Here is a 60,948-nt window from a genome sequence, read left to right as displayed (position 1 = left end):
CTGTTATTGCGCTAACCTGATGCAGCCGCACCAGCAGCTGAGCTATTAGAGCATTATAATCCCACACGTACTACGGCGATGCCACTAGAGCGGCTCATTTGGCAAGATCTGGATCCTAACGACGATTTAGGCTATGACCTTTTGCCACGTCACGCTTGCATGCTACAGAATTAACCATCTTGGAAATAATGGCTACAAACACCAGGAGTTTGCAACCAGCAGCTAAATGGGATCATCCAGTGCCCCTTGCATGTGGGCTTGTTCTTTCTCTCTCTGGCTGCATTCATACAGCTGAATAAAGCCGTTGAGGACCTGCTCCACGGTTTGAAGCCAGGTAGGACAGTAGACCTTGCATTCTCAAGCCTTAATAAGACCACCACAAAGTCAAATTAGTGGAGTTAGGCTGGTCGAGAGCCCCCATGTGCAAAAGCAGAAGACAGACCTGGATTCACACCCACACATCAGACCACGCTGCTGAGACTTTTTTGCAAGCGAAGCTGCGTGCACGGCCAGCTGCCGTGGCTCGGCAGAGGTAGGATCCCTTGTAAAGACGGCGTTAAGTCATGTGTTGAAATGCAGTAAGCAGGTGCTTCGTGTGGGTCTGGGGAAAGATGAACATATAGGCAATAAAAAATTTTCCAAAAGTGTGACCATGAATGTGAAGTCACGTGCTGAGCAGGAGTTACCTTCAGGTTCTCTGAGCACTCATTTTTGTCCTTTTCCGCAAATATTACTGGCGGGAGCTGCTCCTCAGGTCATGTGTAGGAAGTGAGATGTAAACAGATGCATGTGAGTCTTTGGGCATTGCAAACGTCCCACCCTTGAAGGTCGTCTTTTCTTTGCAAGAACAACAACCCTTCTGGTATACCAGCCGAGTGGCCAGGACATACATCCAGGCAACGGGGTCTCGGAGAGGCTGGACCACAGCACAGCCAGAGTCCCGAGGCTGGCTGGACAGTAGGGATGAGGGATGCCATCTCTGCTCCACATGGATATGGTCGTGCTCCCCAAGCCTAGGCATTCAGTTGAGTCAATTCAGTTGAGTTAAACAGAAATAATTCCAAGGGATTTAGATGATGATAAGCAATGTAAATAGTGAGGACCTTTCACTTGTTTAAGGCTTTGATGTCAGAACACTTGCACTGATAACTTGCAGACTGAAATTTGCTGGTATAAAGTGTTTGTGCAGCTAGCAACTACAAATCAGGAAGAAATAAATAACAAATAGCTGGATGCTCACGGTTACTTTGGGAACAGAGAAAAGGATACATTTAAGCAAATCAATTCAGTCACTTGTCCTCAAGTCTGTCTGAAAATATTCTCAAAGTGTCTCTCAGCACTGCAAAAATTATCTCCTCTTCTCATTTACAAGCAAATGTTCAGAACTGAGATACATATTCCTCCCAGTTTTAATGTCTTAGGGGTGGGGTTGTGTCATCAGCTGTTCCAGCATTCACAATTTCCCACTTATTTATCTACTCAGGCGTCCTTTTCTATTTTTTTTTTTTTTTTTTACGCACAGGCTCTCTGCAGTCTGGCAGAGCCAGTATTGCAGTATTGATTTCAGAAGAGGCAGTTGTGCTAATCCAGTCCCATACTGAAAACTGTGCTATACGGGGGCTGCTCTGTCTGGAGCAGCAGCCTCATCCCCTGCACAGGGCTCAAGTTTTAAAAAAAGCAAAAAAGAAAAGAAAGAAAAGCTACTTTTATCTGTTCTGCTTTGAAGGAAAAAAGGATTACCAAGGCTAAATAAGCCATCTGAGTACTCAGCTAGCAAGCCTAAATAGCACCCTGATAGGAAGTTCTGGCAGAGAGCTAATTAAATTAACCCTCTTTGATTTATTAACAAGCAGAGCAACATATCACACAGGATTGTCCCATGAAATGAATGCGCTTTCTGATTCCCTCGGCTGCTTCGGCGCAGTCACCTCCCGGAAAACCCTGTTGTGGGGACTCAAGTTTAACGGGACTCAATGGCTCGAAAAGGATCCCTGCCCACCAACAGAGAGAGACACTGGTAATAGTACACAAAAGCATGTTGTTTTCCTTGCGCTTCCCTAATTCCTTTTTAATGCCTAGGACGATCTAATGGCTAATTAGTAATTTCCTGCCCACCGATATGCAGATGAATGACAAGCAAAAGCCTTCTGCATGTTTAATTATTTTGTTGATTTAGAAGCCACTTTTCCCTCAGTGCAAGTTTCTCTGTGTGTGTGCTCTCATGCATCATGTATTTCATTATTTTCAGAAACATGCTCTGTGCCTTTTTATGCTCTCGTAGTTCCAGCAGCCAGTAATTACTGTGTTTTGTGTCCAATGGACCTGATCCAGCGGCGAGTGTAAATCAGGAAAACATCACTGACTTCAAATGGAGTTATTCCAAGTTACACTAGACCTGAGATCTGACCTCTCCTATTTTTAGTGGTGGGGGGAAATGTTTTTTGTGTGCTGCAACCCTTGTGAAGTAGCGGAATATAAAATTTAGAAAACTTCAGAGCAGTGAAAATCCAAATCAAAGCCCGCAAATGCACAGACGTGAATCTATTTATACAGCGAGCTCTACTTCTGCTTAACCCCTGCGAGGAACTGTAACTCTCTTTGCACATTTGATTTTTTCCCCTCAGTGAAACAGTCATCGTAGCCTATTTTTGCTACTTTCTAACAGTTTCACCGGTGGGCTTCTTCCCTATGCCTTACATTTAGCTTCGGCATCCGAGTGCTCTTTTGTTAAATTAAGGCAATTAATAAATGGAGACGTTAAGCAATCAATTCCGCCTGCACATCTCCACAGCCTCACGTATGACTGGCTGTAATCACAAGATAAATGCAATGTGCTGATGTATGGTAATGCTCAATAATACATTCTCCACCAGGCTCAATTCATCAGGGAGTTTCTGGAGGGGAGGCATTCGTTATTGGCTGTCTCCGGACCTCAAGGATAACATTTCTGTCCTTTCCATTGGCCGCCCCGCTGCTGCAAGCCTCTTCCCGTCTTATTTTGATGATGAATATGAAGGCATGCTAAGCCGTGCCGGAGCGTAGCTCTCGCCGACTGCACTCCCTCCCCGGGCTCAAGGACTCAGGGGCTCCCTGGCTGCTTCCCCTGCCCAGCGCCAGCACCAGCACCACCAGCAGCACCAGCAGCAGCAGCAGCAACGCCAAAAAGTTGTGATGCTTTTCTTCACCCAGTGCTTTGGGGCTGTGTTAGATCTTATTCACCTGCGGTTTCAGCACTACAAGGCAAAGAGGGTTTTCTCAGCTGCCGGGCAACTTGTCTGCGTCGTCAACCCAACGCACAGCCTAAAGGTGAGTTAAAAATATTTTTTTCTTTTCTGACATCTTCTCGTCCTCTCCCCCGCCAGCGTTTCTCCGCAGGGAGTGAAACGATTCTCTGGCAGCAAGGGGAGAGTGCTGTTAACACATTGCAGCCCTGGCAGAGAGGGTGTTTGTATTGTCTGGCTGCGTGATTCCCTTTTGGAGCAAAGGGGAAACAACCCGCTGCTCCAAGCGATCGTGTGAAGTCGCTGCTCCCCCTCCTCAGAGTGTCTGGAAAAAATGATTGGAAAAGTTAGTTGGATGAATTAATGTTCCTTTTTGGAGGGAGGGTGTTGGGCAGTCCCCCAGGCTGACACCCAGGCACAATCGGCTGCTGCCCAGCAGTGGGGAGCGCGGAGAAGGGGGAGCAGCAGCACAGGGGTCTCTGGCTGCTGGTCTTGTTTGCTTTTTTTGGGAAAAAGGTTGTTTCTATCTCCTGAGGGGAGTCTGAAGGCGTTCCTCTGGTGCTGAAAGTGTCCTTAAGCTGTTTGCAAGGTGAATCTATTTTAGGCAGGAGAATACATTTGCCTTAATGCAAAACTATTTATAGTCCCCATAAAACATTTCTCTTACTCACGCAGTTCTGTATTTTCACTGATAAAGTGTCAACAGCCCCGTCTGTGCCAGAGCCCTGATGTTTGTTTGTAGAGAAGGAGCAGCAGGGGGAGAAAGAGACTGGGAGGCTTTAATTAATTTATCACGGTAGTGAATGACCAACTTTAACGAAGTGACTCCTGCTTTGTTGGAAGTCCTTGCAGACCTGGCTTGTGGTGCTGCTCAGGGAGCCCAACACAAGCTTGGAAATGAATTGAGTTCAGGACAACTTATCTTTGGCTCTGCTTGGGTCCCCACGAAGAACTCAGAGGGGTTGCGGGGAAGCATCTTTCCTGAGCTGTGGGTCCCTGGGTAAATTGATGGAGTAAATCCCTCTTCAGAGCAGCATTTCCCCCCAAAAAAACAGGTAGATCTCACACAGTTATATTTCCAGTCTTGGGCTGTACTCAGGCAGGGAGAGGTTGTTCCTAGCAGGGTGCCAGCTCCGGAGGGATTTCCCTGCAAGGCTGTGCTGGCCGGGGCAGACGCTTCCAGGGAAGGGACAGCTCGGGTGGGAGCTCTCCTCTCCCTGCATCCCACTCCTCTGCTGACACAAGCTATTTAAAAAACCTGCAGCCTTCATGTTATCTGAAAGGATCTGGCCATCCAAGTAGATAAAAGAAACAGCCCCCTTCCTAAGTGGTGTGGGGAGATTTTGTAAATGAATGCTTCTGTGCTCGACCCCTTTTATGTGATTGTCTTCTGCTACTTTCATCTATAATTTTAATTATTAAAAACAAATGAGCAGAAAAAAGGTTATTGAAGGTCACGATACAACTTCAGTTCCAATGGCACTGTCTGATGAGGTCCCATAAGCACACAGAGAGGTGTCCACCGACCACTCCACTGGCATCTAGGACTAGACCTGAATTTATCAGTGCAGGTCCTCTCGAGTTGCAGATTTGCTAATTTAGGAGCTGCAGCATTTTACCTTTGAATGTACCAAAAAAAGTTGATGCTTCTGTTCCTTTCTCTTAAACACATAAGGCATTTCCAGGGCCACACTCTTCACTGCTCAGACCCAAAGCCTGGTAGAGAGACGAGTAATCTTAGTACTGTCTTGGTAGCTCTTGAAAGTAGTCATTGGATGCTAAACTCGCTTGGAAACAAATGGGAGCCTTTAGGAAAAGATCTGACATGTCAGTGAAGCCCCAGTGAGAATTGTCTGGACCTGGGTGGGAATTGCTCTGCTGATAGGGTTGTAGTGGGAACCCAATAACACCTGTTTCCCCACGTGGGCCTATTGAGACAGCAGGTAGATGGGACAAGCTGATAACAAACATCTCTGCTCAAAAAAACCCCTCTGACTGTAAAGTGAAATATGCTTTGAAGGGGCTCCTGAATTGCCCAGATCACATTCAGCTGGGTAAATACAGCAGGCTTTAGCACTGACCTGCTCTCAAGGTGTTCAGTTTGGTTTCCCGCCAGCTCTGTAAGGAAGGCACCACCGCTCTGTGCCAGCACCCAGAAGAGGTGGGTGGTCTGGTTGGTGGGCTGGACTCCTTTGTGCCCAGCACGGCACCAATGGCTCCCACCCTCTAGCACCAGTGAATGGTAGGAGCCTGTGGACCAACACTGGCTGTCCCCGAATGAGACACTTTGCCCAGCCTGCTCTTACCTGGTGGTGGAGAGGTGCTCACCTCCCACTGGCAAGGCACACTGTCAAAAAACAGTATCAGAGACAAGCCAGATAAACCTGCTTCTCAGGATGCCCATTTCTCCCCTGGGGATGCACAGGGAGGCTGTTGTTGCTCCCTCCAGCAACCTGGTATAGAGATTTCTGGAGCTGGGACAGGGAATTCCCGCACCCCAAACAACACCTGAGGGACCATTAAAAACGAAAGGGCCGAACATACTCCTCTGGGGTGTTTTATGGTATTATGACTACTTTGATGTTTCATAGTTTACTATTTCTAGCTGGGTCATTTCAACTGCAACATTTTGTTGACAGCCCCCAAACCTATCTTAACAATTGACAAGTGGAGTGAAAACTGTGTTAAGGTTCGTGGTCGATGAATACAAGCCTGCTAGGAAACAAGAGCTAAGAGCAATGCCATTTCCCTCCTTTCTCTTCAAGGCTTAAATGTTTGTGCTTACTCCTAAATTGTAAGCTCTTTGCAAAGGAATTATTTTATTCTATATTTCTACAGCACCTGGGTGAGGGGGGTCCTGGCTGACCAGTGCAAATGATGAACGACAGGCATCGTATTCTGGTGTGATGATGCACGTTGACATCCCTCACATAGGTCAGGTCCTCAATCAGTAGCAATATGCACAACTCCATTAAAGTCAAATTGCAGCAAGACCTCCAGTCTCACTCCTTCCACCCAGGGGAGTACTCAGGGATGGTGGTGGGATCCAGCCTCCTTCGAGAACCCACGACTGGTGATCACACATGTGTGTCAGAGATTTGGCATCACATAAAGCACTCAGTGAGTGGCAGAGGTCAGGGGAGCCCTGGTACCCTCCAAGTTTGCACCAGCTTCTGCTGTCACAGATCCATAGCTAGACCAAGGGGTGCCTCCAGTGAAGTTATATTAGTGCACCATCACCGCAATCACAGGCCAGGCCTCTGATGTGACCAGAGCCCATCACTTACCTCTTCCTTTAGGAGAGGTCTAGAGGTTGGCAGAGAAGCACACACTTAGAAAGAAACCCGTGTCTTTCTTCCCACTGAAAAGCTTGTTAACTGGGAAGGCTGATGAACGATTTGGTGTATCTTAAAGGAGAAGATAGTAAGAGTGTCAGCACAGACACCTCTATTGATCTGCTGCTATTTTCCCTGTGCACGACAGGCTGACACAGGCAGCTCTGAACAAGGAGAGACAATTTTGCAATCGTCACCTTCCGCTTGCCTGTTTGGCACGAGTATGAAGGGAGATGTGGGGGGGTGTTCTGGAGCCTCTTTGTCCTTCTTGCTGCTTTCTGCTCTTTGTCTTCCTTTGAGCTTTCCCAGGCATGACATCTTTCTACGCAGTGCTACACTGGGATAAAAATTCGCTTGCCAAGCAGAGAAAATCACATATTTACAGCACTTCTATAGGTCACCTTCACTCTCGATCATATTATATGCATTACCTTGTAACCTGTCTTCCTTCAAATGTACAGTCACCCTGACATCTCCCCTTGGAGAGGCACGGCCAGGCAACCAAGCTGCCCAGCTAAGTGTCTGCTCCCTCCAAGGACATATTAATTAGAGGATCATCGCTCCTGCTGCTGGCTGCTGGCCCCAGCGTGCAGAGAAAGTTTTAAGGTGCTTCGTGCACGTGGAAGAAATGAGCAGGGTTTGCCCGTCCCTTCGGAGATGAGGCTCAGTGAATTCATCTGCATTTGCCCCCTCCCCCCTTAATAGCCGTTTCCCCTAGCACTGCTAATTGCACCCCGGGGAGAAGGTGAAAGTGGGCGACTGTGTCCTCACTCCTTAGCTGGCATCAGTCCCTGCCTCAAAACCCAGCTGTCCACAGCAAGGGATCGCAGTGCCATCACAGCCCAGCCAGGTCTTTATGCTTTGTGAGAGGCTGTGTAGGGCTGGGTAAAACAGATCCTCTCCGTTCACCAAGTTGCTGGCTTTTTACACACAACTTTAACTCTTTGAAGAGTGTGAAAAGTGTTCTTGTAGAAAATACAAACGTGTATTTACAAAGTTCTTTTAAAAAACACCCTTCCTCATCTCTGTAGGACTTAAAGGGACTCACTGAACTACGAAAAGAAGCGTATTTAAAGGAGGTTGTAAATAGTTCAACCTTATATTCAAAAAGGGTTGTAGCACGCTTTATGGGCCCAAAGTATCTCCCAGCTGTTTTTTAAAGCAACAAGCAAATCTGCTCTGAGTTAGGGAAGGGATTTGAATCCTGTTATAACAGTTTGGCTCTGTGTGCAGTGGCCAGCCAAATAGCATTGTAATCCACTTTGTCCCCAGCAGGATTAAAGTGCTACGGTGCATTATACTCCCATGAGATTTATTTATTTATTTATCTATTTGTTTGGTGCAAAGGAGGAGGAGAGGGACTCCGCAACCTGCTGCTAACAACCCCCAGACATCCTCTGCCAGCCACTCAGCACAGACATCCTTAAATCTCTCACACAGGACTCTGATTCAGGGAGGCCAAGTGGCGTTTGGCCCTAGTGTCCAGCAGGATTGTGACAGCTGTGGCAAAAGGGGCTGCAAAACCCTCTACTGGCTCCAAACCTGGAGCCTGGGTCCCATCCCTGCTCAGGGCCGGGGCTGGGTGGACACTGAGCACCACAGACTTTCAAATCCTTTTGTAGGGGTGTGGACGGTAGCAGTCAGTGCAGCTTTGCTGCCCCTCCTTCAGCCCTGCCTCCATTTGAAGGGATTTCAAAGGGAAAAACTGGAAACCAAGTTGACCATGAACATCCCTCCGTCCACGTGTCCACAGCCACCTGCAGATGTGACCATAATGGTGCTCCACAGATGGGTGGCAGAGCATGCTCCTGCAGCTCCCCTCAGGATTGCTCCATCCACCGCTGTCGCTGCCTGGTCCCAGGAGCTCCCCTCTCTCGTAACCCATTAACCTTGAGCCTACAGACTCAGGCACCTGCACAACCCGTGGGGCCACGGCATGGGGTAGCATGGGCTTTGTTCCAAGCACACTGCAAATCAAGGCTGCTCCAAGCTTCAAAGCCTGGTCTCTCAGAATAACAATTATGGTGTCACCTTGGAGGTGGGAGTGCCGCCACCTCAGAAGTTTTTGTGTTAATATGTTCTGGGTTCCTTCTTGCCCTCTTCCACCCCAAACCAGCTGCAGAAAATTAATTACTCCTGTTAACTGACGCTGTCTGTCATGCTACAGCTCCGGAGATAGGATAGAGTGGGTAATTATCGAGTCTTATCCTACCCATACTTGATTTTGAGGCTGGAAAGACTGGTGTGAATTTCAGTAATAAACGCAAGCCGGTTGCAGGACGTTTCAAGTCAGATGTTATCAATGGGAAAAGGTGTTGTTATTATAATATTAGAGAAATGCCTCTCCCCTCAGCAGGGTGTGTGACAGCAGGGTGAGGAATAGCCATCAGACACCACCACATATCATTGTCTAATCCACCCACTCTGATACGGCTCAGTATGTCAAGAATTTCTCAGTGCAATCCTTTGGGTTAGACACAACAGCACAGATACCTCCCTTGGGAGAAATATTGTCCCAAAGCAATGCTAGCACACAGGGTGCAGAAGAAAGGGAGATGTTTTAATATAAGCCTTGATTACATGAAATGAGTGGTGAGGTCTCTGTCTGTTTCCCAGCAGATGTAAGTCACCCCTGGACATTCCCACAACTGGCATTAACTAGCACATGTTGCTGGTTGCCTCAGTAGAAAAGCCAAGCACTGAGTATGGTCCTACAAGCCCCAGATGTTAAAAAGTCCCAAGCCAGATTCCCAAGCATTGTGAATTTAGCCTCAAAGTCACATTTTACAGATAGTATAAATTCTCATTTAGTCATTAAGAAGCTCTCCCGGTACCAAAGACCTCCCAGCACATTTAGCTGAGGGCCACTTAGAAAATTCCTTTTTCCTCAGAAACAATTTGAGATTCTTAAGTAATCCAAAATATCCAGTTTAAAGAAGCATAGCAGATCCCGAGAGATCTGGTAAAGTGAGGGGAAGGAGCTGCTGTGGCTGTTCCCTGTATCCCCGGGTCTTCAGCTCTTCTTATGCCATAGAAAGCCCTTAATGCTTGTCGTGCCTGACTCAGAGCTGAGATTTTTGGATCCCTTCTGGCACCCCAAAACCTTCCTATCACAATAGACAATCAGCATCTTTTAAGCTTGGTGCAAAAGAGGGAAAATCTGTTAATCCTGCCATAATTTCATGGGGAAGAGTGTGATGGAGTCAGTCTCTACCCAGATTTACCAGGGCCTGAGCGAGACATCAAGAAGCATGGGAGACACAGCCATGCTGTTCTGACTGCAGGAGGTGGTGATGATTGTGACCACAGGCGTGATGATGGTGATGGGCTGCCCTCAGCACCTCTCGGTGGCATCGGCACTGGCACACGTGACACAGCATGGTGTGGCATAGTGCAGTGCAGAGACACTGTCCTCCTTGGAGCTACTGGTGATAGGTGTCAGGATGTGCACACACTGCTGAAATGAAGGCTATTCCTTTGGCTAGCTGAACAAGATTTAAGTGATACATTGGGCCCACTTTCAGTGTGATTTTTGCAGCAGAGGCTGTAAGGCAATCAGAACCGAGCTGCCACGTTCAGCTTTTGATGGAGCCAGGGAGAGCCTGGGCCTGAGCTCTCTACTTGGGTCTGGCTGAACTCAGCAGCCACTTCCCAGCCCACCTCTGTAAACACATGCTCTATCTGGAAATGAAAAACACACGTGTTGAGATGTCAAACACCTTATCAGATTGCATAATTTTTCTTTCTTTCCATAGCTTGTCTCTTTTCATTAGATACCTTTTCTTCTATGCTATCGTTCCTCCTCATCCTGCCCATTCCCTGCTATACTAAAGTCTTAAACCAAAAGATTCTTCTCATCCGTCATTCGGCAACCTAATTTTGGCCTTTTTCTTACTCCTGCTGAAAGGAAAGCATCACTAATTTCACTGCAACTTTGGATGTCTTATTTTCCTCTAAGCTCCTCCAGAAGAAATCACAATTGTTCAATCCTCAGCTTGTTCAGTGCCACCAATTTACCTTTGACAGATGAAGTCCCGCTTTAAAACAACCGCCAGCAAGATGAGGAGAGCTACAAAGGGACATTGCCATCACCACACAGATGCAGCTGCCAAGGAAGCCAAGTGCCTTATGTTCCTGCAAAACATTATTGCCATCATGCACTGGATCAGGGCTCGAGGAGGAAGGTCCAGCTGAAGATGCCACGTCCACCTGTTTTCCACCCAGCACAGTGAGCCACGATCATGATCCATTTACCAATGCTGGCAAAAGAGAGTATCTTCCCTCTGCTTCTGTGTGGTGATGCAAATCCACTTTCAGCAGGGATCTAAGCTGGTGGTCTGATGTGTGCACTGCCGGAATAAGCGCACATGCCTTCTGCTTCCATGCTGCAGCAGCAAGCAGCTGGGCAGGGCAGCAGCCTCAGCTGGTTGTCACAACCTCCCATGAAGTTCTTACCCCTAGGGATTGTTGAGGGCTATGCTGAATGGCTAAATTTCAGCAGTGCATGGAGATCTCCTGAAAATTGCTCTGGGTGACCTGCTGCTAATAGCCACCTGCAATATTCCTGCTCGTCTCTCCCACAGCGTTCTCCTTCGAAGAGGAGAGAGCATCCAATGAATTGCCTGACACATGTGCAGTGTACAATTTGAAGCACTTTTATTTATTTAGAGGCACTTCTGAGCATCTTATATAACATTAATGGATTTATCTTTAGCTTTCCCCTCTAGTCTCAGCAACAACGTGAAAGCATCACTGGGGGAAAACGGCAGAGACCTCCGAGTACTTTGCATGTTTACTTTTTATGTACTTTTTTTTTAAAACATAGAAATGTTTGAAACAACTTTGGAAAGGAATTAACCAGTTCTTTCTGTATCAAATATAGTACTTTCAGTTCTAGTCTCTTCTTCTAGAGCAATTTTATTCTAAGCTGACCCAAACCGAAATCTCTTTTCCTTCCAGATTTGCCTTCTAGTAAAAAAAATACATCATCTGAACAGCTTTAGTGATGTTACTGGTATTTTCCACACAGAAATATTGGCTCCAGAGGGGCTGGCGAATTGCCCATCAACCCCTGGGAAATGTGTGGTGAAGAAGTGCAGGTCCTTGTGAATATCTTAAACACAAGATCACACACTCTCTCACATCAAGTGCCAGCTGAAATGGAAAGAGAAACAGAGAAATGGAGCATAAATGAGATAGAAAAAGATGAAATCAGTAATGTCCCCTTGTGCAGAAAACAAACAGTATAGATGAGCAAGGAGACGGCTGCTACGGAGCAGAAAACCACATCAGCAGAGAATGAAAATGTTCTTCCACTCTTGGGGACTGCCATGCGGAAAATAAGCAAAGTAATAAGTGCGAAAATGGAGTAAATAACCACCACACAAGGATTACGTAGGGCAGCTGGGGTAAGGGGATGGTTAAGGTCACCTTCAGGCTTTAAGGATATGAAAGGCTGGAATGGAAATGGCAGGATAGGGGTGAGTGCGGTGATCACGGCAGAGCCCTGAACTCAGCAAGGCCACTCGGGTTCAGTGTCAAGCACAGATTCAAAAACGTGTGTTTTGCAGGATCAGACCCTTATTCAGATGTATTTATTCTAAAATTATCAAACTTGACCCAGCAAAAGACTAATTGAAAAACCTATTGTGGTCCAGTAAACATCCATCTCGATTGAAGATATCTTCCCCTTTAATAGGGAAGTGAGCCTGGATGTCTCACTGCTACATTGCAACATCTGCTCAGATGAGGATGCTTGGTTTCATGCAGGAATGTGTTGTCTCTGCTGGCTGGACCCCATGGTGAGAAAAGGCACATTACAGATCCGTGGGCCCAGGCTTTGCTTGTGGGGCAGTACTGAACATTCCTGGCTTGTACTACCTGAGAGTTGAGAACACCTCTGAGGTGCAACATCTTTTGGATTCTAGGATGAGTGAGATGAATTGACCTTAAAGGAAGACTGTCTTGCTACTGACAATCCAGGAAGCTGGAAGACTAGCGTGGGATGGATATGCCACTTTTATCTAGCTGAAGTTAGATGAAATGAACCCCACTGATAACTCTACAGTTCCTTTGACTCATTCAAAAGAAAACCCAATCAGGTTAATTGTCTCCTTAAGATAAATCTAGAAAGTTTTGACACAGTAACACCAAGTAGTACCTTCACTACTATTTTACGTAGGTTCAGGTAAGACAATCATCTTTCTGCTCCTCAAAAGCAAGCTTTGAGGGATGAGAGCTTTCAATTCATTTCTACTAGAAGGAACTTCTCATCAAGAAAATGTAGGGAATAACTTTTTTTTGACTAATTGACAACAAAGAAGAAAAGGGAATTGCCATCTACAATTAACTAATGTAATTGTATAAAGAAAACAAAGCCAGACTGTTCCAACAGATACACACTGGAAGGACAACAAGGACTGGATGTAAGCTGAAACAAGGGATATTTTGACTAGATATGAGGCAAAAAGTCCTTCCCATGGGAGTATTGAGGCACTAGCACAGGATTCCCAGAGAGGCTCTCTCATCTGCATCCTCGGACATTTTAAAAACTTGATGGGACCTTGAACAATCTGACCTATCTTTGCAGTTGACTGTCCTTTGAGTAGGGGAAGGACAATGTGACACTCAGAGGTCCTTTCTCACTGGAATTGTTCTGACTCTGCAATCCTACGTAAAACCAGGATTGATGTTTTGGTGTACAAGGAGAGGTGCAGCAGTGTAAGGTCTCATGAGCAATCATCAAGTATTTGCATCAACAACAACCAAGTGAAAGACATACCTGAAAAAAATGAAGATGGCAGACAGACAGACATGTGGGACACACAGGAATCCATGGATCAGCACAGTAGACTGACACTAGTGAAAAAGTATGGAGCTGTACCAGTTACACAAGTATCTGGTAATTTGAACTCATCAGAAACACAAATCCTTATGGTGTTCCAAAGCCCAAGGCTATTACCAGCTAATGAAATCGGTCTGGATTGGAAAGGGGGTCACCATGGCAGATGGGGGATGGCAAAAGAGTGTAAGACATACTTCAAAATGTACTTTGGGATAAGCACCCTTATTGGTAATTGCAGCCAATATGAAATAAACTCTGAAGGGGAGAGGACAGACTGTTCAACACCTATCTGCAGAGACTTTGCAGCTTGGCACAAGGGTAAACACGTTCCTAAAGAGCACAGAGTGGAGCAAATAACGTGGAGCAAGTCACGTGGAGTAAATAATCTGCTTGGACAAATCTGCCTTTCATTCTCCTTATGGGATGGCTGCCGGCAGAACAAACTTTCCCTAGCTTTATTCAATTAACTGCTTCATGATTACTTTCTCCCTACGGCAGGATCCCTAACACTTCAGACCTGCTTTTTGGCATGCAAGCTCTGTTAATTAGCTGTGCAAAGAGGTACAAAGCAGAGAGGCTACTTAGGTAGTGTTGTTTCTATTCCCTGCCTGGATTCTGGGTCTGATCCCAGGCTCTATAGAATTTGTTTTTATTTATCTTTGATCGGTGAAAGCCAGAGGTGCTACACAGATTTTTATGACTTAGAATGAGACAGCATCACTAGAGGTGAGGAAATACTGATTTACCTGGCCTCTTTAGGCCAGCTCACAGTTTGTGGTACGGAAGTCTGCAGGTGATCTGTGTTTTGTTGGGGTGGCTTAAAATATTGCCACCCAACATGACTTTGTTGGTCCCCTAAATGTTGTTGCTTGGGTGCAGGGGAAACAGAGGGGGACATAAGCCTGCTCCTCATGCCACTCCCAATCCATTTCACAGGCCTTGGTGGGTTTATGGAAGGAGTTTGCATCAGTATGTCAGATTGAAGATGCCACAGAAATGCTGGTACATGTTCCCTTTCACCGCCTTGGCTGTGGGAACACAACTCCCAGCAGCGGCCCGGCAGGCATCGGGATCAGGAATGTCCTGTAGCAAGCTTCACCAGAGGGTATCTGACAGCAGCCTGAGGCATCAGCCCTGGAAAAATGTTTTGTTGACATTTAAGGTTTGTTGGCTTGGGGGAGATGTTTGCGTTTCATTTTCTCTCCTTGCATTCCTACAAAATAGCTGTGATGTGGTCAGGGGCTTGTCTGGCTCATTTAGTTTCTTCTCTGCCATCATTCTGGCACATGTTTTTTGGGGACCTCTTTACCTCCGTTGAGTCAAGCAATATCCCATATAAATATTTCCCTCAAGTTATGTACCCAGGTTTAGACCTCTCATTATCTGTGCTTTGGGGAGACATGTTTTGCACAGCCACACGTCAATCAGCAGGATGCAAACTCAAAGGCAGCAATGCAGCAGGAGCGTGTTCCTTATAAATAGGGATGTGTTTACTTGCAGGCAATTAATGGCTGTGCCCAGGTGAAGATACAAAGTGTGGCAGGAAAACAGACACAAATGCTTGCAGTAATTCACCATCGCTTCAGCCGGTTCCCCTCTTACAGCCCAACCTTTAGTCCAATTATAATTCCTGCCTGGAATCTCAAGGGCCTAAATCATATGGGAATTATAACAGCTTTAAAAATAAAACACTGGGTTTCTTCAGCCACAGAAAATATTTCAGAAAAGAGACTCAAAAATGTTAAGGTCACGCAAGGCTGTACAAACATAACCAGTGGTTTGTAAATAACTGATTATAATTTTCTTTCAGGCTGTTGGTAAAAGATGAAGGCATTATCAGAAAACAGATCTGAAGCCAGCTTAATCTCCAGGAGCTTCATAAGGCAACTGGAGATAATTTAGTGTTGCAGCTAAACACGAGTTTACTGGTGAGGTATCTCTTAATAATTTTTAAGCTTTTAATGATTTTTTAATAATAAATGATTAGAAAACAACATCCCATTTCACAGATAAATCCAGGCTGCATCTAGGTATTTTGCCTATTTGCTGCTTTAACTAAAGCAACTTTAATTTGCCAGAGGCCAATCAACAGCGTACAGCAAGAGAATTCAGTCTGATGAAGCAGATGTTGGGGAAGGGAAGACCTTTTCTTTACTCACTCATAGGGAAAATTAATTGATGCTGAAAGCAGCCTTTCAGCATTTTTTGTAATAGTAACTTTCGCTTCTTGGCTTTTACAACATAGAAGAAATTTGCAGATTAAGTAGCTTCTGAGTTGTTTTTCATGGAAAAGGACCTTGATGCTCTCTACAGGCAAGTCACGCAGTGGGTTGCAGCCAGCTCCCGTCCTGCCTGACCCGTAATTACAGCTCAGGCGCTCCGGTAAGACCTGTGCCACCTGGTGTTTGCAAATAGCTGAGTGTTGAAAGACGAGTAAGAAGCTAGTCCAGCACACTGCAGTCAAGAAATCCTACAACCTAAGTCCGGTTTTGTGGATAACTTGTTTCCCTGGTGGGGAATGACCTTACCTCTTGGTGGGTATCACCACACTTCCCCAAGATCCATCCAGTGAACATTCCTGAGTTCACGGGCAAAATCAGGCTGAGGTCCCTGGAGATCATTCAGTGATGACTGACTCAATGCTCTGAGCCCAAGCTACAGCTAATGGTGACAGAGAGTTTGCTGTGCTTACCTCTGTACCCAAAACTGCTTTTCCCCTCTGTGTACAAACACAACCTTTGAGCTCCCCGACGGCACTGGCAGGCTGCCCGTCTCCTGCTCTGCTCGCCCCAGGAGCTGAGGTGCGAGAAAGGCCGGAGCTGAGACGCAGCGGAGGCTGGATACGAGCCAGTCTGAGCCTAGCAGCTAAACAGCTGCATTAGGTGAGTGCTGTGCCTGAACTAATAAACCCTGCAGGAGACAGGATCTCTTCACTGCAGCATCCTGCCGAGGCGATGGGCTTCATCTGCCTCTGAACCCGACAGGCACATCCACGTGCCACAGCAATCCATCGGGCCGCTGGAGCCACGGCAGGGGGATCAGCTAGCTGGGATGCTCTGCAGGTGCCTATGCCTCTGTAAATGACGTGAGGGACGATGTTCTTCGACATCAGTTAGGTATTTTGGGATGGAGGCCAAAACAGTCAAATCTCCTGCTGTAGATTAAGCTGCTGTATATGTGTGAGGGACCCATCTGCAAAACTGGTCCTGTTGCCATGAACACTGTGAAGCCGCTGATCCTTTTGGTGTCAACGAGGCTGGGGGGATATGCTCTTCTGGTCTCATGGTCGGGCTGTAAATATCTAAGATCCAACATAAGGATGCTGAAGCTTAATTGTAACCATCAAAGTTTCTTTTTTTTTTTTTTACCTTAATCCCTTAATGATGATTGTACTGCAAGTAGAAAATATAAAGCATTTCAGAAGCATTAAGTAATACTTAGAGGGCTCATTAATCCAGAGTTAATATGCAGCCACCACTGAGAGGGAATGAAGCAATCATGCCTCCTCAGCATTACGCAGCACGCTGTCCCCACTGCCTTCAGGAGGGAAGCGGAGGATGCCCGCTCCACCTGGGACTGCAGGAGGAGGCGGAGGTGGACGAAAGATGATGGTCTGAGGTAGACACCATGAGGCATGTGTCCTCCTTTGTCATAGTGCATTAGGGTTTTGGGGCAGATCTGTGCCAATGTTTTGACTTTTTCCCTAACAAGTACAGCAAAGTTGGCACTTTTTACTGCCAGCTTCCAACAAGAGTAAAATTCAGCCACTTAGGTCAAGGTTGATGGTACTGTTTTGGAAAAATGGGTGTCATTGCAGCACTCTGTGCTTTTCTTTGGCAAAGGCAAAATCTTTGGGAGGTCAATCATAAATCATTTAGGCTTCACCACACCAATGGCCTGAGAAAAAAAAATGTGTGCGAGAATTCGCCAGCCTTATCTTCACTGATAAACAGTGGTTCTGCATGCACGTCAGCAATTAAACCATACCTCGTTCAGTCCCAAGCACGATGAGTTCCCAGAGCCGAAGCAGAGGCAGAAATCGCAGTGTCTGCAGTACAGCCAGCCAGTCCCGGGAGTTTAATTCCAGGGGGGGTTTACTTCTTGGAGAAAATGTCCTAATGTCATGTTGCAAACAAAAAACACTTGTCAGCTCAATGATCTTCAGGAGGTTCTTAATTGTCAGCAAATTCAAGGGAGTACTGTGCACTGCCTGAGAATAGGGCAAAACAAGAATGGAGGGGCATGTCAGGCAACAGTAGATGTACAGGTACTATGTGGTCAAAGGCAAGGTGTTCATTTATCCTGCCAGGGAACTTAATTTTCCACATACCTGTCACCACAGGAAATGAGTACTGAGGTTGTCACAATCCCAAATGATGTTTTTTGGCATGTATTATCTTCACTTCCACAATGCGAGGTAAGGCTGACACCACTCATGTGTTGGCCAGGCTATGGAACCCACTGAATTGAGTCTTGGACACAGTTCAGTGTCATGGCCAAATCTCTAAAACGGTGCTAATCCCATCGACTCTGGGTAGCTGCTTTTGTTGCAAAGCAGAGAGGAGCAAGAGCAGGAAACCTGCCTTTCTGGTGGGTTTGCCTATCAAACCCAGTCCCAAAGCTGAAGAAGGGAAGAAATGCCTGTGCTCAAGGGGGTTCTTCTCTGGACCAGAGCAGCATGGGTGCAGAGCCCCCTAAGGTCCCCGACCTGGAGCTGTGCCCTGTGGCTCACGCATGGGTGCTACCCTGGTGGGAAGTGACCTATGGCATACACACAGCATTGGCAGCTGCCCCAAACATCGTGGCCAGGAAACAGGGGGTGTGGACAGGTCATCCCCAAAATATGACAGCTTGTCCCCTCCTTCCTGCTCTGTGCTGCCCTCATCGTTAATGTGGATGTATCTTCTGTGCCTCCTCTAATCCAGAAGCTATGCCTGGGGAAGCTATAAATGCCATACCATGATGTGATGCTCCTGATTTTCCAGAATTTTTATCTAAGCATAATCCATTGATGTTATTTAATGATCATAAAGCAGCTGCCTTATAGCATCCAAAATACATCTATTTGCCTAATTTACAGTATGGTGATTAACTATCAACAACTTATTTAAAATGTATTCACAGAGTGAAATGTCAGAGATGCATCACTTCTTCATGCCCAGTAAATGCACACACAATAACCGATTCTGTATATAATTACCTTGAGTATGAGCTCACCTCTGAGAAAAATTATTTCAGAGAATGTGTTAGCTATGATGCTTAAGCAGGTTCACAGAGAGAGGACGCACCTGCTGCAGGTCAGCAACAATTTTTTCCTTTATTATGTCGGGGTGTTTTGCTGCTCATACAGGCTTAACGTAGTAATGGCCTTCACATCATTTTTAAGTTAAACTATTAACCACACAGAAAATCAATATGCAATAGAACAACGTTAATTAAGCGAACCATAAATCAGCCCTTCTGTAGACATAGCAGGTACCAGAGACTCTCATAAAACTTCTGGCCTGTCATGATCAAAGAAAGGAGACTGTTACCACGAACAACACATTTCTGTACATCAGATCTGAGTTAAGAGAAACATACATGCTAAAAAATATTAATTGGGAAGGGAAATTGTGTCTGTCAGGACCTAGTAACTGTGTGATCCTTCAAGGATTCCTTCTGCAGTAGCACCCTGACCAAGATGGGAATCGCACAAGCTAAATGGCTCTGCATCATGCTCAGGGATAGAGTCCTCCTGGGAAGTGCAGTGCTGGTCCCCTCAAATAAGGGTCACACCACCATCCCTTGAGATCGCCGAGTTGCTTCTTAGCCACAGACCCCAGGAACAATAGGGCATCATGTTTGTGTGTTCTTCAACCTAAATGAAGTGTGAGTCACAAGACTGAGGATCTTCTGCTGCTCTTCACTGACTTCGTGCACTCACGGCACATTCATCCATCCTGGAGGACAAGCAGCTGGAGGGAGCCTTCGAAGCTGGAGGCAGGGGCAGACAAAAGGAGGGATTCCATTTCAGAACTTCACTGACATAACACAGGGTGAAGATTTGGTGAGGGTACAGTGATATTTTCTTGCCCCCCAGACATAAATTCACATCCTTTAAAGCTAGAAGAGGTTCTTATGGTAGCCTAACCAGTTCAGCTGCACAAATCTGAAGACAAGATCCTTTCTCAGGAGCTTAAGTCCATAACTTCAGCTCCCTGATGTATTTTAGAAAGATCTTTAGTTTGAACACAATGACTTTCATTGATAGAGATCACATGTCTATGGGCAAAATATGATATTTTTAGAAATGGTACTGTCAGCAGAAAAAATGACTACATTTGATTCTTTCGGAAGGGCTTTGGAGAAGCGGGGAAGGGACTGTTGAGTGTTTTCGTTTTCCTGCATGTAATGAAATAGCAGCAACTTGACATCCCATACAAAAGCCTGGAAATTAAGTATCCCCTTCCTTCTTCTTGGGAGAACTTTGATATTCCCACAGAAACGCTGTGTCTATTGCAAAAAAAAAGCTAAAGTAACTTTGCCAGGGGGCAGGGGGTAAGGCAATGAAATAATGCCAGAAAAATCAATCACAGCTGATTGACAATAGAGGTTTGTATTGATTCGGTGGGACTCCCCTTCCCCAGGATAGTTTTGCAACAGCCTTACATCTCCTCGGCACTCCTCACTTCAGCCCGTTCCCTCCACAGTGCCTTTCCCTGTGCTTCCTCCTCTATCAGCATTTGCAGGTGTGGTTACAGCTCATCTCGACTGCTGGATCAGCACTTGCCCTCTGAGGCTTCATGAAAGTCACCCCAGCTTGCAAAGCTACTGACTGGTGCTTCAGCACTCTGTAAAAGCCAACGATGCCTCCACACACCACTTAGCCCCAGCAGCAGAGCCCCAGCTCTCTACACTGCTTTCCCACTGTCGCTGCAGCATCCTCCCCCTGCCCCATTTTGCCAGATCGCTCCTTCACTTTCCCCATGTCACATCCTGACCCATCCAGCTGGTTTTCCCATCAGAGCATCTGCTCCTGCAGGCTCCTGAAACAGCCCTGGTCATCCCACATCAGGGAGATCAGGCTTTCTGCTCCCTCAGCCTCGGGGGTATCAGCCTGGTAGTGTTACAATGCCTTAATGCCCCATTTTTGTTCTAATTAAATATTGAAACTCTTGTTTTAGGGGACTGGATCTTTTTGTACTTTTTTTCTCCCTTTTTTTTTCCCTTTTTTTTTTTTTTTTTTTCTTTCTTCTGCGGTAGAGAGGCCATGGCTCATTGGTCTGGAAAATATCATGCTTGTCTTTGGCAAATTGCCAGGTTTTCATAAAATGTTCCTCAAGTAGAAACTCCCGGTCTGCTTATAAATTCTGTTACCTGTGTTATAAAGCTGGAAAAACCAAAGCCTTTCTAAGGTTAAAGCAAGGTCTGCGATGCAGAAAGGAGAAAGCCCCGGTCTCCTCTCTTTTTATTAAGGAGGCGTTCATTCTCAGTAATCCTGTGGAACAAGAGATAAAACCTCTTCTGAAGTCAGGGAGAGTCTCAGGGGATCAGCACTTACAGGTTCACACCTCCCGTCAGCAGAAAGAAGGGTTTTTTTTTTTTGAAGTTGATCAAAATACATCTGATTTTGAAGTTACAGAAAGCCATTAATTATGCTGGTTTTGGAGATAATCAGTCCAGGCACCTGTCACATACAACAAATAGAAATACAGTGCTAAAAAAAGAAGAGAAAAGTAAATGTAATTGATAGTATTTATAGTTCAGAAAAGGTGCCCGTTGAAGGACAGACACTATTCCCTATTTCACCTCAAAGTACGTAAACCAGGAGATTTGTGAGGACATTTCAGCTCCTGATAGGGCTGTTGTGCCAGCCCCAATAGACTAGAAAATAAATTAAGAAAGTTACTTTCAAGTCTGTGCTGCATCGTCTCAAGATTACGTTAAACTTGTTACCCAAATCATAGAAAAAAACGAAGACGCTGTTGGGTCTCCAGGGGCAAAAGCGAAGATTTTATGCAAGGTGCCTTCTGTTTGTCCCTGAGGGCAGCACCTGGACATCACCCACAGGATGCTGCCTTCCAGCTATGCCCCTGCCCATGACAGCCACGGAGGGGAAACCTACAGCAAATGCCTTCTGCTGATTATTTAAGGGGAAGAGGGAAGTTTTGATTGAATTACATCTGTGGTAAAATTTACTTAGGACTAAATTGCAGCTAAATTTTATGCCTATTTCACAATGGGGAGTGCATGGTGCTCATTTCCTTGAGATTTTATCCACTTTTGAACCAGAACTGGAGAATAAGGAGTGGAAGTAGGAGGTGGTTTCAGTGCCAAAAAGGGGACTGGGTTTTGGTCTCCTCTCTTTGGACAGGTGTGGTCATCTCCCTGCAGGGAGATGGGGATCCTGCCCCCTGCAGGATCTGGGGCAGGAGAGGTGTACGATGGAGCTCTGGCAGCAGCAGCTCTGAAGCTCAGCCCGGCTCTTCGGCCATTCTGCAAACTGAGCTCCCTGGAGAGCAACGGGGTAATTGTCTCGCGAGTGATCGAATTTGCATTTTTCTGATCACTCAAATTCACTGCAAAACTGATGATAGTGCAGGGCTTAAACTTTTCTCCTGTCTTTTTCTTTCCCTTAATATAGTGAAGTGGTCCGCTATTAATGGACAGGCATTAAACCGCTTGGCACAGCAAGCACAGCACTGAGAGCAGGAAATGATCATTTCGGGGCCACTGCTAAGAAAACTTGTTGAAATGTCTTGGAGCAGAGAGAAAATCTCGTACTTGGGGATTAATTATCTGGAATTTAATGAGGCCAAAAGCCAGGTAGCAATTAAATGTCTGTAGATGGAGAGGGTAGTTTCGTAATAGACCTCAGCAGTGAGGTTGGCTTTAAAAGTTTCAGCTCTCTCATCTCAGTCTCTTACCAGTATTACCATTTTTGGGGCTGTGCTGTGAACCAGATTGCTGAAGTGATCTGCATTGCAAACTCTTTTGAGGGATCGTATTTGAGCTGTGACATTTCAAAATCAGGCTCAGGTTTCTGCCAAATTGGAGCAACGAAAGACGTACATGTGTGTGTGTGTGCAAGTGTGCACGTGTGCATTTACACACATCGATATAACTGCTCTGCAGAAGTGACGCTTGCACAGAGAAAGTAGAGTATCAAAGTCCGAGACTGGCAGGTCATGTCTATACTGCTAAGTGAAAGAGGGAGAGGAAGCAATCTCTTGTCTGAAGCTAAATGCCAATGTCTTCTTCAACTGGTTAGGGTTAGCTCTCGCTGTAGCAATTTCACCTTCGAGAGATGTAGCTGCAGTGGTGCAAACAGAGCCAGGGAGAGAGCTGGTAAATCGAGTATGTGGATGATCAGGAGTTTGGTGCTTGGGTTCACTGCTTGATCTTCTTTTGCTGGACATATCCCTCTACACTGAATATATCCAGCTCCGGATACCAGCTTTGTGTTTTGGGCCCATCTGTCTGGTGTAATCATATTCAGAATATTTTGCTTTGATTTTTGAACTTCTTCTTTTTATTTATAGATGTAAATATATAAATAAAAGTAGGGCTTTTTCATGGTAAATTATACTTTGAATAAGTCAACAGGAAGCCCTGCTTTTCCTGATTTATGTTAAGAAATATGCGAGTAGTTCCTATTTAGCGCTTTTAGGAAAAATATGTCGCACAGTAAAACTCCTGACCACCGTATCATCTGCCATATAGGTGTATACTTTGCATTAGCCAAAATCCAGTCCTATCCCCTATTTCATCCAGTCCAGTTTTTCTGCAGAGTTCATGTTTCTCTCTGAGTACAATAACCATATCACTTCAGTTATTGCTGTCATAGCAAAGAGATCAGACACGCTCCCTGGCTTCTCCACACAATATATCAACTCTGGTTATGTAAAATACTACAATAAATTATTACATCAGACAGGATACAGACAACAGGATTAAAACACTATGGCATGACACATATAATATGAAATTATAGGCACACTATCTGACTAGGTATATGTGTATGTATTAGTTTGCATATGGGGCCTAGGAAAAGATTTGAGGAATTGGAGATCATTCTATTTTTTAAATCAAGAATCAGAATATAACCACTCTGAGCTTGAGCAGAGCCCTTTCTTGCCTCTTACAAAAAGACTGATGGTCTTACAGCCATGGACCAGCTCTCCATCACATATTTTGTTGTTTAATGCTATAATGAGATCAGCCATAGCTCAGCTTTCCTTAATTCTCTGCAGGCTTGTATCAACGCAGATGTTCATGAAGAAGAGATAATGGCTTGAAAGCTCTAATTTTGTTACCCTCTCTGCCATCTAAGCTGATCCTAATGTGATTAGGAAAGTCCTTTCTTACTCAGGCAGGGTCAATTTGCCTCAGAGGAGGTAGGGAAAGGAGACACTGAGGGTGCCAGTGTTGGCTCCATGCTCAGAAATGTTATTGTGGTGGCCCGGAAACTTGTTAGTGCAGTGTCCTTCATCATATCCAAAGGCAAAGGAGAGCAACTCACTTCAGTCATTCCTTCTTTATTTGCATTTATCTGGAAGCAATGGGCTTCCATGTTTCCACAAGTGCGCTTTATATGAAAAAAGGCTCCCAAACCTGGTAGCTGTGGTTGCATCAGATCAGGCTGGGTTCATCACATCTGAGTTATCACACAGCTTCACCTCAGTGCGGTGGAGGACCACGAGAAACCCAGTGCATCAGGCAGCAAGCTGCGAAAGCGTTAACACAACATGTTTGGCTGATGGACCTCCTAAGCATTTCGTATCATACACAACCAGACAAGGAGAAGTTAATGCAGTTACGAGTTTAGCTTCAGATCAGAAAATACCAGGATGTTCTCAAACCATCAGGAGCTGTTGTGAAATAATAATGGTAGCTGAGACAAGGAGGAGGCCCCAAAGATACATTGCTGCAGTGCTGGCCAGTGGGCCAAGTTTCAGATATCCGCACGGGGAACATCATGGGCAGTAAGTTGCAGACTGGAGGGTTGGGGTGGGCTGTGGGGGTCGTGCTAGTTTCAGAGCTATATGCCAGCAGAGCAGGACAGGAGCAGCAGGTAAGGAATGGTAGAGCCGTAGGATGAAGCCCATCAGAGGAGATACACTTGTTCTAAGTGATGCTGAATGTGCCTGTGGTTGGGCCATGTCTTTGCTGTGTTTTAGGATGGCCTCACAAAGAGGTATATGGAAAAGTTAAAGAGAAGATAACTTCCCTCCTTCTGCATTCACCTAGAGCAAGCCTGGATGGAGAGAAACACCACTGAGCTTTTGTGTGGACACTCTCTTCTGGTCACAGGGTGGAAATTAACACTTCCCTCTGCTGTACTTCTCCATCAGAGGTCATGAATGAACTAATTTTAAAAATATGGTGTTACCCTATGCCTACAGTCCCCTTCTTCACCTCTGGCAGAATGCAACTGCTCAGCCACTGCTTTCGCCATCACACCTGGAACATGAACAGGCCACCACACCTCGAGTTAACCTTCATTTGCAGAGGCTGAAGACCACACTTCCAGTCTTATACAATCATAGAATCATTTAGGTTGGAAAAGATCTTTAAGATCATCGAGTCCAATTGTAAACCTAACACTACCAAGTCCACCACCAAACCATGTCCCTAAGCATCACACTTACGTGTCTTTTAAATATGACCAGGGATGATGTCTCAATCACTTCCCTGGGTAGCCTGTTCCAATGCTTGATAACCCTTTTGGTGAATAAATTTTTCCTAAAATCCAATCTAAACCTCCCCTAGTGCAACTTGAGGCCATTTCATGTCATCCTATCACTTGTTACTTGGGAAAAGAAACAGAGACCCACCTCACTACAACCTCCTTTCAGGTAGTTATAAAGAGTGATAAGGTCTCCCCTCAGCCTCTTTTTCTCCAGACTAAGCAATCCAAGTTCTTTCAGCTGCTCCTCACAAGACTTGTTCTCTAGACCCTTCACCAGCTTCATTACTGGCTCAACTCATTTCCTTTGGAGACATCTCTGACAAAGTTAGCATGCTGGTCTTGACCTCATGCCAACATGCTGCCCTGACCTCTTGTTTCTTACACACTTATTTTCTGATCATCCTTACGCAAATCACGAAATTACCCTGGCAATTCCAGCTGCCAGTGCTCCATGCTTCTTACTGCTCATGTGGTTCCTCCAGTGCAGACAAATGGTGAGTGATGTGCATCAGCTCTTCAAACTGCTCACGTTAATATTTCCTACAATCTTTTCCCTACAGATGTGTCTAGAGTAGGTCCGGCATTGCTGCTGTCGTTTGGACTCTTTGCACACCCTTCATTCCTCCTTGTGATGGCAGTGGATGGAGAGATCAGCTCATTTGATGTTTGTCACTTCTACCTTGTCTCAACATTATATTGCAAGGTCTTTCCCCACTACTGGGTTGAGTGCAGAGGTTGCTCAGTGCTGTGGACTATTTTTCTATAAATGGCACAAACACAAGTTTGTTTCCAAATGTGTCTTTCTCAGTATTTCGAATTCTTTCACTTCCTGCTTTTTCAGTCTTAGCTTTGGGTCATGTTTCAGCTTTGTTTGCCAAACTACTCTTTCATTAAGTGTGGATGTCCTCGCAGTTGACATTGTTCAAACAGGATTTTCAGGATCACAATAGTAATATTGCTGAGACCTTATACAACGTAGGAACGTTTCTTCATGTCTGTTGCAACCTGGTTTTATAAACTTCCAGTAAAATGGCTACTTTCAGGCTGTGGCTCCTTGCCTGTTCTGTGATACCAGAGCCCTGGAAGTGTCCGTCCCATTTCCTTCATGTTTCAGCAATGCTGCTGGAGGACTACCGAGTATGGTTTATTTCATGCAAATGTCCATTTTCTGGTTCCCTTTCCTTTCAATCTTCACTAACGTTTCTTGCCCTTTTGCCCTTTGTGATGGATTAACCATCTCCAGCATTTAAGCACCCACCAGCCTCTCGCTCACTCCCCGCCAATAGGATGGGGGAAAGAATCAGAGGAGCAATAGTGAGAAAAAGTGCAGGAAAGAAAGAAAACTAAGAGCAAGTGATACAAATGCACTTGCCGCCTCCCACTAGCAGACCAGCTAGTGTCCAGCTAGTCTTCAAGCAAAGACTACTTTGGAAAGACTATCCTCCCCAATTTATTACTAAGCATGATCCTGTGGAATATCCCTTTGATCGACTGGGATCATCTGTCCCAGCTATGTCCTCTCCAAACCTCTCACCCACCCCAAGTCAACTTGCTGAGGAGGCAGAGTGAGAAAAGGGACCTTGACGCTGAGCAAGCACTACTTAGCAACAACTAAAGTATCCTCGAGTTATCAGCGCTATTCTGGTCACAGATCCAAAGTCCAGCACCATATGGTCTGCTGTGAATAAAGTTAACTCCCTTCCAGCCAGACCTAGTGCTGCTTATTTTGATTTCACCCCACACCCTCAGCGACTCCTCCTTTCGTGCACAGTGTTCCTTTCTGGTGCCAAATACAGAAGATGACTGATTAAATGGAGGGTCCCATTTTACCCAGTGGAAGCAAATAGGCATGCCTAGAGTAGATGCAAGAGCAGATCAGGAGGTGAGCCCAGAGGACTGTGCCGTTTACCTTGACTGTTAGGAGAGTCTATACTGACTAGATCAGATGCAGATGCCTGTGAACTGGTGGTGTTAGGTAAGATGAATCACACTTTGTCTCTGAGTTGTTTTTGAAGCCTTTTAATGATCTCAAAACTTTGAAACATAGAGCATGAAACTTTAACTAGTTTTCTGGTTTTGAGATTGTAGATACTCTAGCCCAGCAAACTGTCACCTTCCACTACCTAAATGGTTCACATTTTCAAAGATACTTTGTTCGGTGACTCTTAATAAAATCTGAGGTTTTGTCCTTAGAAAGAGTAAACACCATGACATACTACATACATCATATTCCACTTGTGTACAAGTGGAAATACAACTCTGACTGGGTTTTTTTACCCCTGTGACTTTGTGGTAACCCCCAACACCAACGAATAACAATGAAAGAGTTTTGTTTTCATTAGTTGGAGGAATGATGAAGATTAAAAGGGAGAACAAGAATAAAGAAACCCAGTTTTCTTCTGTTGGTCATGCTGGCTTTATACACTGGAGAGAGGAAACTGTAACCCTCCTTTTCTAGGTCACTTTGTTCAGGCACCTTTTGCTATGCACAAAGAGATTCTGTAAGCAGGATATACACACCTTTGAAGTATAACACAGTTATTTATTGGTTGACACAGACAAGAGATAGCTAGGATTTAATGGGATACCAGGCTAAACATTGATACACTCAGTGTCCCTGATGAGACACCTGAAGAGTTCTTGCTGTCCAGGCAGTCAGCCATCAGGTGGGGAGGGGCTGGTTTCTACTGCACCAGTGACAGGTCCTCAGTGCTTCTGAGTTTCCCGTTTCCAACTCTCTGTGTTGCCATCTAGGATTTTTTATCTTCCCATGCTGCTGTTTTTCTTCTTGAATCCTTAGGTTGTTCCCTATCCCCATCTCCGCAATCCACCTCTGTTTGCCTTTTCACCTTTCTCATCACGTGAGTCAGTGTTCTACAGACTTTCTACCAGCTCTTCCTCAGCAGTCTGAGCTGAGTCTGTGTAGTTGGGCTGAACCAGAGCCAGGCACTGGATTCTTGGAACAGAGAGCACTACATTTCTAGGAAGAGAGGAAGCATGTCAGGGCATACGTGATTTATGGATGCACAGATTCTCAAGTGACTTTTTGCCAGGCGCCAAGATCAGCAGTGCTGGTGAGGATGCATATGACTACTGATAGGTCCGAGCACCATGCCAGGCTTGCGTGCCACCAATATCGTGTGCCCCACATCTAGGGAACCTATATGCAAACATTTCAGACTGAATTCCTAATCTGGGTGAGCCTAGTTTCATTCTTCCCACCCTCTTCTGCAGCCACAACCACCACCAAGCTCAGCTACCCCTCCTTTTGAATGTGTTTTCCCAATATCTTCACTCAAGGTGTCCCTTTTTTCTCAACTAGCTGTATGAGATCCATTTGGCACAAGCTTGAACGTGGTGTTGCAGAGCACAGTAACCCTTCTGCAGTTAGTAGACTGAGATACCCAAGGTTTTCAGTGGTCCCCCAGTGTACAGGGGAGGGATAAGTTCCCATGAAGGATGGTGCCTTAGCCAGTGTAGGGGCAAAGCATTATACTTCCCTTACCTGTCCATGAACATGACCTGTTAAGGACTCAGGGCAAGATCCAGCTCCTAAAATGCAAGTAGATGCTATTTGGTCTCTAACTCAAAAGACTCATCTGATCGCTTAGACACTGTAAGAGCCCCTGTACACCAAAGTTGGCACTGAAAATGTGCTAATGTTCCTAGTGTGCCTCCTCAACCCCAAAGGGCTGACATCTTAGGACATCATGTTGCTCAGCTCAGCATCTCCCACTTGTACCTCTCCAGGTGCACAACCAGGCAATCCCATCCTCTCCAAGAGACTAGATCCTGTATTTAATTTGTGAGTGTACCCAACACAGAGTGACAGCATGGAGGGCAGGAGAACTCCCTGACAGTAGCTTTCAGTCTATGTTTCATTCACTGCTTGCAGACCAACATAGAAGTGAGAAGTCTCTCCCATGGGATGGGAGCTGCATCTCCTACTTCCCACAGGAGTGCCCCAATGGTGGAAGGGATCAGGGCAAGGATCACCTTCTACTGTTTCTATTGAAGTGAGGTCATCATGTCATCAGTCAAAACCACAAGCACCTTGAGCTAGAAGAAGTATGATTCCATACCCACGTCTCTTGCAGAAACAGTAAGAAGTTTCCACTGGAAACAGTGGAAACAGTGTAGTATGATTTCTTTTAGCTACTGACTGTCTCCTGTAAAACACAATCCGGAAAAACTAGGACTGGATCCTAAATTTATCTTCTCTCACGTCAGCACACACACTGTGAAAAGCTCTGCTGTCCCTGTGTTTCCCTGCTCCCAGCAGCGCAGCTTCGTAGTGGAAGTGCAATGGCTGCAGTGGAGCTGTGCTGGCTTTGTTCAGCTAAGAATTTGACTTTATACTGGTTCACCCTTTCTATATGGTCCTTCTTCAAGGTATCTGTTAAGGTCAGTGCTAGAAAAATAATAGCAGAACTAATGATGGTGATACTCCAGAAAAGCAGCTAAGTGAGAAATGCACCACTGCAGCACAAGTGAGAACTGTTCTGGCCGCTCAGCAGCTGCTCTTCTCCCTGGAGCCATGGCTTCTCTACCAGCAGCGTCTACAAAATCTTGAGGTGCCACCATGGAAACATGATGTCATTTGCACACAGTTGAACGTGTTCAACTGAATGTGACCCTTCGCCAAGTGTCTGTAGTTGTGCTGGTAGGATTTGGATCTATAATGAGAAGCCAAATTTACTGGAGATACCTCTGCTCCAGAGTGCCAGTATGAGGAAACAAATGACATAAAAGGAAAGTAATGCACTCCTATGCCCGTACAACACACTTAAGATTAATTCCCTGTAACTGAAAGTGATTGTTCACATAAATCTCACTCTGCTTTTAAGCTAGGACATAACCTCAGCTTAATTGATATTCGTGCTTGAAGACAAAGAAATCAATCTGGCACGTCTAAAGAACCTTTAGGATTTTCACAGAGAAAGACCTTCCCTGGTAAACAAGCTTGTCTTTTAATAGGCTGGGGTTTGCGAACACGGAAAATATTCCTTTAATAGTTACATGCATAGATACAGCTCTCCTTGGTGAGCCTGGAAACAAAAACACCTTCTGGATGCATCCTTACTGTGATTCCCTTGGCTTTCAAATGCCTGAGCACACAAAAACTTGCACAGATAGATAGTTCCCAATCTTTCCCTCGCTGTCTCACTGTTCCAGGATAAGGTGTCCATTTATAATTACTTACCAGTCCGTACACAATCCAGCCTTGTGAAGACACCTACTAAAATGTGGACATGCCACTTCCATTCCTGTTTTATTGTTCTTTGACCACTGCCCACCCAGTAACATCCTCAGATTCAGGCGATGGTGCACAGATTGGGTGGGAAAGTTCATTTTTGAATCAAACCTGCAGTGTGGGCATATCATCATCAAAAAAAAAATATAATGTGTGAGAAAGCTCAGCCCCATTTCTGGCTGACTGGGGTTTGGATGGGGTTAGCCACATACCCTGACAAGCACACCCTCCCTTAAACCTCTGAACCAAGCGGGCAGGAGAGCAAGGAGTCCATGCTAGATCTTGAAATGAGCTTGTACAGCAGGTTCACTGCGCACTTTACCATGCCTTGTAACATGCACTGCCTCCATGTCCTACAATTTATGTGCTAAGTATTTCTAGTATAGTAACCACATTGATTTCAAGGGCAGTTTGCAGGGCGATGTGACTCTTCAGCTGACAGGGAAGATAAACCCTGAATGCCCTCTTCTAGCTGTAGAAGAGCTGAGGTACAGCTGAGGGGTTGAAATTGGTCCAAAAGAGCTGCTGACACAATGTGTGCCTGAAGGAAGAGATGTTTTTTACATAGTGCCTTAGGAAAACAAACACGTACATGACATGTAACCGCATCTTGACATAAGATGCCAAAAGAAAAAGGCTTCCACGGGAAAGCGCTTATTATTTTCCCTTCCAAATGACCGAGTGCTTAGGAAAGGTGCCAAAAGATGTCCCTGAAGGCTGACAGTCTCTGTACAACCATTAACCTTCAAGGGCCTGGGAAGCAGCGTATGAACTCCCCCGATACGAATTTCTGTCTCTCGCCTGCACAAGCTGTGCCCACTCTGGGTGTGGGAAATTCAGGTATGGCTGTATCCACCAAGCTGCAGCGGGCCAAGGCCACAGCACCAACTTGCAATAGATCATCCATGCTGTGTGATGGCCAGCACTCTCCCTGGATGTTCCCTGTGCCAGCAAGCACTCTCCTTGACGCGCTTGGCAAGACCAGGGGTTGTTCCCACCAGGCACAACATGGAGACAGTGAAAGGTGAGTTGAACCACATGAACACAAGAAGTGCCACTTGTCCTCAGGGAACGGCTCCTGCCCTGTTTTATCAATCTGCATAAAGGCAGTCTAGGCTGATAAATTAGAGATGAGGTCTGGATTTCAGGTCTGGACCTTGGAAACCTACATCACTTTTTCCTAGACACAGGTTCAGGCTGCCCTGTGTCCCCTCAACAAAGGTATGTTTGTAAGCCAGGTTGTGTCACCTGAACTTGAGACAAAAGATCTGTCCCTAGACCTTTATTTGGCAGTTTAGGCCTTGCACATAAGACCTACGTATCATTGCCCTTTAAAGGCTACGAGCCATGGTGAGAATAGAGATGCTTGCTTTGTCACACAGAGTCTTCCATGCAAGGGACAAGGTCAGTGTCAAGGCACATCTTGTAATGGCAAATTAGGGACATAACAATTTGTCATGGCAAAGAGAGGGACAGAAGTACTCCAACTGGCTATCTGAGATCCTGAAAGCAGTCTAAGTTTAGAGTGGGATGTTGACGGTCCTGTCTCATAGCTCAGTTAGGGCAGAGTTCACAGAAGAGCAGAGACGTTATTAGGAGACTCTGAATTTGTAAAAGCACTAATCTGAAGAAGGACATGGAGACAACAAATAGACGATGTTTGAGACAACATGGGGACAAGCTAGTGCAGGACCAGGCAGATGGATCAGGAAGAGATGGAATTAAAGGGCTTGAAGGTGACCAGGAAGCTCAGGAGCCCACACAGGAGCAGGGTGGGATTCATCTCACCTGGGTGTAGGAGCTGTCTGCATCTGAGCTCAGCTTAGTCACCTTCAGCTCCCCTTACAGGCAGTGGAGAGGATCAGCCAAGTGATGCCAGAATCAGGACAATGCCAGACCAAATTGAGAAGAACGTTTAGCTATAACTCTGTCACTCCCTAGCTTCAGATGATTTAAATTAATCCTGATGTTATTTCATACTCAGACTTTTCTATTTTTTCAGCTTGTATTCTTTTAACTACAGTCACCTGTGTAAGGTCAGTAACAAGGAGCTCCAGCAAAAGGGCATTTGCAAGTCAATTTAGTTTGATACTACTGTCACTGATGCTCATTTTCACATCTAACTTAAAAAACAATTGTGGTTTACCTTGCTCCGTATCTTAGTGAAAATTTGCTGCTTAAAAGGAGGATTTCCCTGCCCATGGCAGGGGGGTTGGAACTAGATGATCTTTGAGGTCCCTTCCAACCCTAACCATTCTATGATTCTAAAACTCTTTTTTACCTCAATTTCTCATCTTGAAACATTCACTTTCCTCTCGTCTTCTGTCAGTGTCACTTTAAGGTCCATCACCTGGAGTTGTGACTGTGTTTCCCCTTTCCTGTTCTCTTTCTGTCCCTTCTGCTTCACTGCCTGTGTTGCATAGCTTGAAAAATAGCAGCCAGCCATCACTGTCACCAGGGCTTGGCACCTTTCTAAGTACAAAAGAAAATAAAATACTGAGCAATAGTAAGTGAAAATGAAACATGGAGCAGCATGGCAGATCACCACAATGCTGAGGTTCTTGATTCACAAGGCTTTTTTCCTTGAGCCATTCTCATTTCACAAGACCATCTATGTAACCATGGGCAGTTCCAGGCCCACAGTTATTTAACACAACACCAAATCTTCTCCATAACCTATTAACTTGGATGATCTCTGGACAGTTAAAGCTGCAGCTGATTCAGAGTCTATACATCTCTGCTGCTGATGATTGCCATTCTGATAAACAGCAACAGAGTGAAAGGAAAAAAGCAGCATGGGCTTGCTCCTCCATTTACTTAATGTATCCTCAATAACATTGCCCTGTAATATATCTGTTACCAATCAATAGTTGATATAATTTTAGCAAATGGTGCTGGAGCAAGCCCAAAAGCTAAAGCAAGTCTTCACATAAAACAGCCAGCAGGAATAAATGAGAAGAAAGTTCACCTGGGAAGGAAAATGGAGATGTGACTTGCTGGTCTGACTTTGCAATGCTGAGCCTCAGGTCCATCAGAAAGACTAAGCAGCTCTAGGGAAAGAGCATTTGTGATGCATGAGTCAGGGACTGCTTTGATAGAAAGGCAGCGGGAAGTTTCCCACTGTAGCTGCATCAGCACTTTCTATAGAAACAGCTTCTCCACTGACTGCCCTGAAGTTAGCTACTTTCACCAGTGCTGTCAAGACCCCAGGCAGAGATGAGGTAATGATCTGCACCCTAAGCTGGTGAGTACTGGGTCTGCTCTGGTTTGCAGTGGTGGAGGAGCTGGTTCATATAGCCCTGCTCTGTGCTGGAGTGCACTGGCCTAAGTGGCTGTTCATGGGAGAAAGCAGTGAAGATATTAGGTCTTTCATTGACTGTTTAACTTCTGAGCTATGGTTTAAATTTGAAGCAGGTCTTGCCATACAGCTTAACACCACAACATTGGTGTTGGTTGATGAGAAGCTCAACATGAGCCAGCAATGTGAGCTGGCAGCCCAGAAAGCCAACCATATCTTGGGTTGCATCCAAAGCAGCATGGCCAGCAGGTCGAGGGAGGTGCTTCTGCCCCTCTACTCTGCTCTCGTGAGACCCCACCTGGAGTACTGCGTTCAGCTCTGGGGCCCTCAACAGAAGACATGGACCTGTTCGAAGAGTTCCACAGGAGGTACACAAAGATGATCAGAGGGTTGGAGCACCTTTCCTCTGAAGACAGGCTGAAAGAGTGGGGCTGTTCATACTGGAGAAGAGAAGACTCTGGAGTGATCTCATTGCAGCCTTCCAGTACTTAAAGGGGGCCTACAGGAAAGCTGGAGAGGGACTTTTTACAAGGGTATGTAGTGATAGGAAAAGGGGCAGTGGATTTAACCTGTAAGAGGGTAGATTTAGATTAGATGTAAGGATGAAATTTTTTACAATGAGGGTAGTCAAACACTGGCATAGATTGTCCAGTGAAGTTGTGGAAGTGTTCAACGCCAGGTTAGATGAGGCTTTGAGCAACCTGTTCTAGTAGATGTCCCTGCCCTGAGTAGGGGGGTTGGAACTAGATAATCGTTAAGGTCCCTTCCAACTCAAACTATTCTATGATTCTGTGATTGCAGAGCCTCCTGTTTGTGCTTCCCTGAGCCCATGAAAACAGGGCAGTCATCTCTGCTGCTCTGCTATTCTGCTGTAGCATAAAGAGTTATAGCCTGATTTCCTTCCATCCAGTGCTAAGATGGAACCCCAATGTGGAGCAGAAAGATATAACCCAACTCCACAAATTAAGGGTAGGATACTGCTCTGAGTATTTCTCTGCCTGTGGAGGCACTAAACAGACCTCTATGAACTAGGAGCAATGAGACAGTTTTCCATCTTATGTTAGATCAGAAAAAAGAACAACTAGTCAACTAATGACTAGCTAGTAGTTAAGTGGCAGTAAATTCTTACAATTTTCTTTCCTTCAATACATGAGACGATGCCAGGGCACTCTGTTGCACGATAGGAAATGCCCAGTGTGTCAATGTAGGTTGCAGAGAGGAGCAACACTGCTAGATCAGAGATGGTTAACAGATCCAAGGGTCCAGAGAAAAGAGCCTCTGGTAAAGGCAGTGTTCATCTCATTATCCATTCAATTTTTGTGACAGACCTGCAAGGGCTCTTAATTTCATGTGTTAAAACAACAAATGAGATGACCCAACTGCAATCTCTAATAGGTATCATGGGTCAGTAATCATTCATTTGCTATAGTGCCTCTCACCCGAAGGATGGAGATGAAAATTTGTCCTCCTAATGGCAAAAGCTGTAAATTAGTTTTATTTCACTGTTAAATCTAGAGGCCTGAAAATTAGGATGACCATCCCTCAGCTGGGAAGAAAATGTGTCAGCTTAAGGGATTTTTTTGCATTAGGCAAATAGGCAGCTCATAATCACCCATTAAACAGTCACAGTGCCTGTCTCCTGACACCCTTTGCTACTCCAAGTTGTGACTTTCCTGCTGCACTGAACGTGGTGAAACTTTTTAAGTCTGATGTCCAATACTGGGCCAGTGACCTCAGCTCCACTTCTAGCCACAGAAGAGAAGTGAACAACTCCTTTAAGTATGGCACAGTAATTTCATCTTTCCCTGAAGATGGAGATGTTCAAGATAGGGATGACGAATTGCTCAGTGGAGGTACATCTTACCTCCATTATTACCACCATTCAGGTGAGTAGCTCAGATTTGAACGTGTCTATCTTTTAGACATATACATTTAGATGAGACAAATCTCACCCAAAATTTTTCTGATTGTTTGTCACAGGCATTTCTTCTGCTAAGTAATGCTATCATTCTCCTTGAAGGCTTTGCAAGCCCCATGGGTCTAGAAGATGTTATTCTGAGTTAGCATGGACTCTCTGTGGTTTTGGAAATTGCAGGGTGAGCCATCACTGCCTGCTCATAGGGTGGAAAGGAGAGAAATGAAGGGTTTTAAAGATGAATGGAAGATGTGTTGACAGGGGCATGAAGGTGCCTAACTGAGCAAGTAGCTGCCTGTCAAGTCCTGGAAAGACTTGAGTGGCTCCTCCTGGGAGCATGGATGTCTCTCTAGCAGTAACCACACACAGGATTCATGCCTTTGGCCTGACAGTCTGCACAAAACACCTCACAGCCATTCCCGCTAGTTAAGCCTGGTCCCAGAGGTCTGCCCAGAGCTCTCCTAGCCCTATACAAAACCAGAAGTGGATGTCATGCCCATCCCAGCTGACCCAGGTTGTCACAGGGGTGTACAGTTCCTTGCAGCAAAGCCATGCTGTTTGCTCCGGAGTGACATCCTGACAGAAAGCCGGGGCTGCAGCCCTTAGCTCACGGGCTTGAGCCCTGGACTGTGCAGCTGTGTCCTCTCTTGCACTTGTACACGCTGGACCGAGGAGGAGGTAGGTGACACTGCAGCATGAGAGATGGGGAGCAGACCTTCCCTCTGTGTCCCACCCCTGAGCCACCGCACTTTCTCCCTCCAGCCCTGGCAGCCCTTTTGGAAGAAGGAGAGAGGTTTGTCCTGGGAAAGAAAGGCTGAAACACCTTTGATGTGATGAAATGAGTGGTCTGTCATCTTGTTCAATAACATGTCACACAGAAAGCTCTATAAAAAGCTCTCTATAGAAAGCTGGAAAAAAAAATAAAATTCCACCCTATTCTTAAATCCTCAAAACCCTGAAGTGTATCAGAATAGTTGTGCAATTATTCACTTTTATGATGTGCAGGGTATGGAGTATTGTAGAGCCAGACAAGTTTATAAGAGCATGTATTAAGCTGTCTGTATGGGGAGGACCTGGCTGAAGTCAAACCACAAAACCTTCCCACAAGACAGGTGAGGGGGGACATTAAAGTACAGGAATGGCTTTGAATAAGAAATGTGGCACCTCTGCCCCCTTTCTCCAATGCTACACTTGCACTGAAATAGGAAGTTTTAGACCAGAGACCAGAGACAATAGAAAGCACCTGTGATGTTGCAGCCAGAGCTACACAGACTACACTGATGGATTTCAAGCAAGAGCCTCACTGATTTAAAAATAACTAGACTCCAAGAGCTGTGGCTCTGCTGGGTGACATGTCTCTAGCCTCTGGATTGCTCATGGTTTCCCCATGAACAACATTATCATCCCCTGGTGACATCTAAACAGTCAACCTCACCTCAGTGCCCGGTAAGATCAGGGAACAGATCCTCCTGGAAGACATCGAAACATACAGAAGACAGGGGTGTGATTAGAGACAGCCAACATGACTTCACCAAGGACAAAACATGCCTGACTAATTTAGTGACCTTCTACAACGGAGTGACTGCATCAGTGGACAAGGCAAGAGCTATGGATATCATCTACCTGGACTTCTGTAAGGCCTTTGATATGGTCTCCCACAACATTCGTACCTCTAAATTGGAGAGAGATGGGTTTGATTGACAGACCGTTAGATGGAGAAGGAATTGACTAGATGGCAGCTTCCAAAGGGTTACAGTCAATGGCTCAATATCCAAGTGAAAACCAGTAATGAGTGGTGTCCCTTAATGGTCTGTGCTGGGACTAATACTATTTAATATCTTAATCAGTGACATAGACAGTGAGATCAAGTGCACCCTCAGTGAGTTTGCGGATGACACCAAGCTGAGCAGTGCAGTTGATTTGCTAGAGGGAAGGGATGCCATTCAGACGGACCTTGACAGGCTGGAGAGGTGGGCCCATGCAAAACTCATGAAGTTCAACAAGACCAAGTGCAAGGTCCTGCTCCTGGGTCGGGGCAATCCCAAGCACAAGTAAAGGCTGGGCAGAGAATGGATTGAGAGCAGCCCTGAGGACAAAGACTTAGGGCATTGGTTGATGAGAAGCCTAACATGAGCCAGCAGTGTGCACTTGCAGCCCAGAAAGCCAACCATATCAGAAGAAATGGAACCAGCAGGACAAGGGTGGTGATGCTCTCCCTCTACTGCACAGTTATGAGAATCCACCTGGAGTACTGCATCCAGCTCTGGGGTCCGCAGCACAGAAAAGACATGGGCCTGTTGGAGCAAGACCAGGGAAGGCCCATGAAAGTGGTCAGAGGGATGGAACACCTCTCCTATGAAGAAAGCCTGAGAGAGTTGGGGATGTTCCACTTGGGGACAAAAAGGCCCTGGAGAGACCTAATTGCAGTCTTTCGACATATAAAAGGGATTTAGAAGAAAGATGAAGAGAGGTTTTTCACCAGGGCCTGTAGTGGCAGAAAAAGGGGCAATGGTTTTAAATTGAAAGAGGGTAGTTTTAGGTTGGACATAAGGAAGAAATTTTTTATGATGAGGATGGTGAGACACTGGCACAGGTTGCCCAGAGAAGTTGTGGATGCCCCACCATTGGAAGAGTTCAAGGCCAGGCTGGATGAAGCTTTGAGCAACCTGGTCTAGTGGAAGGTGTCCCTGCCTGTGAAAGGTATCCCCGCCCCGTAGGGGGATTGGACTAGATAATCTTTAAAGGTGCCTTCCAGCCCAACCATTCTATGATTCTGTGATTCTATGACATCCCTCTTGCTGGTAGCACATGAGGTCAGAGCGGAGGTGCCGGAAGGCTAGCGTATACCAGGGGATTCCCTCCCCCAAAAGACAACGCTGCAGGAGGCGCAGCATGGAGACTGGCATGACCTCTCCTCCTCTGCTTTGTCTCAGATCTGAGGCATTTTGACAGGGCAGGCTGGGGAAAAAATGAATGCTGTTGTTCTCTGTGCTTTGCTCCTTCTGCAGGCAGAGCACTGCAAACTTGAGGGCCGGCAGTACAGTACCTTTCCATAACCATGAATGTTAACTCAAAAGGTTTTGTGTGTTGTTTTTTTTTTCTTTTCTTCAACAAAACCCTGTAAACTTTCACTCTATTAATAGAGATATTTTTTTTTGCTGTAGGTGGAACATTGTCTTCTCTGGCTAAACTGAACCTCCTTTTCTGTTCTTTCTTTCCACCTGCATCCTCCCCATACAAAGAAAACTTCTAGAAGAACTATTATTTGAGAATTTGAGTGGGAGGAACAAGAAGGAACAGGCTTTGATTAGCACAAAATTAAAATAAGTATTTGTGACACAAGCCAAATGTTCCCACAGAAATGTCCCGTTCTTTGCTGCAAGGAATATATCAATGAAGCAGCAACATACATTACACAAACTAAAAAAATGTCCCCAGACTTGCAGATTGTTTTTCATGCCCAAAGATAATGGCTCGCATTGGTTATCTGGATTGTTTTGTGATTTTACCCTTTCTTGAAACTGGCTGCACAAACTCAAGCCACACTTTCAGCTGTCAGCAGAATAATGATGAATTTTTGGATTGTCTTTTAACAAGGAGACTTTTCATTCAACACTGCAACTCATGTTGCAGGTACCCAGAGCACGGGTGAGCTGAACGCTCATGACTAGGTCACTAGTGGAGAAGGGGCAAGAACTTGTAGGGGAAAGGAGAATTACTCTGAGCCCAGGACAGTCTATTTTCCCCTCTTCCTTTCCTAATGCTCCTGAAACCTGAGCATGACCTTCACCACACCCTGCCATTTTGGATGGGTTTGAGATGTTGGTCAGCCGCCAGTGCTGGTAGTGCCTCAGCAGGAGGAAGGCAGATGTGAGTATAAGCCACTCTTGCATTCCCCCAGGCACAGCTCTCAGAAGAAGTGCTAACCAAAAATGAGGAGTATCTTATGGTTGATACGCTGCTCAGGTTGTTACAGAGATGTAGGCATAGCTTATGAGACAGGACACGGAGACAATGTCAGCGGCACCGGGTGCCTTGTGCTCCCTCCCTGCTGCACCTATCCAGCCCAGGATCTAAACTCAGCTGTGACCTGCCTGGCATAGGCTTAATTACTCATTATCCCGTGCTAGTTGGAAGAGCATCGTGACATAGACCATAAAACAAATCCTTGTCCAGGAGGTGTGTGTGGATGGGAGAAGAGACATGGGTCCCACCAGGGGATGTTGCAGCCTTGCTCAACAATCACCACCTCTTTTCTCTCCTTCCAGCAGACCAGTAATGTTTGTGCCATCCTTTGGCACTTCCGGGGCATGATTCTGAATCATAGAATCATAGAATCATAGAATGGTTAGGGTTGGAAGGGACCTCAAAGATCATCTAGTTCCAACCCCCTGCCATGGGCAGGGAAATCCTCCACGACACCAGGATGCCCAAAGCCTCATCCAACCTGGCCTTGAACGCCTCCAGGGATGGGGCAGCCACAACTTCTCTGGGCAACCTGCTCCACTGCCTCCCACCCTCAATGTAAAAAATTTCTTCCTTATATCTAATCTAAATCTGCCCTCTTTCAGTTTAAATCCATTGCCCCTTGTCCTATCACTACACGCCCTTGGAAAAAGTCGCTCTCCAGCTTTCCTGTAGGCCCCCTTTAGGTACTGGAAGGCTGCTAGAAGATCACCCTGGAGCCTTCTCTTCTCCAAGCTGAACAGCCCCAACTCTCTCAGCCTGTCTCCATAGCAGAGGTGCTCCAGCCCTCTGATCATCTTCGTGGTCCTCCTCTGGACTCGCTCCAGTACCTCCATGGCCTTCTTATGTTGGGGACTCCAGAGCTGAACAGAGTATTGTAGGTGGGGTCTCACGAGATCTGAGTAGAGGGGCAGAATCACCTCCCTCAACCTGCTGGCCACACTTCTTTTGATACAGCCCAGGATACGATTTGCTTTCTGGGCTGTCAGTGCACATCGCCGGCTCATGTTGAGCTTCTCATCCACCAGCACTCCCAAGTCCTTTTCCTCAGGGCTGCTCTCAATCCATTCTCCACCCAGCCTGTACTTGTGCTTGGGATTGCCCCGACCCATGTGCAGGACCTTGCACTTGGCCTTGTTGAACTTCATGAGGTTCTCACAGGCCCACCTCTCCAGCCTGTCAAGGTCCCTCTGGATGGCATCCCTTCACAGTTAGTAAATTTAAATGTCATATGATTGTGATAGCTGGAGGTTGCCTGATGGAAGGGAAGCGTTTTGATTGTCTCAGGGTGGATTTGGTCTAATTATCTCAGATGACACCAGCAAATCTGCTCTTCTTAGAGACATGCTGTTACTGTAGTAACTTGCAAATGAATATTGGATGATGAGTTATTAGAGCCAGTCTGAACTGGAAAGTTTATGAGCACAGTGGGCAATAATTTCTTCTTTTTTTTTTTTCTTTCCATATAATTTCTTTCTCAGTGTGAATGTAAAACACAAAATCAACAGGTCAGATATAGGGCTCTTGTGAACTCTGCCTCCCCTATCAGACAGAGCAGATGCAGCCTGGAACTACTTTGTCACTTTGTTTTTAATTAAAGCCTATAATGGTTTTGCACTTTGTTAACAGGCTTTATACAAAATACAAAGCAGATAAAGGATTAAATGAATCTTCAGATAATTCTACATTTTGAATTATCTCTTCTTACATACGCAGGCCGTTTGCTACATCTCCCAGAGCCACAACCAGCATTGCCTTATGAGCAATCTGGAGATAAACAATGGTTACACACCGCCCATCTGGAGCAAGAGCTGACAGCATGTGTCTTGGCTTCCAACACTTTCCCTGCGTGGCCGAAGGGAATGGTGTTTAGAAGCATCATCCTTCCTTAAATAAGGTGTAAAATCTCCTAGTCCAAGGAGAATGTGGTAAACTTCTCCATGCCCCAGTGCCTTAGCAGTTGCAATGCAACATCGAATACTCTACACTATGGTTTGTTGTCACTGCTTTGTGCTCAGCCCTAAAATTCAGCAAAGGGAATTCAAGGGAAATTAGGTCCTGGGGGCACATCCCACTCTCTAGCCTGGCTTCTTCTGTATCTGTAGTGGCTACAGCCCCTCTGCAAGGCTGGGCAGTCTGCCAGAAGGAGGTTTAGGGTCCTTCAGAACTGAAATGGAGAGGGAAATGATCAGATTATCTCTGAATGAAATAATGAACTGGAACCGTTTGCCGAGAGAAGTTGTGGATGCCCCATCCCTGGAAGTGTTCAAGACCAGGTTGGATAAGGCTTTGAGTAACCTGATCTAGGGGAAGGTGTCCCCCATGGCAAGAGGGGTTGGAACTAGATGATCTTTAAGGTTCCTTCCAACCCAAACCATTCTATGATAAACTACCAGCAGAGGAGAAAGCCCATGTTTCTGATCTACAGCTGCCCACCCTTTTCACCTGTGTTGCTGATGGTAGCTGTAACTCAGAATCCGGGGTCTGGATTTGTACCCAGTAGCCATCTGCACTTCAGAGAAGCTCCTTATGATGGAGACAGTCTGTCCCCACTCCCTCCATGGTCACGGTGGGGACAGTGGCTCCTGCAAAACCAAACCAACTCCAGTTGATCTCCTTGCTTCAGTGCCTCTGCAAAATACTTAAATGGTAGTGGCAAAAGCATCCTCACGGGCTTCTCCTTGAGTAACAGAAACATTGTATTCTTTTGTTCCCCTTAGTTTTAAAAGTCCTTCCAAATTTCCAGGAAGACAATGTTTCTGTCAGGGAATCCCAAATTCAAGTAACAGAGAGCAGAAAGGCAACGTCAGTGAGGGTAGTGAGCATGGGTGCAGGATAAATCTTCACTGAGCAGGGATGGTCCGGACACTACGAGCGTGTCTGGTCCTGCACATTCCCTCAGTCACGATCTCATACTGCCTTCACTCAAAGACAGGATGACTTTTTCAGTTGTTGCAGATCTTAAAGCTAAGATTCATCCTTGGTTAAGCTCTTGGAGCAGGCACAGGGCAACGACCCCAGAGCAGGCAATGTAGATCAACTTGTCAACCTGCCAGACCTCTGCATATCCGAATGCTTCCATTTCATCCGTTTAATCTCCATGCTTTTCATTTATTTTGGCTAGCAAATAACCATGCCAGATGCTCCACAGGAATTGCCCGTGTGTGTATGTTTGCTTGTATCTATGTATTTTATTCCTCAAAGTAAACACAGAAGGTGATCCCAGGTTAGCCATTGAGTAAGATCCAGCAAACACAGCAGCTAAACTGGGATCATTTGTCTGGGTGACCATGACTCGTTTGCAGCTTCTGCTGAGGGTCAGTGAGGTAGTGCATCTCCCTTCAGCCTGAAACACAGAAAGTTTCTGTGTCCTCCCACCTGGATTGGGAATGGTTCATCAAATTTAGTTTCAAAGCAGTAGAGCTGGAGAGCTGGAGAGCTGGAGACCATGCCAGTATCTATGCCTAGATGTCTCTCAGAAAGCGTCTACAAGACTGAAATTCTTTTGCATGGATCTTGTTTTTGTTTTATTATAATCATATTGTTTTCAATATATTGCAGAATGTCTAGTTTCTTGATATTTTTTGCTTGCATTTGAAGACTGCATGGCAATTTATGTTGAAAACCAGGATTTTTGAAAATCAAGAAAAGAGTTTTAATTTGAGAATAATATCTTTCTTTCCATCTGGAATACATTTAAAATGCTATAACATATTTTTGCTACATCTACCACAAAACCAAATTCCCTTTTTCCAAAATATCTCTAAAAATATGTGGCTTCATCTAAAATTCAGAGTCCTCTGGTATAGAGAAGCGTGGTGCTACAGTGCAAACATGTACTAAAGCAGTATTTTCTCTACACACTCACAGGTGTGTAATTAGCATGAGGACAGCCATTAACACATCCCGTGCACTGTGTCACCAAGTCACGCCTGATTATGTTGCAAAGTGAGATTAGCAAAATGAGCTTGAAGTTGTCCTCTCACTGCCATTTGATATTAAGGAAAACAAATCCTTCCACTGCCAGAGCTGCAACTAATATTCAGTACTTAAGAAATTCAACTGATGCATTCATAATGAACAAGATTTTGTGTAATTAAAATTTTAAATAAATCCCCAACACGAGCCTTGGCTTGGACTTCTGAATTTCAGATATGGAAGTACAGTTTTTGACAAAATAGGTTGAAGGGGTGGTTTTTTTCCTTTCTTCTCTTTTCTTTCATCTGAGACATTTACAAAATCTGATTAGCATACTAAAAAATAGCAGAAGAGAAATTAAAAGAAGACCAGGATTAAAAGACTCACTAGTCACACCACCTTTATAGCTCTTTCGAGCATCTGTCCCCGTGCGGTGGGTGTAAGTAATGTGGAGGTGGACGCTAGTGGGTGGCAAAGCTTTTATAGGGCAGAAAGAAGCTGAGAATTAGAAAATTATTGGAGGCACTTTCCATACAGATGAGAAGAAGCAATCGGACCCTGAGAAGGTGGGGAAGAGGAGGAAGACACTAATAAAATGGAATAAATGGCACATTTCACCAGCAAAGGAAAAAAACTATTTGTTTCAACAGAAACCCTGAAAGTTGCGATGGAGCTCTCACTCAAAGCATCCCAAAGCTGCAGGCCTGGATCTCTCCTTGCCTACAGAAATCTTTAGGTGAAAGCCAAAGATCCACCGAGTTCTCATGGCATGTTTCCAGGTTGCTCACTTACCTACAGAGTGACTGCATCTCTTGTTGTCCTTTGTCACACATAGGGTGACAAAGGAGATAAGTGATGGCAGGTTAGCCAGGAGGTCCTGTAGCTGGGAGGAAGGCCACATTGCCCTGGACAGCTGGATTTCATTCATGCCTCTGGAAAGCCCTATATGATACTCGAGAGTCATTTACAGCAAGCTGTTCATAAATGGCTTCTAGTCAGATGTTCTCTGCTCCCGAGTTGCTCAACCTAAAGCCTTAGACCTGAGCTGCAGATAGTTTGATCACTTGTAGCAGCATCTGAGGTTAATGGAGGCTGGATTTTGAAAATATCAAATGCTGTATGAGGCAATTCTACTATGAAAAATCAGGTGTTATGTGATAAAAGCTGGGCAACAAAATATAGTCAATACACTGAAATCATTAATCTCTCTGTGCCCAAAATCCTTGACCCTAAACTGGGAAATAATACTGTTGTCGTACCTTAGCTCAACATCGTAGCTGTCAGCTGATAGATGCCTGTGATGCACAGACAGACACAGCCACAGCTACGAGCCTCATAGACAAAAAAGTACATGATAAAATGAACTCCTAGAGACAGGTTGTTTAAAAAATATGAAGTCTCAAATTTGGGACTATTTACACAAGGAGAACAAAAATAAGCTCATAGCCAAAATGCATGGGCTTCCATCCCCCAACTCCCAGCCACAGATAACTTTTTAAAATAAAAAAGGTACCAGAATGATTTAAGCTGCACAAAACAATGTGGTTCTCCCCACTGCATTTTTCCCCCAATCAGAAACATTTTAAACAGTCCTGTAAGTTTTAAAAATCTGTACATAAATACATGTATGTGTGTGTGTAAGTGCATGTATAATTTAATATATATTCTAAAGTCAGCCTGCATCAAGTGTTATCCCAAACAATGCAAGTCTTGCAGTTACAGATGACAGGAAACTGGATCTCGGAGTGGCGTCAGCCATAGCAGGAGGCAGCGTTAGCACAGGTGGTGGGTTTGTAACGAGGGGTGTGAGCACAGCCCCTCTTAACCTCTGGCTCCCACCGGAGGTCACAGCTGCTGTGAATGTGCATGGCTCCTACCAAGCCTCGTGTAATCCAGCCAAGAAAGCTGTGGCTGAGAAGGAAAGAGTTTGGATCCACAGAAGGACTAGATATGGGTTCCCACCTGGGAGGAGGATTAGGTTGCGGTGTTTCAGGATGTGCTAAAGCTGGACCAGGGTAGGGAGGGAGCACTCTCTGCTAGTTCAGGCTGGCTGGCATGTCCGATGGCTTTATTTTCATCTCTGCCATTTTCCGTGTGACCCTGCTCAGAAGCTCTGCTGTGATGGCTGTCAGACTGCACCATTGACTTCTCTAAGCAAATAGCCCAGCCCATGGGTGAATTAATGTGTTTGCAAAGTTATGTGTGATCACTGGATAAAATGTAGTTGCATAGATGTGAAGTGTCTGGAAAAGGGTGATTATTCATCTGCTTTGCTGTCAGAAACCCTTATTGGCTGGGCAGCAAACGAGTCCTTGTCCTCAGTCCTCGGGATGTTCTCTGCAGCATGCACTGCACTGTTCATGGGCCTGTAAAAGGCTGATTATTTTGCACATTATGTGCATTACTATAAATAAAAGTATGAATGAGGCACCCAGGCTTCTAGTGTAACACTGGGGAACACTGGAAAGTGCAGAAAGGTGACATTTAACCTTCACTCTGAAGACCTGAGCAGAGTTTATTCTTCTGCAATGCAGCGGTGCTACTCACCCTTCTTTTACCCCAGATCATCAGAGCCTGGGTCCTCTCCCATGGAGTCAGAGGACTGGATTCAACCCTCCCTCACCCTGACATGTTTGCAGCTAGCCAATTCCCTATTTGCAAGCCACAACTTTAATTGCAAGGCATTTGTCTGCTGAGGGCAGCAGCCACCTTTGCTGTCCCGTTGGAAGCTGTGCCTATGTGCAGCAGAGAAGCAGGGCTTGAGGGACCATGGCGTAGCTAGTGCCTGCACCCCACCGGGCTGGGAGCTCAGCTAGCAGAGGTGCAGTGTGGGCTGCTGCCTCTGTTTCCACTATTTTTATTATAGTTGACCTAAAGTCTTTGCTAGTTAAAATACAAAAGTTCCTCTGAGTGGGTACCTCAGCTTTGCAGCTGCAGACTCAGAGATATGCTTGTGTCTTCTCTGCCTCTTCCTCTTGGAGATCTTTACCTCTTGGATCCTCCTCTCGACCTTCTCCTGGATTTTCTATCAAGTCACTGGTGAGTGGAGGTTTACTGGTGGAAGGAAGCCACAGATTTACGCCCTCGTGTCAACAGGCATCCATTTCTCTCTCCACGGACTGCGTTGTCTCCAGTGCAGCAGGAGAAGACCATAGCAGTGCAACTCTCTCCTGATCGAAATAGGAGTGCCCTTCTGCTCCTCACCTAGAAAACAGTAAAACCTCTGTGGGTCTGCCCTGAGGGTGGGTTTGGTCTTGGCTGCGTGTAGAGAGTGGTGTCTGGGAGAATGTTCCTTTGGCTTCTCTTGGGATGAAGTGAATTGCACTCTGAGGCTCTGGGCTCTGCATGGGCAGAGTATTTCAGAGAAGTATTTCTTCTCTGAAAGGGTTGTCAGCCACTGGAATAGGCTGCCCAGAGAGGTGGTTGAGTCCCCATCCCTGGATGTGTTTAAGAACAGGGTGGACGAACTACTTAGGGATATGGTTTAATGGGGATTAGAATCATAGAATCATAGAATGGTTAGGGCTGGAAGGGACCTTCAAAGGTCATCTAGTCCAACCCCCCTGCAAGGAACAGGGATATCTCCAACTAGATCAGGTTGCTCAGGGCCTCGTCCAACCTGGCCTTGAACGTCTCCAGGGATGGAGCACCCACCACCTCTTTGGGCAACCTGTTCCAGTGTTCTACAACTCTCATGGTAAAAAATTTTTTCCTAATATCCAATCTGAATCTACCTCCCTCTATTTTAAAACCATTACCCCTTGTCCTATCACAAGGGATTAGGGACAGTTGGACTGGATGATCTCTAAGGTCTTTTCCAACCTAGAAACCTATGAAATCTATGAAATCTATGAAATGAAAGTTAGAACAGGCGAGTCACATCTAGAGGGGTTTGTTGCATTTTTAGCAGAATGTTTGGAGAAAGGCTGAGGCAGGACCCAGAAGCGCTATGTCCAGGGTCCAAATATAATATTTTTTCATTCCCCCCCCCCCCCATAAGAAAAGCACTGTGTATTTATAAATTGTTCTTTGCCAAATGACTTGTTCTTAAAGAGAATTACACTGTAATAAGCTGCATCATTAAAAAGAAATTTTTCTGTGAGCGGCAGAGCCTGGTTTCCTGTGGTTTGGTGTCTTGTGGTGGGATTATCTCGCGTCTAATGAGGAGCGCTCTCGCTGGAGCCTTTTCTCCTGTTCATAAAGACCTCTCACGTGGGTTCTCTGGTGTCTGTAATACATTTGCGATCAGATTGCACTTGTTTAGGTTCACTCCTATCTGACAATGTAACATTGCCCATGTGACAAGCTGTTCCTCCCCAGAGACATGAAAGGGTCATACCTCTCTATCTTGCTGCCTCTTCTCACAAAACCAGTTGAAAATTAAAGCCTTTGAGACTTCTGTCACACAGTTAAATTTGACTGAAATTGGCCAACGGGCTAAAAGATAACTGAGAATAATACTAGACTAACACAACAATATAATGAACCTGATTTTATTAGGTAATTGAGCAATAAATAATGGAAAGTAAATACTGGAGCAGATTAAACATAGAAAAAATGTTCATAAATATTCATTTAAACATTTAAATGCCCTCAAGGTGACCATTTTATACCCATTTTGTATGTCAGTTTTAGAGGTTCAATTTACAGCTATATGACAGACCAACACAGGCACCCCAATAGTTATACCTCAAAAGTAAAAGTAAAATTATATTTTTCTGTGAGACTTTTTTTTTCACAGAATCAGGGAATTTTTAAAAGTTTCTTTCAGAATATTACAAATTTGGAATTTAGAAACAGATATGTTGAATAATTCAGAAACCAGATTTTGAAGATGATTCTCACTTAGCCAGAGAATAAAAATAGATCACATGGTTTGTGCTGGATTTCCAGAAATTTCAATAAATCTGAACTGAACAAAGTCGGACTAAAAATCCTTTGCCGAACTGATTAATGAAAATGTTTCAAAAATGTGAAATGTGAAAGGGAATTCTCAATTATTTGCACACACACACACAAAATCACAAATGAAGGAAAGAAGAAAGATGCATTGAATAATTTGCTTATTGTAATTTATTTTTCCAGTTTCTGAGACATAGAGATGTGCTTGTCATAAAGTAATTTTTGGGGATACTTCTATTTTCTTACCTTGGCTCCAGTTTAGATCGATGAGCTACCATTGCTCTCCATGCTTATCAAATTAGGATAATGCATTTCTAAATTCAATTACAACCTCAGTGGAAATGGTTTCTCTGACTCGGGTAATCTTTGGAGAGGAATTATACACAGTCTATAAAGCTTCACATTTCAAAACCTAATTTTGAATGTTATTCAAGAGGTTAATTTAAGATTCATCTTCCTAAAGAGGAGTTAAATAAAACTGATAGAAGGCTGGAAGTTGTCGAGTGGTTGAGAGGTTTATCAGCATGTGAGTATGAGTTCATTAGTTTTAATTAGTATAATCACTAATGTTGCATTAACAGTTTGGTGAGAGAAAGTAATTGCTCACACCCACTGTATTAGATTGGGAGATTAGAATACATTTTATGAGGCAATTAGCATTTCAGAGATTTTTTAAAAGGCTTTTACAATCTGCCATAGCAGTAGCTGCCTCCACCAAAAGGGTTCAAATTAACCATAACTTTCATCCTAATAGGATGCAAAAATTAATGTAGAATTAAGTGTGAACCACCACCTCTCCAGCAATTGCACCACGATAAGTAGGCAGCTAAAGCCACAAACCTCGATGGGTTTATAATGACCTGTTTTATTTCCCAGACAATGATAGTCATTTATCTGACCTCAATTCATTATCTTGTTGGAAAGTTTATATTCTTGAATTTTATACAGCAAAACAAATAAAAAATGAGGAAGGCAAAAGTAGAACAGTACTATTGAAGCAATAATTCTCCCAAGAAAAAACTACAAGGTTCAGTAACAGGGCTTGAATAGTCAATTATTCTTCATATCAAATGTCAGAGGAAGATGAAAGAACTCTCTTTGACACTCAGTGTCTTGGAAGAACCGTGCATTACACAGCAGCAGCAATCACAACCCTGTTCTGCCCATCACATCCCTTGGCAGCTACTGACAAAATGAAAATCCTGAACGGAGATCCAGGACTTTGTCAGCCTGGTCGTGTGAGAGCTGGGACAGCTGACCCAAGAGATTGCCTTCCAAAACATCCTGGAAAGCAAAAGTGCAAGTTCTGAGGGGAAAGACTGTGTGCAGTAAGAACGTTTACTCTCACGGCAAGGCTGTAATGAAAGGCAATCATGGTATCTGTAGAGAGATGAGACAACGCACCATTTGCAACATATCTGGCACTTATTGTATGGGACTACCCTTGCCCTTAGTTAAAACAAACAACTGCTCAAAAACAGCTTAATAAAGCCCAAATCTGCTATGACTTGGATGTGACATGGAGGAAAACAACTTTTAGATCTTAAGACCATACTGTCCTGTATATACCTATTGGGTATATATGTTAAAAGGAGCAGACATGGGGCAGTGTCTGGGGAATTACATGAATCTTCCTAAAACATATGTTAAAGCAGAATCTACGTGTATATATATGTACTCTTAATTCTTCTAAGCATCTCCAAAGGGGTTCAGAGGGAGACATTGTCCTCCTACTTTTGAGCATCTAAAATTTAGGTGCAACTGGACAGATTGGATCTCGGCCTTAGTCACTCTGGCTGCAGCCGGTGCCACCTTTAGGAGATGAATTACTCCAGCTGAGATCTGAATCCGCCACTGGGAAGGGCTGCCTGCTTCTATTGACTGCAGAGGCAGTCCAAGGTAACCAGGTTTCCGTCTCGGGTGGCTGAAGTAAATGCTTAAAATTGGGTAGGATGAATCATGATAGGCATGCCTGTGCCTTAGGGTTTGTCTATGCACAGAGTTATTGCAGAGAGCCATTGCTCTTCCTGAATAGCATTACACGTGGATACACTTTTGGCAGAACAAGACTTATGCATTTCTCTTCAACAACATCCACTTGACAGAGGCAGAGCAGTTTGCTTCCTAGTCCTCACGTGGAATTATTTTGCAAGTGCTGCTGCCTCTTCAGCTAGCTGCCCTACCTTAATCCAAATTTACTTTAGTATAAAAATGCCCTTAATTTGCCATCCATCCACCTTAGAGAGCCGTTTAAGATTTATGGAGGTAAGCGCATCAATTAAGCACAAATACATTGACACAAAAAAAAATGAAGGCGTCGTATACAATAAAAACTGACTTTTATTTCACAAATTATGGCTGTTATAAAGCATATTGTTTCAGGAGAAATTCCTGTATTTGCCAGTGTGTTTCATTAAAGAATAATAAAGCCATACATATTTCATTTCCTTGTTCTGAGCTGCAAGAGCCTTAACTATATAAAATACTCCATGCTGTCCTTGCTTTGTTGGGCTTTTTTTTCTTTTTAATCAGATTTTTTCCCCCCAAACTAATGAAATTGCTCTTTAAACACATATATCACTTTCATTTGAAGTGACTTGTCATGGCTTAAATGGTTTCTCTCTTCTCCTGGAGAATAAGGTAACTGACAGCACCTTTTGCTGCACAGATCCAGGCCTGGATTGCTCCTGATCTCAGCCCAGTTTCGGCAGTGCTGAGTTCCTGGTGTTCCCACCAGCGCTGTTTTAGGTGGCATGTTAGGTGGCTGGTGTCTGCAGGGTCTGCACTTTGCTTATCTGCAGCAATTCCTGGTCCACTTGCAATCACATGTATTTTCTCTCTTCCTGTAGTATGCACCGACCCTCTGTGCAGCTGCGCAGACATCCGTGGAGCAAGGCGTCCTTCCTTCCTGCCATCACCACGAAGCAGTACACGACCCTCAACTGGTTCCCTGCACGTGCCCGCTCTTCTCCTGCCCATGGGAAGGGCACTTGGAGGTGGTGGTGTCCCACCTGAGGCAGACACACCGCATCAACATCCTTCAGGGAGCAGAGATTGTCTTCCTGGCCACGGACATGCACCTGCCCGCACCCACGGACTGGATCATCATGCACTCTTGTCTTGGCCACCAGTTTTTGCTGGTCCTTAGGAAGCAGGAGAAATATGAAGGCCACCCCCAGTTCTTTGCTACGATGATGCTGATCGGCACGCCGACTCAAGCCGACAACTTCACCTACCGACTGGAGCTCAATAGGAACCAGAGACGCCTCAAGTGGGAGGCGACCCCCAGGTCGGTACTGGAGTGTGTTGACTCTGTCATCTCGGACGGGGATTGCCTTGTGCTGAACACTTCCCTGGCTCAGCTTTTTTCCGACAACGGAAGCCTAGCCATAGGAATTGCAATAACCACCAGCAAAGTTCACAACACCGAAGCTGAAATGTGAGGGGGAAGAGGAAGAAGAGGAGGAGAAAGAGGAGGAGGAACAATGGTGCTCTAGCTGCCTTGTGAGAGCCAGAACTTGCGGACTTTTCGGGGGGGTCTCAGGTCTTTTATGGTATTTAGTACTCGTCCACAGTGGGCATTATGTAAACATCCTGTGGTTACGGTCTCTGTGTAATGTATTTACCGTTTTGTTAATACAATTTTATGAGAAATTTTAAAGAGGCTAATTAATTTATTGTCACCCTCCAGCAACACTGGAAACAACGCTCTCCTGGAAAGTGCACTCAGGGTGAGTCATAGAAACATTTGGTCTGAGCATGTTATGCAAATATGTTTCCTTCATTGTCTGCCTAATTGCTTGTTATTAAGGAGGCCCACCAAGCCAACTCTGGGGAGCTCACAGTTTCAGAGCTCCCTTTGGCTTCTGAGGAAGCAACCTTCAAAACTCAGACAATAAAAGCTTCAGAAGACAAAATTCACCACCCCTGCTGAGTCGGGGCCTGCAAAGCCTCATCCTGTACTAAATCATGGATGACAGCATGGTTAAATCTCACTCTTGTATCATGATGGGCAGTGAGAGGCTTGCTAGATGGTCCAGTTCCAGTAGGGATATAACCATAGCCAGTCATCAGGGCATTCACCTTTTTAGCTTCTATTTCCTTAAGCATTCAAAAACAGATTTTCAGAAAATAAAGTATCAGGACGGTCCTAAGTTGTGTACAGATCTTGCTACGGAATGCTGTGTGCTGCTAAATATTGATTTAAAACAATGCAGCCAGAATATCTGTTTGCAAATTGGCTATGATGAGATTTGAAATGGTCTCCTTCAAAAGCAACCTTGATTTTTTTTTCTTCCATACACTTGCGAAGTGTCTGAGGGTCACCCTTCTCCTGAGGGTGTTTCCCAGATGGCAATGGTCACAAGAAGACACAGGCTTCTCTAAGAGCTTCTCCCTTGGATGACTCCTTGGGGAGAGTCAGAGGCAGGTGCTGGCCATCTCCTGACACTCTGTCCCATCTGCAGTCAGGCGTGCTTCCTGCATGGCCAACAACAGCAGTGAAATCCCAACACAGCAGGTGACATGTTGAAGAAGGAGGTTGTATGGTGAGTGTGACACACGAGAAGCATGGGAAATTGTCTTCCCTTCTTTCCGTGTGTGGCTGTGGCCTGGCTGCTACAGAATGCTTTTTTGAGAAACGTCTGGTGGGTTGGGTCTGTTGGTAGCTAGAGACACTGAGAGTCATTGCTTGAGTCCCTTGGAAAAGCAAGGAACTGGGGGAAAGTGAGCTAAGAACAGTCCTTCAGCATTTCAAAAGGCATCTCGCTGTAGCTGGCTTTGGGTGGGCAAGAACACTGATGCGAATCTCACCCACCTGCTGCTCTTTGGGAATTATTATAAGTGACGCGTGAAGAAAAACAAATTGCAATTTTCCTGAGATGAATGCTATGCAGGTAATGCCTTCTGAGCTGTAAATGCACCTCATCTCTTTACCTGGGCTTTTGTAGCAGGTCACAGCTCAGAGAGGAGCTAAGGTCTCTTCAACAGGCTGCTCATGACCATGCAAGCTGAGGTCTGAAGATGAAGTCTCAGCCTCTATAAGAGTATGCTGGGTAATGACTTCACAGCTCTCCCACCTCTGAATTTGGGAGGCCACTGGGGCATGCTGGTTCACAGTGCTTCCCTGGAAGATGCAGGCTTCAGAGCGGCTCCCTTTTTCCCTGAGATGTTAAATATTCAGGACCAGCAACTGCTGCCCTTTCCCTAAATGATAGCAATAAATAAATCATTGGCATTTTTGTGGACTGAAACTGGCTTCTCCAGCTCCTCTGGCAAATATTCTGCAGCTGAACTAAAACAAAGTGAAAGCAATAAAACCCTGATAAAAACAGTTCCTCTAGCTTAAACTTCCTGAGCTCTTTGTACACTGTGGTAGTGACCTAATGTAATGCTGCTTTTGTTGCCTGATCACAACCAGTTCTAGGGGAAGGGATATTCCTCAGGTATTCACTTGTTCCAGACTATTTACTTCTTGTTAGTTGTCAACTTTTGATCTTGAAATACCTACTGAAATGAAGAATGCGCTGTTGGTATTTTTGGGCATGCTGCTCGCCAAAGCACCAGTGTATCTCTGGCAGGATGAGTGTGACAGCTACAGTTCTCTGGGACAGGTGTCTCCATCGCTTGCCAGTATCCTGGTTTTCTGGTTTTGATGGGGCAAGAGGCATGAATGGAAATGTGACCTCCCCGACACAGACCTTCTCACATCCCGTGTGTCCTTCTCCCAGAGCTTTCTCATGACCACACCAACAGTTCAGCCTTTCCATTTCCTTCCCAGTCCTCCCCCTCATCTGGTGGCCACCTGTCTCAGCCTGTTCTCAAGCTCCCAACCTGGGTTTCACCCTTCGGCTTGCGAAGCCTCCTCCCGCTGTTGTCTCTTGGGTGCCATTGCTTAAATTGTTCTTGCTGCTCATTGCACCCAGCCAAGTAACCTCCTTGCTCAGCTCTCTCTGCAGCTGCAAAGCCTCAGCTCTGGCAGGGATTTCAGAAATCCAGATATGTTATAGCACTGTTGAAAATCTGCCCAGTAAGACTCCCAGTGCAGAAAAGGAGGACACATTTTGGGGAGAAAGGAGATACAAGTGCCTAAATCCAGCCTTCATAAGCATCTCAATATAAAACTCAAATGTTTAAGAGTATATTTAAGGACTTTCTGCCATGGGAGACATTCTAATTCTGTCATAATTCAAAGCCTATGAGAAACCCTTCACTGCCATAAAGCAAAGGTGAAGCAAATATTCTGCATGGTGGGACATAAATCCAAAAATGCTGGCAAGTAGGATCAACAATGAAGTTCAGTTCACATGCACTCTTTCAGTGCCCATAATATGGCACTTTTTACAGCTCTCTACTCATAGTTGAAAGGCAGCTGTAGCTTGGCTTAGCAAATTTGGCCTGAAATTGGGGCTTCCAGAATTAATTTCATATGCTAATATTTTTCATCTTTACAATGTACTATACCCAGTCACTCCAAATTCCTTCAAAATATGAAGAACACAGCCTTGCTCCTCTTTGAAGTAAGGAAATACCCTTTATTTGGTACAGGAGAAAATAAGGTTTTGCAAAATTGCTATGCAGGTGTTACAAAATTCTATTTTTCTGCCTACCTGACAGCAGTGTTCTTTCTTTATTTTGTTTTCTTTTTTTTTACATAGACAAAATGTTGCATTTGTGGGGTGTTTTTTAGTGTTTTTACATATCTATAGTCATGGATGGATTTTCTTGTGCCTAGATTAGTAAATTGCAACAATAATTTCATCAGGCTGAGCCAGATGGATTGCTACCAGACCCACTAGAAAACCTACTTTGCTTCTTCTGCACTATCCATCAGACATAGTGTGAATGTTAATGTCAGATCTGCAGTAAAACAGCATTAATGCTTTCAGCTCAATCCCATTATGAATTAAGCTCACATCATATATCCTTGACTCCTTATAAATCAGCTGAAGCATCCCGAGTCTTATCATCTTGAAGATGACAAAGGAGCTTGCTGTGCCAGTGCCAGCCAGAGGGCTTGCTGAGAAGTAGGGCAGTAGTCCTCTTCCCACTGGACTCTGATATCACATCCTCTGTTTCATACCATCCTTTACAAATACAGGCCAGTAAGCTACTGAAAAAAGAAGGATGGTAACTTCCGGACAATAAAAGTGTTTTAACAAAATGAATGGTTTACAATAAATTGTCAAATCCTGCTGCATGGCTTTCTCTTTTGGGCATCACAGGAATAAAACCTGATTGACAGTACTGTAGTATAGGCGATTTATGTACTTTTCTGGCCCATAACACACCTGAAAAACACTTTAATTGGAGAAGAGTCCATCAGAACAGACCTAGAGATGCACTTCTGCTCCAACAGGATCAGAAACACCTTCTCACAAGGAGAAACTTCAGCTTCTGAACTGTTCAGACACAAGCATAACTTTATAATCCTGTTTGGTATTTTTTAATCCAATTAACTCTGCGTGCTCACACAGTCTCAGTGAAGGGAGGAAAACAAAGATTGCCACATGTGTCATCACCAGAACTATAAACATAAAAAAATGACTCATCTTCTGCAGAGATGACCCTGCAGAGAACGAGGGGGTTTTGCAGCAGGGTAGCACAGGATAGCGTCTGTAGGCTCCATAGGCGTACACGTACACACGCAACTGAGGGCAGAGCTCAACCTCCAGACAGAAACATTACTCAATAAAAATCACTTGGAATGAGGTCACAGCGGAGTCTGTCAGGAAAATGATCAGATCTCCTGAGAGCAGCAAACCAGCGGGGAGCTGAGGCTTTGCACAGAGACATGTTCCTTTGCATCAGCACCTTCCACCCAGGAGAAGGGTCTCCTGTCTGCTGGGACCCTTGTCTTGGAAGTGGTGCAGATGAAAGGAACAGCCCTTGGCACTGTGGGTCTGCTTGTGGACGGCCCTGATGCTGCCTAGAGAGTACAAACACTAAAACTTAATCCTGCCCCACAGCTCTTCTGGTTTTGGTGTGTATCCAGCTACCTGCAGCTGCTAGTGGTTCCTCCAAGACCTGACAGTTTTTTTGTCTTTCATCTGCATAGCTCCCACCAAGGTAAGGCAGCATTTGCTGAAAATCACCCAAAAAATCTTTGGCAGAACATCAAATTAAACCTATACCTCATTCTCTTGGTTAGGACTATGATCACTCATTCTTTCTCTCTCCACGAAGTCAAGAGGCTAACATATAGCTTTTTTATGCCCCTTTGGGCTTTGCCCCTCCAGAACATGCATGTGAAGGATTAGCAGGCAGCGATCATCTCCAAGAGAAGGATGAAGACTGACATTCATTGCAAAGATGGCTGTTCTCTCAGTACTTTCACAAAAGGATGCCAGGCTCCAAAACACACCCTAACAAGCCTTAGTGGGAAGCAAATGGGAAACACCAATTGCAAACCCTGCTGTCCTTCAACTAGAATGAGCTTTACATCTTCCAGGCACTGAAAATCCTCCTGAGACATTGCCTATCTGAATACATCACTTAATCTTGTAGAAAGCCCCAGGACTGAAGGGTTCTTGCTATTAGAAATTGCATCAAGTAACCTTACTGAAGATAAATGGCTTTGAACTTTCATGGCAACAGTGATGAACTGCTTCAACATCCATGAGGAGCAGGCTGAAAAATCAGAGCTTTTAGACAAAGAAATAAACTTATTCAAATGTAAACATGAGATTTGGGACAGAGTTTTCAGGTTATCTTAAAAGCATTTTCCCTATTGCCGCAGACTGGATGTCTGAGTAGCAAGAGTCGTTTCACTGCCAGTCAGGTCCTATTGGCTTGAGTACAAAAGAAACTCAGATATTCTTCCTTCCTCTACTAAGGAAGACTGCTTTAAAAAATAAAGCAAACACTGTTATGTATGAAACAAATCTGGAAAAGATCTTTCTTTTCTGACTGGACTGACGGGCCAGCCAACTGTTAGGAGTCCTAACAGTTACATGTCCTTCCTGTTCAGGGTGAATCCAAAGGCACAACCTATGCAGACGCTTTCTTCGTGTTACTATCCCTGCTTCGACTATTGAAGATAACAGCTGTCAGACAGCTGGCTTGAAGCCTTTGATGACTTTAAGACTGTTCTCTAAATATCTACCAGTGTTGACTTTTAGGCCAAGATGATTGTAAGGCATGAGACAGCAAGGCTCCACCAAGGCTCTGTGAGGCTCATTGGTGTGTGTGCGTGGGAAAGATGCAGGCAAGCCCTGCATCTTTGCCTCTGCCTTTCATAGTAGGAGCACTAGATATACCCACAGTGATCTGTTTGGGTCTCTCTTAATAAACTGCGGCAAGTGGCTGGACCACAGAATTAGATGCCATCAGTTCTAGAGATGTTCAGTTCAACAGCAGGCAAAATCGATGTGAGTCCCTCCCTTAGCTTTGAGAATTAAAACAAGATCTTGCACAGAAACATTAGGCCCATTCATATCTCCATCAGATGACCTCTATTTTGGGATATGGGCTCGTCTCTGGCTTCTGACAATGACAGTAGGCTACAAAACATCGCTAGGTGCTACCACACCTTCCACAGTAGAGTCTTGATCTACAGAAAGGTCTCTGGGAACTACAGGAATATAAATGAATAATAGTATAATATACTAACATAAAATAATAATGCAGTGAGGCCTTTTAGGGCTGACGATAATATCTTTAAGAGTAGCAACTGATACTGAAAGGGATCATTACTCAAAATGAGCTTCGGGTGATGCCTGTGCTTTTGCCATATTGAGATGTGAAAGAAGATATCCAGAAGAATGACAGTTTCAGGGCTACCCTGATTACTCAAAGAAATGCTGAACTAAAAAATATTAACTAGGAGAGTCCTGAGTCCTGAGCAGAAATACATTGCTGTTGCCTCTGGGCAGCAGTTTCTTGTGACGCGTCCCTGCAAAAGGATTTCCAGTAGGCAGAGAGAGTTGAACTTTGTCATGTCACAGCCCCTGCTCTGTCACTTCCAGAGTTTTCACAAAGAAATACTTAACCGGGACTGCAAAAAAAAAGAGTATAAATAGCCACTGAATAGTGTGACCAGTGTGAGAGCTGCCAAGGAGATTTATCCAGTCTCCTCTGGGTAAGCCTCCACATGGCTCCTCTGCTAGATTGGCAGAAGATAGGGACAGCCCCAGGTCTGAGGAGCACCGGCTGCCTTCCTGACAGCCTGTAAATTGTTGTTGCTGCTGTACAGCAATTGCATGTGATAACTCCCGCGTTGAAAACCGGCGGAGATTAAACCTGGCCCTCCAGCAGTGTACGTCTGTACCGACTGATGTTGACAGCCAGGCTGTGGGTTATGGCAAACTCACCAGCCCTATAGCCTGTTATGCAGGGCTGACATATGTCGACTGGTGTTTATGTGTACACTGAGAAGTCATGTTGAAAAACCATTTCTGCATGAGATGTGTCCTTAGTGTATTGAGGGTGAGCACTTACTCATACTGTCAGTAGTGGATCGGATCTCACCCATGCCTCCTGATTGCTCTTCTTTTCTCAGTTGGAAACCTGGAGAAGCCAGAGCTGAGTCACCGGCCATGCAGGTGTCCAGGCCACTGAGGCCAGAACAGAAGCACCATGGGCGTGTCCGTCTTGGAGGGCCTATCACTGTGCGGAGAGAGAAACTCCAAAGAGCACAGACCCAAATATTGAGAAGTCTTGGAATATAAGCCTTAGCTTCAGAGATCCTCCCATGCAGAGAGAAAACGAGGATTTGTTTCTGCAAAACACAGTCATCTTCACTCAAGTTGCAACCTAAGTGAAAGGCCTACCATGACTCATGAAGTTTCCCTGTGCAGTGATGGTTGCACTTCTCTTTCAGACTCAACGACTATCAGGTCAAACGGGCCACACTTTGGGCTGTCGGTTCCTCCCTGATTGACATGACTGCTTTTCTGTGTATGCAGTGTAGCTCTTCTCCAGATTTGATGATTTCTCCCAGTTGAAGACTTTCTGCAGAAAACCCTTCTGCACCATTCATCCACAAGCTCAGAATGATCCTTTCCAGCCCTAGATCTGCAAAGCGGTTATGTTCACACCGCATTGCTGTGAGGTCCGTGATCCCACTACAGGTGAGCCAGCACAAGCATAGGAAGCCATTCTGCCAGAATAGTCCCACTACTTTTTACCAGATTAAGTCACTTGCTCAGCCCATGGTGCATCAGCCGCCCATTCTGGAGCTAAATTAACCCTACAGATTGCAGCCTTCTACAAGGCTGATATACTGTCTGACAAGACAAACCTCATTTTCCTCTCCTGATTGCCTTGAGTAGACACAACAGCCAATTCCAGAGACAGGTTTGAACCATTGCAGCTAAGTTAGGAGCTAAGCTGCAGGTGAAAATTGACAGTGGGAAAAAATTGAACTAAAACCTAACTCAGATACAAGGAGTGGTGGAGTTCATCAGCAGCTGAAAACAAGAAGAAATAAGGGATACTGATAAAGGATGATTACAGCAAAGTGCCCAAATGCAAATGTTACAGAAAAAAAGACACTCTTAGGCTACAGATCAAGAGGTTTTTCTGGAGCAACATTTAGGTTTGGTGATAGTGCCCTGGCAGAAAGCTGACACAGCTTGGCTTTCAGATCTGTTGGGCTGGGCAGCAGCCAAGAACAGCATTTATTCATTACATGTAAACTGAGCAAATTGCCCAGGGAAGGGAGTCGATAAACATGGAGCCTCACGGCACCGTTTTCACAGAGTGACCTTTCAAAGTATAATTGCATGTTAAAAGACTCGATGGCAGTTGTCTCTGATCAGAGAAGCGCTAACTGAGCTTGTTTGGAGACTTCTTGTCAAGAAGGAATGTGTTGGAAAAGGGCTATGCAGTTAAGAGGCTGTTTTTGGCTAGCTCCCATGCAAGGCTGTGATCAGAAGAGGTCCTCCTGACTCCTCAGCTACAGAAATGTTTGGTCTCAGGTCCTCTCGGGAAAGGCAGCAATAACAATGGTGATGCTGGGAAGCGTTTTCATTGTCACTGAAATCCGTATGGCTTACTGGTCTCTTCTCATCCAGTAGTGATGACCGCATTCAGATCACTTCATCTAGGGCAGATTTTGATTGTGGTCATGGTGACACATGATCCTGAGAATGGTTCTCAGTTCCTTGGACCACAGCTTTCGGGCTGCAGCTCCAGCTCAAACACCATCATGGGTATGGGGTCACCAACCCCAAGGCAGAAGAGCTGGCTGTCTCCTCATCTCCCCACCTCAGAGCAATTTTCTTCCTTGGCAAGCACACTTTCCTCCAGCCCAAACACCTCACAAAACTGTCCTTATTCCTCCACAGGTAGCAATCCCATCCCCTTGCAGTGCTTAAAGGGTCTCACTTTTATTCTTCTGAAAAGAAAACTTTCCGGCTGAAAAAGTGAACCCAGATCACCTCTATGTTATGTCAACATAATTGCACAAGACTTCATATTCCCAAAGGGTTAGGGGATCCTGGCTATCTCTTCAGCCTTGTGTTAGATGCCACATGTCATAACACAGTGTCATTTCCCAGGATAGACACGTTTAACCCTAAGGCAAACGAGCACAACGTATTGCAAAGTGCACAGCAGGCAGAAAACCAGTGGGAGACTGAGACAGGCTTCCAGTTTCAGCTAGTTAGAAAGAAGCATCAA

The 60,948-nt window shown here is 45.1% G+C and overlaps 1 protein-coding gene across 2 annotated transcripts; it reads left to right on the top strand.

Annotated features, from left to right (window-relative positions):
* The first annotated feature begins 3,171 nt into the window (after nt 1-3,171).
* On the top strand, nt 3,172-51,770 carry SIAH3 (siah E3 ubiquitin protein ligase family member 3). Of its 2 annotated transcripts, XM_009986295.2 has the most exons (9): nt 3,172-3,310; nt 15,714-15,725; nt 18,217-18,253; nt 28,309-28,329; nt 32,771-32,787; nt 35,228-35,254; nt 37,411-37,420; nt 42,011-42,070; nt 51,275-51,770. In XM_009986295.2, exons 1-9 carry the CDS (start codon nt 3,172-3,174, stop codon nt 51,768-51,770), a joined length of 819 nt encoding a protein of 272 aa, XP_009984597.1. The 2 variants fall into 2 exon arrangements, with proteins under 2 accessions (XP_009984597.1, XP_086468127.1); XM_086612001.1 differs by lacking the exons at nt 15,714-15,725; nt 18,217-18,253; nt 28,309-28,329; ... (2 more) ...; nt 37,411-37,420; nt 42,011-42,070 and having other exon boundaries at nt 3,172-3,306; nt 51,177-51,770.
* The last annotated feature ends 9,178 nt before the right edge of the window (nt 51,771-60,948 follow it).

Source organism: Tauraco erythrolophus, chromosome 1 (assembly GCF_009769465.1).
Source record: "Tauraco erythrolophus isolate bTauEry1 chromosome 1, bTauEry1.pri, whole genome shotgun sequence".
Lineage (NCBI taxonomy): Eukaryota > Metazoa > Chordata > Aves > Musophagiformes > Musophagidae > Tauraco > Tauraco erythrolophus.
Note: the sequence above shows the minus strand (reverse complement) of the source record. Positions and strands in the feature narration are given on the sequence as shown.

What these genes read in the sequence shown, in the direction of transcription:
- SIAH3 (XM_009986295.2), top strand. Translation starts at nt 3,172, where the DNA reads ATGCTTTTCTTCACCCAGTGCTTTGGGGCTGTGTTAGATCTTATTCAC. An exon ending in TCCCCAAAATATGACAGCTT is followed by an intron (nt 18,254 to 28,308) that starts GTCCCCTCCTTC and finishes CCTCTTCTGCAG; the next exon opens with CCACAACCACCACCAAGCTC. An exon ending in CTGTCCCCACTCCCTCCATG is followed by an intron (nt 42,071 to 51,274) that starts GTCACGGTGGGG and finishes CCCTCAACTGGT; the next exon opens with TCCCTGCACGTGCCCGCTCT.